The 72,089-nt window shown below is 36.2% G+C and overlaps 5 protein-coding genes across 10 annotated transcripts; 2 read left to right on the top strand and 3 right to left on the bottom strand.

The window, feature by feature from the left end:
* Positions 1 to 22,682: 22,682 nt before the first annotated feature.
* On the bottom strand, positions 22,683 to 25,018 carry ccdc86 (coiled-coil domain containing 86). Its single transcript, XM_058792588.1, has 4 exons — positions 24,299 to 25,018; positions 23,938 to 24,067; positions 23,572 to 23,646; positions 22,683 to 23,452 (listed from the first exon to the last, which is right to left on the bottom strand). The coding sequence occupies exons 1-4, from the start codon at positions 24,823 to 24,825 to the stop codon at positions 23,315 to 23,317; spliced, it is 870 nt and encodes a 289-aa protein (XP_058648571.1). The 5' UTR covers positions 24,826 to 25,018; the 3' UTR covers positions 22,683 to 23,314.
* A 4,602-nt stretch (positions 25,019 to 29,620) lies between these two features.
* Positions 29,621 to 41,634, top strand: glb1 (galactosidase, beta 1). Its single transcript, XM_058788957.1, is given in 17 exon segments — positions 29,621 to 30,511; positions 31,360 to 31,529; positions 31,840 to 31,990; positions 32,315 to 32,375; positions 32,486 to 32,580; positions 37,521 to 37,701; positions 37,862 to 37,920; positions 38,088 to 38,209; positions 38,310 to 38,350; positions 38,431 to 38,543; positions 38,661 to 38,735; positions 38,861 to 38,950; positions 39,074 to 39,187; positions 39,704 to 39,835; positions 40,359 to 40,613; positions 41,117 to 41,339; positions 41,342 to 41,634. Coding segments are annotated over 17 exon segments (2,025 nt in total). The 5' UTR covers positions 29,621 to 30,454; the 3' UTR covers positions 41,428 to 41,634.
* A 1,853-nt stretch (positions 41,635 to 43,487) lies between these two features.
* On the top strand, positions 43,488 to 47,920 carry cldnd1b (claudin domain containing 1b). 2 transcript variants are annotated; one of them, XM_058793629.1, is made up of 5 exons: positions 43,488 to 43,638; positions 44,373 to 44,885; positions 45,001 to 45,108; positions 46,051 to 46,188; positions 46,272 to 47,920. In XM_058793629.1, exons 2-5 carry the CDS (start codon positions 44,591 to 44,593, stop codon positions 46,490 to 46,492), a joined length of 762 nt encoding a protein of 253 aa, XP_058649612.1. In that variant the 5' UTR covers positions 43,488 to 43,638; positions 44,373 to 44,590; the 3' UTR covers positions 46,493 to 47,920. The 2 variants fall into 2 exon arrangements, with proteins under 2 accessions (XP_058649612.1, XP_058649699.1); XM_058793716.1 differs by lacking the exon at positions 43,488 to 43,638 and adding an exon at positions 43,687 to 43,829.
* Positions 47,921 to 48,055: 135 nt separating this feature from the next.
* LOC131549411 (N-acyl-aromatic-L-amino acid amidohydrolase (carboxylate-forming) B) lies at positions 48,056 to 56,161 on the bottom strand. Of its 4 annotated transcripts, none has more exons than XM_058791607.1 (7): positions 56,024 to 56,161; positions 52,461 to 52,696; positions 51,696 to 51,891; positions 49,599 to 49,692; positions 49,410 to 49,517; positions 49,209 to 49,321; positions 48,056 to 48,302 (listed from the first exon to the last, which is right to left on the bottom strand). In XM_058791607.1, the coding sequence occupies exons 2-7, from the start codon at positions 52,694 to 52,696 to the stop codon at positions 48,105 to 48,107; spliced, it is 945 nt and encodes a 314-aa protein (XP_058647590.1). In that variant the 5' UTR covers positions 56,024 to 56,161; the 3' UTR covers positions 48,056 to 48,104. The 4 variants fall into 4 exon arrangements, with proteins under 4 accessions (XP_058647590.1, XP_058647759.1, XP_058647830.1 ...); XM_058791776.1 differs by lacking the exon at positions 56,024 to 56,161 and adding an exon at positions 53,898 to 54,086; XM_058791847.1 differs by lacking the exon at positions 56,024 to 56,161 and adding an exon at positions 53,347 to 53,827.
* Positions 56,035 to 69,475, bottom strand: LOC131549601 (N-acyl-aromatic-L-amino acid amidohydrolase (carboxylate-forming) A). Of its 2 annotated transcripts, XM_058792052.1 has the most exons (8): positions 69,253 to 69,475; positions 65,078 to 65,313; positions 63,679 to 63,874; positions 63,298 to 63,391; positions 63,108 to 63,215; positions 62,917 to 63,029; positions 56,317 to 56,446; positions 56,035 to 56,227 (listed from the first exon to the last, which is right to left on the bottom strand). In XM_058792052.1, exons 2-8 carry the CDS (start codon positions 65,311 to 65,313, stop codon positions 56,187 to 56,189), a joined length of 918 nt encoding a protein of 305 aa, XP_058648035.1. In that variant the 5' UTR covers positions 69,253 to 69,475; the 3' UTR covers positions 56,035 to 56,186. The 2 variants fall into 2 exon arrangements, with proteins under 2 accessions (XP_058648035.1, XP_058647953.1); XM_058791970.1 differs by lacking the exons at positions 56,035 to 56,227; positions 56,317 to 56,446 and adding an exon at positions 57,456 to 61,842.
* Positions 69,476 to 72,089: the final 2,614 nt, after the last annotated feature.

Here is a 72,089-nt window from a genome sequence, read left to right as displayed (position 1 = left end):
GCTGGGTCTATACTACGCAAGCTATGATGACTTTCACCTCGATATTTTAGCGCGGATGTATACCTAGCCGAATTGCACTGTAGGGGGCGAGAACGAGTCTTCGAACCTGTGTGTATGCGTGCTAACATGGATGCAGCTATGAAGCCGCTGGGTTTGCTTCAGGGAAAATGTATTTTTAAGAAGCTTCCCAATGAAGATCGTCAAGTCATTTCTGTCTCTACGTTACATGGTAGCGCTCTCTGTATCGCGCGCACAGCGGAGTTCCGCCCCGGTTCGCACACACACACACACACATACACACGTAAGCGCACACACAAGTGAGCACACTCCCACTCCTATTTGTAAATATTAAGCCGCGAAACATCTATTTAAATATGACTTCTGTGTGTCTCTGTGTTAATGTATGCCACAGACGCGCGGGTTTGTTCACTACTCATACAGAAGACCGCGTGACGCTTGCGGTGATATTAACGTCTGTCGTCTCACTAAATGAGGACATAAATACATGAACAACATCTCCAGAACTGCTCTGAGAGTCACTTCATGAGCATTCGAGCGTTTCATTTGAGAAAAACTATCCTCACGGCAACCCGTCAAAATAAAGGTTCGGTTTCACTTGAAGACATTGGGCAGAAGGTACTACTAAAACTATTAAAACCTTATCTTTAAGGAATAATCATACAATGTCTTCAATGTTATTATTAATATTAAATTCTTGATGACTGCTAGTTGTTTACTACTAGTAGTGAACTTATTCTGATCTACTTGGCAGAATTCAAATGAGCCATTTTAATCTAGATTAATCTAGATTAATTCCAAGATTACAGTGAGATTAATCTAGATTAAAAAATTAATCTATGCCCACCACTAAGATATCCTACGTTGTAAAAAAAAATGTATAAATTAACTTTAAAAAAAAAAGAATAAAGTTGACTTAACTCAAAAAATAAGGCAACCTATCGCAGTCAGATTCTTAACTCAATTAGCAACCGACAAGTTAAAAACTTTATTTCCTCTAATAAATAAAAGGGAGTCTATTGAATTTTAAAAGATCTGTCAGACCAACTAAAGTTTATTTAGCCTCTAGCCACTCGTCTTTAGAAAACCTTTTTCTTGTGTTTTTATTTCACTTTCAAAGCCCACCTATTATGGCTAGTATAACTTTTAAAAGTAAAGCCAACCATTTATGCAAATGTATTAAATCCAGAAGTCGCAATGAGACACACAAAATATTAATTTGGTAAAAATATGAACTCTGATTCACAGCCAACTGACAATGACAACAGTATCAGCAGCATAAATTAAGCCAGTAAAATGTGATACAATGGTAATATATTAAAAATGACCACAAAATGTTTTCAAGCTGCAGGGCATGCTGAGAACTTGCACAATTTCAATATAAAATTGTATGTTCAGATGACTCAATTTGAAGAGTTGGGAGAACTTTGGACACATTGTGAACAAATACTTACTATTTTACTAAGTTAAGTATCTAAGTAAAGTAAACAAAACATTTCTTGTTCAGTGCACATAAAATAATTAAACTGACTCCTACTAAAAATTCTTAGTTCAAGCTACTTCTTTACATTTCTTAGAAAAACTTTTCGCAAGTTGGATTTTTTTTAATTTATTATTATTTTTTTTTTAGGACTTTCTGTTTTCTATTTTGGAGTGATTTACTCGCGAGGAATCTGAAGCATTCGTGACATGTTAACTTCATCCCATAACATCAAGTTCATTACAGTTGTGATGCTCAGTTGTACAGAAATATACAGTTGTTTACTCTATCATGTGATGTTTACCATCAATGCATATCTGAGTTTGCGTAAGAGCAGGGAGTGGCTCTGATTTAATTACCAGAGAGAACTTATTATTTGTTTGCAGGTGTATGTACCGTGAAGACAGAGAGAGCCTAAAGCATCTGTATGGGCAAATCCCTTTGAAATTCAGAGTAACTTCCTTTACTTGTGTGCTTAAGATCTCCTCTTCCTCATGCTAGAATCACTCATACACACAGCCCCAGGTTTACTGCTTTTAGAAATATGATTTAATCCACGTTAGTTAATTTTTAAAATAATAAACTGTACAGTTTTTAAAAAATTGAATGTTGCATACAATATATATTGCAAATGTATTTACATATCTGAATGCAGACGATCAAGCAAAGCTAAATTACAGTGACATGCAAATCAGAATTCACATTTGCTTTGATCTTCACAAGAAAACATAACTTTTTATGAAGTTTATAAAATAATAAATAAATCCAAATTTATAAAATGAAATAAGTACATTGAAATTTATGTTTGTTTCTGTGTTTAGATCATCACATGTTTAATCTTTATATTATATTCATATTAATATAATGACTTTTCAGTTTATGATTGAACGTCTGCATTTGGAAAAATTGTAAAACATAAAAATGTGTACAGACATTTGAAAAGCACTGAACACTAATGTAAGCATAGTTAATAAAAAGGTTTCATGATGGTTTTAATGACATTTATATACAAGTTTAAAACTGTTAGTTCAAATAAAATATTAAAAGTGCCATAAGAAGAAATACCCACATAGCTCAAAGAATAAAAGTAGTTTACTTGTAGGCTACATTCAGCAGGTTACTGTATGCTACAGGCATGACTGTGCAGAGGTTGAGGGATATTTAGTAAGCTGTTTGTAGGTGTGTCAGTATAAGAGTGGCACCTTGTGGTTTATTTCTTTTTAACAGGAGCGTGTCATTGATGGAAAGAACCCCTAAGTATGATGATCTTCTTACAAGGGACCCTATGAAGGGCTATTGCTGATGAGTCTAGGGCTGTAATCACAGTAATTTTGCACAACATTTTAACTTACTGTATATATCATGACCAAATCGTATCTTATGAGGTGGCTGATTTCTGTGAGGGGTTGTTTAGGGGCAGGGTTAAGGTTGGTCCTTTGTATATATCTATAATTCAGACTGTGATACTGAATAAATTCGGCTATATAATTAATATTTTAATCAATAAGCAAAATATTTCACATTTATAGAATGATTGCATCTTAACAGTTTAGTTTAATCAAACTGAATAAACTATCATTGACAGAGCAGTCAAGATCACAGAGAGAGAGAGAGATAGGCCTACACACCAAATCTAAATTTAGCCTATGTCTTAAATTACATTAAAAATGGAAGGGATGTGGCAGTAGCAATAACATAGGGCCTATCGAATAATATAGCATTTCTATTATTATTTTTTTATTTATTATAATTTTTTTTTATATTCTGTATTCTTAGAATTACTGGATAATAATCGAGGGTTACTTTAAGGTCGAGGGCGTCTTTACTCTACTATAGTTCCAAAGTGCAATTTTAAAACATTAACTGTAGAGGTCGCCCTAACAGCATATTTAGCTTCATTCGCAGGAAAAGGAGAAGAGATGTCTATTAAAATAAGATTTACCAGATCTTCATATGCATCTTGTCATTTATATTTAAAATTAAATAAGGCAACATATGTTCAGAATATAATTAGCCTATAAGACAAAACATTAAAATGTTTGTATACACTTGTTAATGTATTAGCTACAATGAACAATATTTGTTTTAACTGTTTGAATTTTTTTTTTTTTTTAACAAAGACATACTTGACAATTAATTATATAATTGTTCTTTTAGGTATTTGAAGCCACACAGTGGTTATCAGACTTGTTTTTCCAGCTGTTTTCAAAACTGTATTGTTATCGAAACTGCTGACTATATGACATTATTAGTTTGCTTACATTCTGTGTGTCCTGTTCATTCAAAACTGTGAAATGTCAGATAATGGAATGTCTGGCTCACACACACACATTCATACCATTGCAGATATGTTTCCTGCTATGCTATCTACAAACCAGAAATCATACTGATAGGCCTTCTACCTAAAAATGTACCTGGAAATTATAAAGTGAAAGAGAAACTTTGTTTGGGAATTCACCTATCTACCCTTCTTCTGTTATGGCAATAATAAAAACCTCCAGCACTCCAGATTCTCACCAAACACATGATTTACAAGAAGAGCTCAGCACTGTCACTGAACTACAAATGTGTTCACGTGACTGGACCGTCCCGTTATGAGAAACACACTTGTGACAGGTTCATGGAAATCACTGTACTTTGTCTTACAGTTCGAAACAAACTAGTTTCCCTCATGTGTTTTACAGTACGTCGATTTATTTCTAGTATATGTGATCCACAGTGATTAAGGATTTACGTTAGTCACAAGCCAAAGGATCAAACTTATAGAGGTTATACTGCAGGCTATTATGAAAGTTGACAATATTTATTAGTTTAGCCATCTTGTTGTGCCTTTCATGATTATTGGAATTTGTTTGGTGGTCGTTGTATCACTTTATGCAGAAATTGTGGACGATAAAGTTACAGACTGAAAGTGAAAGTGTTTTGTTGTAATATAGACTCCATGTGTTCTGGCTTCACAACCCTTTAATTCTTATTCAGAACACAAGACAATAAGTATAATATTTTAATCTTTTAAAATATATACAGTATATATATATTTTAAGTCAGTCAAGTTCAGTGACAGCTTAAACAGAACTGTCTACTCATGCACTCACACAACTCACACAACTGCTTTCGGTTTTATTTGATTGCTTTTATTTTCACTTGCTGCTGGGCTTGTGATGTTGTTGTTTTGTTTTAGAAACAATACAAAAAAAAAGCATTTTACACAGCTTTGTTACTAAATGTGTAAACTGTAAATATCTTGTACAATAACAATGTGATATTTAGCATGTAGGCCTACATACATTTCTCATTGTTTTATTTTTGCCATTTTTCAAGTGTAGGCTATAGTAAATTTATTAAAACAATGAAATTACAAATAAACAAATAAGCTATCTTATATAATATTTCATGTCTTTTATATACTTTTAGCTGATTTTCTTTCAATATCTGTTCCAATTTTTAATTAAAATGTTTATTTTTATATAGAAATGTATAAATTATATACAAAAGCAATCGAATCATTTAGGCATTAGATCAAAAATCCAGTACAATGCTTCCATAACTTTAATGATATATGATGCATCATATAAGCTAAAGGTAATGTAAGATAACACATCATAAGATATAGATAATATAAAAAAGCACATTTACAGTTAGAGTCCAAATCATAGTGTTAATCAAGTGTTAACCAAATCAAGTCTCTTAACCTCCAATACATTTCCGGTAGGTGACGAACATGGCTCCGGGCTTCACCTGGAGCTCAGACAGCTTCTTGTGCGGCTGAACCGGTTTACCATTATAGGCCAGATTCCCACATCCTAGTTCTGGTCTGAGCTTCATGACCTTCTGCTGCAGTTTCCCGATGGTATCGATGCTCCTCACGCTCACAGAAATCTTCGTGCCGTCAGAGCCATTTAAGATATTCACAGCAAAGCTTTTAGGACCTGGTGAAACTGGCTTTTGAACCTGGAGAACGGCATGGGTGCTGTTTTCTAACGGTTCAGGGAGGGGAACAGGGTCTCCTTTGGGATGTTTGGGATCTCCTTTGATACACTGCTTGGGTCCACATGCTTCAGGCTGAAGAAGGATTGGAGCCTGAAAGAGAATCAGGATATTCAGAGAATGTAAGCATGGCACCTTATGACAACAAAACAAAACACAAGTGACAGCATTTTCATAGGACCATACACTATGATGTTTAAAAGCAGGGACGTGCAGAGAGTTCCTCAGGGACAGGGGCTCAAATGTAAAAGAGGGGCAATATGAGGGGGGAAAAAATTATAGGTCAAAAGATTGGATACATTACTATTTTATATTTTTGCAAGACGTCACTTATAGTCATCAAGCCTGCATTTATTTGATCAAAATTTTAATATACTTTATTAATTTACTTTATTTACTTAATGCATTTTATGCAATGCTGATTCATTAGCAATGTTGAAAACCTGTGATACTTTTTTCAGGATTCTTTGATGAATAAAAAGTTAAATGAGAACAGCATTTATTTAAAATATAACTTTTGTAACAATATAGCCTACACTACCGTTCAAAAGCTTGAGGTCAGTATTTATTTATTTTTTTAAGAAATTAGTTTTTATTCAGCAAGGATTTGTTAAATTGATAGAAACAGTGATAGTAAAGATTGATATTGTTAGAAAACATCTCTATTTTGAATAAATGCTGTCCTTTTAACTTTTTATTTATCAATGAACCCCAAAAAAGTATCACAGGTTCCAATAAAAAAATTTATAAATAAAATTTAATTAAAATAAAATTAAGCAGCACAACTGTTTCCAACATTGATAATAAATCAGCATATTAGAATGATTTCTGAAGGACCATGCATTGAAGACTGGAGTAATGATGCTGAAAATTCAGCTTTTTGTTTTATTGACCACAATATCATTGCTATTTGTCTGAGAGGGGCACTTTTGAATAATTTTGAAAAAGCGCAGGGGCTCGAGCCCCTAAAGCCCCCCCTTCTGCACGTGCATGTTAAAAAGGTTCTGTTCTTACTAAATGTATTTTAAATCATCTTACCGGTGCTGCTTGAATGTCTGTAGCCATGTTGCCTTGAGCTGCTAACCATCCACAATCCAGAAATGATGTTCTCTTACTGCTGGTCGGTTATTTATAAGGTCAAAGAGACATCTTGGGGAATGTACCTGACTTCCCATGCGTTGTACTGGTAAACATGCCCAGCCCAACCCTGGTTGATTTTCATCAAACATGCATTTACAGGAACAGCACACTGCTTCGTAACTACCACAACAGTGCAACAGCAAGAATCAGATTTGACAATCACAAATAACGGGAATCACCGTACTTTAGTTGCAGTCAAAACAACATTAGTTAGTGTTTTATTTCACTTTCATTTTAAGCAGTGGTAGTTGTTTTTATGTGTCATATGTGGTTATGGTAACATGAGTAAGGATCTACATCAAGTTTTAAGTCAAAGAATCAAACCTGATAGAAGAACTTAGTTTTCTTGAGATTATTATTTTACTTTTGTGCAAGACGGTCCCTGCTAACCATAGTAAAGATAGGGGATAATTGTAATTGCACAGACTACTATCTACCTGCCATCCTTTAGTATGAGTAATTGTACGTGTCAAAAATAATTGTACTGTTAATAAACTCATAATGACTAAACCTAGATCATAACAGGCCTGTTGAATTTAACTGAGTGTTAAAACCACCTTCATTTCAATTTGGAAATAAATTTCAAAAATGCAAATGGTGAAAAATGAAGAAATATTTAAGAGTCTGCTCTATTTCTTTGGGACACTAAAGATGTCTGTACTCTTTCGGTCAGATGTCCTTGCTTCCATTTGAAGCTCATGATCTGCTTTAGAATATACAAGATCAAGCAGGAGAACATTATCAGGATTTGTTCATGTAGCTCCAGTGCGGATCAATTCTATGAAGAAATTCTGTTTCATTGCAACTTTTCAAGTGTTGAATATCATAACTCATGTCATAACTATCATGCTATATAACATATTAAAATGGTATTGAATTAGAAAACAATGCAAAATAGAATTTGTTTCAGATTTTTGTATTTATTTTCATTGCAACAGAATCAAAAGTACACGTAATGCAAATCACAATTACAGTCCATTTAAAAATATATATTGACATTTTAATCTGAAAGTTTATTGCTTCCATTCACATTCAGTAAATTTCTTTTAAAACATCTGTTCATGTTATGATGTTGCATATGATCAAATATTGTGTTTTACAAAATAAAATATGCTAGACAGTTTCCTCTTCTATGTGGATAGATTCTGTCATTTCTACTACCTCTTTTTTTTTATTTTTGTTTGCAGATGTTACAGATGATGTCTTGCAATGTACCGATTAAGACTGACACTCTTCCTCATCAATTCTTTAAGAATTCAAAACACAAAAACAAACATACATCTTTGCCGCATCAGGTAAAATACAACACTTTTTTAAGCAAAAATAACATTTCTAATAATTCTAATAATAATCTTTTTTGTTTCACTTTCAGTTTGATTCAACAGGGCTTCTTGCATTACTGATAATTAAATCAAGATACTAATCTAGCTAGTTAACGGTAATAGAAGATGTAAATGCAAAAGTTTGTATCTAAAGGACATTACGATACAGGATGATTTACTATTGAGCGTAATGACAAAATACATCCTTGTTAACCTCCATGGCATTTCTGGTAGGTGATGAACGTGGCTCCTGGCTTCACCTGCAGTTCGGACAGCATCTGGTGCGGCTGAACCGGTTTGCCATTGTAGACCAGATTCAGGCTTTCTCCGAGGTCAGGGCTGAGTTTCAAAACCTCCTGCTGCAGGTTCCCAATGGTATCAGTGCTCCTCACGATCACAGGAATCTTCATGCCTTTGGAGCCATTGAAGACATTCACAGAAAAGCGTTTAGGACCTGGTGAAACTGGCCCTTGTACCTTGAGAACGGTGTGGGTGGTGTTTTCCAGCGGCTCATGGAAGGGAACAGGCACAGTGTCTTTGGGGTCTCCTTTGACACATTGCCTGGGTTCACATGCTTCACGCTGAAACGGAAGGTATCGAGCCTGAAAGAGAACCAAGACATTTGTGAGTGCGGGCACTTCATCACAATAAAGCAAACATAAGGCTGGACACGAGTGACAATCACAACACTTTCTTGTTAAAAGTCATATGTAAAATGTTGGCATATTATGTTCAATGATTGTCTGCTTTAAAATGCATTTAAAATAATCTTACCAATGCTGCATAAACAGTTGTAGCCATGCTGTCAGGATATCTTTCCAGTCCTCTGTGTTTCTTGTCACACTTATAAGGCTGAAATAAAAACAGAAAGTACAGACTCCACCCCCTACAATCACCTCCTACAGCTCAGTTCAACTCAGGCCACTGGAGATTTACAAACTCTGAAAAGCACTCAATACTTCCTAAGAACGTTTTTCTCACACAATAATCTTTATTAACAATGCTCTGCAGCTGGGATCTACTTTTAACATTTAATCCATAAAACCAACAAATCATAGCAAAAGTCAAGACAGTTTCAATAAAAGATCTATAAAACATTATCAATATAGACTTATCCACATCAAATGACTCAATTAATGTAACTGTTTTTGTGCTTTTGATACAACAAGATTTGTATTTTCCACCCAACTTAGCTTATCATCGATTACTGTACCCAAATACTTGTATGAGCTAACTTTCTCAACTTCCTTACCAGCAATACTTTAGATGAAACATCAACAGAATTATATAATTCTATAGTCATATCTTTAGTCTTGGAAAGTAGTTGAGAACTCTCACACTAATCCCAAAAATAGTTCATAATGAGAAAAGTTTAATGCTTCCATCAACTTTTTTTTACTTTCATTTTCATTTGCATCAACGGGGCTTTTTTTGCATACATGATTAAATTGAGTCATGTTAAGTACCTTTCTAAAGTTATTCCCACAAAACAAATTGTATTAAAGCAGCTTCACAGTGATATGAAAACAACAGAATCAGTTAAAACCCATTTAAGCCCACTGGCAACTATAGTTGCCACAGTTTATAGTTGTCATTTTCCGTTTGTAAGTATTTTTCTAGATGTTTTCCATGTTTGATGTCTCAATGACATGCAAGCTAACAACCAAATAAAGGATTTCAAGGGGGGGAGGGAGTATTCACTTCCTTCCTGTCACATGAGGCTGTCAACTTCCTACTCCTATTTTCAGGAAGCATGGCAAAGGCAAACCATCCCAAGGAAAGGTCATTTTCATGTTACTAATAAGTATTTTTTTGTTGACTACATAATCATGAAGGTCTCTAGAATCATCCAAACAAAACAATTCTTACAAGAGATCTATAGCTTTTTGTATACTTAGTCAAAAGTCCAACTGTAGTTGCCGGTGGGCAAATGACTTGTAAGTACATATAACATATATCATGGGGAAATGGGGGTATGCTGTTGCTAGCATCATGCTACTCATGCTACCTTCTTGTTAAAAACAGCTTTTTAGCATCATGCTAGCAACATGCTAATCATGGTAACTTAATGCTAACATGTTAATCATCATGCTAATCACATTAACATCTTGTTTAAAACATATTAACATTATGCTAGCAAAATGCTAATCATGCTAATTTTGTTTTAACATTTACTTGTGTTAACATGTTGTTAGCATAATGCTAACACAATTAACATGTTGTTAGCATGTTGTTAACATGATGCTAAAATGATTAGAGTTACTATTAGTGCCTAGTGCTGAGTTTTCCCAGGGCAAGCACCACTCACATTTTCTTCAGAAAATCTACAGTGCCCTCCACTAATATTGGCACCATTGGTAAATTTGAGCAAAGGCAGCTGTGAAAATAAATTTGCATTGTTTATGTTTTTGATCTTTCATTCAAAAAAATTCACAAAAATATTAAGTAAAACAATTGAAAGTTGTGAGAAAATCTCATGATGAATTTTTTTTTTTTCTCCAATGCATGTTGGCCACAATTATTGGCACCCCTAGAAATTCTTATGAGTAAAATATATCTGAAGTATATTCCCAATCATATTTACATTTTTTAGCACAGGAGCTAGGAGCACTAGGACTAGGAGCATGAAATTGTACAGCCACGATTTCCTGTTCCACAGGATTATAAATGCCAACTGATAAAAAAAAAAATCTAAACCTTACTGCCTCTGTTAGAAATCTTATAATGGGCCATGGTTGGATCTTCTATCAGGACAATAATCCAAAACAAACATCAAAATCAACACAAAAATGTGCCACTGAGCACAAAATGAAGCTTCTGCCATGGCCGTCCCATTACTCTGACCTGAACCCTATAGAATTGAGTAGGTGAACTGAAGAGAAGCACCACCAACATGGAGCTGGGAATCTGAAGGATCTGGAGAGAATGGTCTCTGATCTCTTCTCAGGTGTTGTCCAAACTCTCCAGGCATTATAGCATTATACGCTTTTGTACCTAATAGGTTAAAATATGTACACTTTAAGTACTAATATGTACCTTTAAGGTACCAAAATGGACCCTTTAGGTACAAACATGTACCTTTTGAAAAGGTACCGCCCCCAGTGACAGCTTTTGTACCTTTATTTCTGAGAGTGTGGGAAAAGGACATTGCAATAATTGGGTGTCAATAATTGTGGCCAACATGAACTAGAGAAAGCATTTATTTCACAATGAGACCCCCACACACACACACACACATACACACACACACACACTTTCAGTTGTTTTACTTCAGTGATAGGTTAGAATTTTGTGCATTTTTTTAATGAAAGATCAAAAGAATAAACAATGCAGATTTATTTTCACAGCCGCCTTTGCTTATATTTACCAAGGGTGCCAATATTATTGGAGGGCACTGTACATATTTATGTATTTTTATATATTAATTTTCATTTACATTTTTTAAACACAATGCCCTGTTGGGGCAACTTAATGGCTGCAATTTGTTCTGCACTATGTTCCACCACTTTAAGACCAATGGATTTGTTGTGTATTCATATTCAAGAGATTATAAACTAGATGCAGCTTTTTTGGGTTTGCATCGAATGTTCTTCGACTTTTATACATAATAAATTTGTTCATGAATAAAGATTGATCTGTTGAAAGCAGTTTATTTTGAGTTAGAAGCCAAATGTTCTCCTCCTATTCAAATTTGACATTGAAGGGATGCATACGACATATTTGCCCACCGGCAACTATAGTTGCCGAACATTCAAATATGATTTTCAAGAAAAAAAAAAAAAAACATGAGGAAAATAAATGCAGAACATGTTCACATAGGACACTATTAACACGACTATATGCATGAAACCATTCAGAAAATTTTGGCCACAAATGGGCTGCACTATTAATCATCAAGTGTATCCAAACCTTTCACGTTACACATGACACATCTAACTAGCTAACGGTGATAGAAGATGTGACAAGCAAAAGTTTGTACATAAGGCACATCTGCAGTGTGATTTACCCCATAGCATAAGGATACAGAGAAGGAAAAATGGGAAGACAGAAAGAAAAACAATGCGTCTGGTCCTTCTTAACCTCCATGGCATTTCTGGTAGGTGATGAACGTGGCTCCTGGCTTCACCTGCAGTTCGGACAGCATCTGGTGCGGCTGAACCGGTTTGCCATTGTAGACCAGATTCAGGCTTGCTCCGAGGTCAGGGCTGAGTTTCAAAACCTCCTGCTGCAGGTTCCCAATGGTATCAGTGCTCCTCACGATCACAGGAATCTTCATGCCTTTGGAGCCATTGAAGACATTCACAGAAAAGCGTTTAGGACCTGGTGAAACTGGCCCTTGTACCTTGAGAACGGTGTGGGTGGTGTTTTCCAGCGGCTCATGGAAGGGAACAGGCACAGTGTCTTTGGGGTCTCCTTTGACACATTGCCTGGGTTCACATGCTTCACGCTGAAACGGAAGGTATCGAGCCTGAAAGAGAACCAAGACATTTGTGAGTGCGGGCACTTCATCACAATAAAGCAAACATAAGGCTGGACACGAGTGACAATCACAACACTTTCTTGTTAAAAGTCATATGTAAAATGTTGGCATATTATGTTCAATGATTGTCTGCTTTAAAATGCATTTAAAATAATCTTACCAATGCTGCATGAACAATTGTAGCCATGCTGTCAGGATATCTTTCCAGTCCTCTGTGTTTCTTGGTGTTTGTCACACTTATATAGCTGAAATAAAAACGGAAAGTACCTTCTTGTTTTTAGGCGACAGACTCCACCCCCTACAATCACCTCCTACCGTTCAGTTCACCTCAGGCCACTGGAGATTTACAAACTCTGAAAAGCACTCAATACTTCCTAAGAACATTTTTCTCACACAGAGCAGATACCCCCAACTATACAGAGCCTGTAATCTTTGACCCCAAATTAACAATGCTTTAGTCTTGGAAAGTAGATGAGAACTCTCACACTAATCCCAAAAATAGTTCATAATGAGAAAAGTTTAATGCTTCCATCAACATATTCATTTAGGAATTTTCTAAACATCTGTTTATACATGTTAGATATTTATTAGTTTGCATTGATTTATTTCGTCAAAAAGTACATCTTTGTTCCAGCAGGTTAAAATAAAACATTTCTATTCGTACACATTTTACTTGTGTGTAATCTTTTTTAATTAATGTAATTCATTTTCATTTGCATCAACGGGGCTTTTTTTGCATACATGATTAAATTGAGTCATGTTAAGTACCTTTCTAAAGTGATTCCCTCAAAACAAATTGTATTAAAGCAGCTTAACAGTGATATGAAAACAACAGAATCAGTTAAGGGCTGCACTATTAATCATCAAGTGTATCCAAACCTTTCACGTTACACATGACACATCTAACTAGCTAACGGTGATAGAAGATGTGACAAGCAAAAGTTTGTACATAAGGCACATATGCAGTGTGTGATTTACCCCATAGCACAAGGATACAGAGAAGGAAAAATGGGAAGACAGAAAGAAAAGCAATGCGTCTGGTCCTTGTTAACATCCCTGGCATTTCTGGTATGTGATGAACGTCAGGCACAGTGTCTTTGGGGTCTCCTTTGACACATTTTCTGGGTCTGAGCTGAGGCTTAATGCATTGAGTCTGAAAGAGAGCCAAAAAATCCATTAGTGGGGAAGTTTATCACAATAACACAAAGTATTAGGCTGGACAAAAGTGACAATTACAACACTTTCATGTTCAAAGTCTGATTTTAAAAGCTGTCACATTGTGATAAATGATTGTCTGATTTAAAATGCATTTCAAATAAGTCTTACAATTGGTGCACAGGCAGTTGGAGACATGCTGTCTACACAGGAAATTGTTCTCATCCTCTTTGTTTCTTGGTGCTTGTGTGCTGTCTTTGCTCAAATAAGGTTTTTTCTATAGGCATTGAGATGGAAAGTCCCTCTTTTATTCTTTGATATGAACTCTGCCTCTACAGCCATATGACTCGGTTTCTTCTGCCTGGTTCACCTCAGAACCGGAGATACATTACAAACTATGAAAAACATTCATTGGAGGGACTTCTGACGGAAATTGGCAGGGGAAAATAGTCATAACTATCAAAATGTACTATTTCCTTCTTGTTTTTTTATTTTATTTATTCATTATGAAGAGTACAGATTTAAATCATCAGTCATAAACATTTGATTTTTGTATTGCAGGACTACGAGCAAGTTTTAATATTACTGCTCGGGACTTAAAAGTACCAAACATTTCACCTCACTGTGAAAAAGTACCCGAGATACTGAAAGTGTAAGCATCTTAGTTAGGTAAATACTGCCACACATAAGCATATCTAACCAAGTGGAAAGTCCCAAGTCAGTTTTGAAAATGAAACCGCTAAACCTTTATAATGTACTGTAAAACAATAACAAAAAACAGAAATGACATGCATGGATCAGGAAGAAGCAGACAGAAGATGGATCTATAAACATATTTGGATTGTTATTTTTGTTACACTTTATTTTAAGGTGTCCTTTTTACAGTGTAATTACACATTTAAGCACTGAGTAATATTAATTAACTAGATATACTTATTATATGGTTAGTGTTAGGATTAGGGTTTGGTTTAGGATTACTTGCATGTAATTATGCAACATTTATGGTTATTATAATGTAACGTGTAACAAGGACGCCTTAAAATAAAGTGTCATTATTTTCATGTGAGAACCATATTCACATAAAAAGGTGATGGGAAACAGATTTCCATTAAAACTAAACTTATGTATTTGTATTTCAACTTGCTTTACAAATACTACATCAGACCCAGACACTTAAAGTAGATACACAAACCTCTCAGTGTCATTTTATCATAATTACTGATCTATAAAACAGTCTACCTTTAAGTCACAGATCCAAAATTCATCTTTTCAATAGTGAGGTCCGCATGCCACAGGCACTGAACATTTAAATCAATAACAGCAAGTCTGATGAGATTCACATCAGTCTGTGTTTTGTTTCTGAACCCTTCTTGACACTAGGTGGTGTTTTCTGCACCATCGGGAGCGTGTCTCTTTTCTCAGTCTTCCTCAGCTGTTTCTTCTTCATTCTCTTGATCTTTGCTATATTCTTAATCTGAAAGGTGCAAAGCAGTAATGAGGCTGCTGCAGGCTAAAAAAGGATTGGAGCCATGAGAATCAGGATATTCAGAGAATCTAAGCAGGGTACCTGATGACAACAAAACAAAACACAAGTGACAAACACAGCATTTTCACAGGACCATACATAATACTATCATGTTAAAAATATCCACAATGCGCAAATAATGTTATGTTACTGGTGACCCTTCAATTTATAGAGTCAAAGAGACATTTTGGGAAATGTACCTAACTTCCCATGCGTTGTGGCACTAATAAACATGCCCAACCCAACTCTGCTAGGTTCATTTTCATCAAACATGATATTTACAGGAACTGCACACGGCTGCCAAACTACCACAAAAATGTGATGGCAAGAATCAGATGGCATAACACAAAAATGGGAGTGACTGTACTTTATATCGTATGAGGTTCAAAACAAATTGTTTTCCTCGTTGTGCTTTCATTTTTCATATTAAGCAGCTGATCTATGGGTTAAATGTGGTGATGGTGAAGCAATTAAGGATCTATGTCAAGTTTTAAGTCAAAGAACCAAAGTTACATACAGTGCCCTCCACTAATATAATACGAGCAAAAGTGGCTGTTAAAATAAATCTGCATTGTTTATCCTTTTGGTCTTTCATTAAAAAAATTCAAGAAATTCTAACCTATCATTGAAGTAAAACAGTTGGAAGTGGTGGGCAAATCTCATTGTGAAATAAATGTTTTCTCTAGTTCATGTTGACCACAATTATTGGCACCCAATTATTGCAACGTCCTTTTCCCAGGGTAACAGCTCTGAGTTTTCTCCTATAATGCCTGATGAGTTTAGAGCAGTGGTTTTCAAACTTTTTCAGAGCGACCCTATTTTTTTCTTTTAAATTGACACGACCCATATATATATATATATATATATATATATATATATATATATATATATATATATATATATATATATACAGGTGCTGGTCATATAATTAGAATATCATCAAAAGTTGATTTATTTCACTAATTCCATTCAAAAAGTGAAACTTGTATATTATATTCATTCATTACACACAGACTGATATATTTCAAATGTTTATTTCTTTTAATTTTGATGATTAGAGCTTACAGCTCATGAAAGTCAAAAATCAGTATCTCAAAATATTAGAATATTACTTAAGACCAATACAAAGAAAGGATTTTTAGAAATCTTGACCAACTGAAAAGTATGAAAATGAAAAGTATGAGCATGTACAGCACTCAATACTTAGTTGGGGCTCCTTTTGCCTGAATTACTGCAGCAATGCGGCGTGGCATGGAGTCGATCAGTCTGTGGCACTGCTCAGGTGTTATGAGAGCCCAGGTTGCTCTGATAGTGGCCTTCAGCTCTTCTGCATTGTTGGATCTGGTGTCTCTCATCTTCCTCTTGACAATACCCCACAGATTCTCTATGGGGTTCAGGTCAGGCGAGTTTGCTGGCCAATCAAGCACAGTAACACTATGGTCATTGAACCAGCTTTTGGTACCTTTGGCAGTGTGGGCAGGTGCCAAGTCCTGATGGAAAATGAAATCAGCATCTCCATAAAGCATGTCAACAGAAGGAAGCATGAAGTGCTCTGAAATTTCCTGGTAGATGGCTGCGTTGACTGTGGACTTCAGAAAACACAGTGGACCAACACCAGCAGATGACATGGCAGCCCAAATCATCACAGACTGTGGAAACTTCACACTGGACTTCAAGCAACATGGATTCTGTGCCTCTCCACTCTTCCTCCAGACTCTGGGACCTTGATTTCCAAATTAAATGTAAAATTTACTTTCATCTGAAAAGAGGACTTTGGACCACTGAGCAACAGTCCAGTTCTTTTTCTCCACAGCCCAGTTAAGATGCTTCTGACATTGTCTCTGGTTCAGAAGTGGCTTGGTTGCCCTTTTCCTGAAGACGTCTGAGCGTGGTGACTCTTGATGCACCGACTCCAGCTTCAGTTCTCTCCTTGTGAAGCTCTCACTAGTGTTTGAATCGGCTTTGCTTGACTGTATTCTCAAGCTTGCGGTCATCCCTGTTGCTTGTGCACCTTTTCCTACCCAAATTCTTCCTTTCAGTCAACTTTGCATTTAATATGCTTTGATACAGCACTCTGTAAACAGCCACACCTTTCAGTAATGACCTTCTGTGACTTACCCTCTTTGTGGAGGGCGTCAATGTTCGTCTTCTGGATCATTGCCAAGTCAGCAGTCTTCCCCATTATTGTGGTTTCAAAGAACAAGAGATACCCAGAATTTATACTGTAGGGATGTTCATTTATTCAAACTCAAATGTAAATATTCTAATATTTTGAGATACTGATTTTTGACTTTCATGAGCTGTAAGCTCTAATCATCAAAATTAAAAGAAATAAACATCCGAAAAGTCACTTCCGAAAATTTGTTGCAACTTAGTAAGCCACATTGGTCCTCTTAGCAGCATGAAAAATGAAACTTTTATTCAAATTCTGAATTGAGGCTATATACAGCAAAGAAAGTGCGCAAAGTGCTGTCACTCATTTCAGTTTATCGCGATCTCTAATGAGTGAATCGGTCAACACGGCACAATTAATCTCTTATTTACATCACCTACACTTTGTTCATTATAATCAGAGGATTCGTGTCGCAAGCTTCCAGAACTCTGGGCTGAACAAGAACACTCTGAGCGGTGCGTGGATTCTGACTCACTAAAGCTCCTCTGATTGGCCATTGCGTTATAGAAATCAACAGATATGTCTCTGATTTGCTACAATGTACAACGCTGCAAAAACAGAGCACAAACACAAATACAAATTTGTTTCTGACCTGAGGCGGCTGCCGGTTACTTTCGTTTTGTTGTTTATGCTATTTAGTTGCTTCTTTCCTGAGTCTTGAATTTGGCTACGTACGTTTTCCTTAAATCATCTTGGCGACCCATTTTTTAAGTCTCGCGACCCACCCGAGGGTCACGACCCAGGGTTTGAAAACCACTGGTTTAGAGAACACCTGACAAGAGATCAGAGACCATTCCTTCATACAGATTCTCTCCAGATCCTTCAGATTCACAGCTCCATGTTAGTACTTCTTCTCTTCAGTTCACCTCACTCATTTTCTATAGAGTTCAGGTCAGAGGACTGGGACGGCCATGGATGAATGAATAAAAGATTCATTTTGTGCTCAGTGACCCATTTTTGTGTTGATTTTGATGTTTGTTTTGGATTATTGTACAGTTGGAAGATTCAAACATGGTCCATTATAAGATTTCTTACAGAGCCAGTCAGTTTGATTGAATCCATGATGCCATGTGTCTAAACAAGATTTCCAGGACCTCCAGCAGAAAAACAGGCCCACAACATTAAAGATCCAGCAGTATATTTAACCGTGGACATGGGGTACTTTTTATCCCTGTTAATACTAAACCTATCTGGTGGGTTTGCTGCCAAAAAGCTCATTTTTTAGTTTCATCTGACCATAGAAGCCAGTGCCATTTGAAGTTCCAGTCGTGTCTGATAACTGAATATGCTGGAGTTTGTTTTTGGATGAGCTAGGACAATTTTTCTTGAAATCCTCCCAAACAACATGTGGTGATGTACAGTAGGTGCTGTTTGATTTTTTTTTTTTTTTAGGTTTCTGACCCCAAGACTCAACTAATCTCTACAATTCTCCAGCTGTGGTCCTTGGAGAGTCTTTAGCCACTCAAACTCTCCTTCTCACCGTGCATTAGGACGATATAGACACACATCCTCCTCCAGGCAGATTTGTAAAATCTTTAGTTGATTGGAGCCTCTTAATTATTCCCCTGATGGTGGAAATGGGGATTTGAAATGCTTTAGCTATTTTCTAACAGTCACTTTCTATTTTGTGAAGCTCAATCTTGTTCTATAAATCAGAACTATATTCTTTGGTTTTACTCCTTGTGATGGATGATTAAGGGAATTTGGCCTTTGTGTTCCTCATATTTATAATCCTGTGGAACAGGAAGTCATGGCTGGACAATTTCATGTTCATAATCACCCTGGTGTGCTAAAAAATTTAAATATGAATGGGAATATACTTCAGAGATATTTTACTCATAAGTATTTTTAGTGGTACCAATATTTGTGGCCAACATGCATTGGAGAAAAAACTTTTATTTCATCATGAGATTTTTCGGTTGACTTTCAGTTGTTTTACTTCAGTGATAGGTTAGAATTTTGTGAATTTTTTTTGAAAGAAAGATCAAAAGGATAAACAATGCAGATTTATTTTCACAGTCCCCTTTGCTCATATTTACCAAGGGTGCCAATATTATTGAAGGGCACTTTATAAGATACAAGAAATATTTACAATTCTATTTTATTTCTTTGTGACACTGATCTTGAGACTCTGTGCAGATGGTCAGATGTCCTTGCTTCCTTTTCATTTGTATGTTTGCAAGTGCTGATTGTCATATCTACCATTAAAAGAAAAAATAAATAAATACAATTGTTTTAATAAGAAAATAATGCAAACTAAAAAAATTTATTACTATTATTTATTATTTTTTATTAAGACAGAAGAAACACAATACAGCCAATTTAACAATAAATTATATTGACATTTTCATCTTAAATTTTATTTCTTCCATTAATATATTCTTTTAAAACATCCGTTCATACATGTTAGACATTTATAAGGTTGAATATAATGAACTGCTATGTTTTACAAAATAAAAGATGATGGATAGGTACATAGATGATAGGTTCTATAATTTCTACAATCTCTGTTTTATCATTTACATTTGTAAATCTTAAAGTCTACCGATGCAATCTGTAACCGAAATAGTTTTGTTGTGATTAATCCCTTAAAACACCCTATATTGTTTTATCACAAATTTGTCCCGATCATTTCTTGAAGAATTCAAAGCATAAGAATGAACCAAAAAGTACATCTTTGTTCCATCATGTTACAAAACACTTATTTTAACACACAGTAACACAATTTTGTTCATGTTTTCTTGCACATTCGACATTGTTTAATTTGTTTTACTTTCATTTTTATCAACAGGCTTGTTGAATTACTGATGATTAAACTGAGCTGTGTGTATCCGAACCTTTAACTGATATATCAAACTAACTAATGGTAATTGAAGATGAGACGAGCAAAAGTTTGTAAATTCACCCTTCATCATAACGACAAAAATAAAAGGGATCGATCAAAGTCCTTGTTAACCTCCATGGCATTTTTGGAAGTTGAGGAATATGGCTCCTGGCTTCACCTGGAGCTTGGACAGTGTCTGGTGCGGCTCAACCGGTTTGCCATTGTAGACCAGATTCAGGCTTCCTATGAGGTCAGGTCTCTGCTTCAGGACCTCCTTCTGCAGTTTCCAGATGGTATCAGAGCTCCTCAAATTCACAAGGAGCTTCGTAGAGCCAATTAAGACACACACAGGAATGTGCTTAGGACCTGGTGTAACTGGCTCTTGAACCTGGAGAACGGTGTGGGTGGTGTTTTCCAGCGGCTCATAGACGTGAACAGGTACAGTGTCTTTGGGGTCTCCTTTGACACATTGCTTGGGTCCACATGCTTCAGTCTGAGACTGAAGGTATGGAGTCTGAAAGAGAACCAAAAAACAACAACAGCATTAGTGGGGCAGTTTATCACAATAAAACAAAATATTAGACTGGACACGAGTGGCACTTACAACACTTTAATGTTAAAAATCTTATATAAAATGTTGGCATGTGACGTTAATGATTGTCTGCTTTAAATTGAGAAACTAACGGAATGCATAGTCGATATAAAAAACTGGATGACGAGTAATTTTTTACTGCTAAATTCTGAAAAAACAGAGGTGTTAATTATCGGACCTAAAAACCCCACATGTAACCTAGAACATTATCTAACACTTGACGGCTGCTCTGTCAATTCTTCTTCATCAGTCAGGAACCTAGGTGTGCTGTTCGATAGCAATCTGTCATTTGAAAGCCATGTTTCTAGCATCTGTAAAACTGCATTTTTTTCATCTCAAAAGCATATCTAAATTGCGACCAATGCTCTCAACGTCAAATGCAGAAATGTTAATTCATGCGTTTATGACCTCAAGGTTAGACTATTGTAATGCTTTATTGGGTGGTTGTTCTGCACGCTTGATCAACAAACTACAGTTAGTCCAAAATGCAGCAGCTAGAGTCCTTACTAGAACCAGGAAATATGACCATATTAGCCCGGTTCTGTCAACACTGCACTGGCTCCCTATCAAACATCGGATAGATTTTAAAATCTTGTTAATTACTTATAAAGCCCTGAATGGTTTAGCTCCTCAGTACTTGAGCGAGCTCTTATCTTATAGTCCTCCACGTCCGCTGCGTTCTCAAAACTCTGGCCGTTGATCATACCTAGAATATCAAAATCGACTGCGGGCGGCAGATCCTTTTCCTATTTAGCACCCAAACTCTGGAACAGTCTACCTAACACTGTTCGGGAGGCAGACACACTCTGTCAGTTTAAATCTAGATTAAAGACCCATCTCTTTAGCCTGGCTTACACATAACACATTAATACGCTTCTATTATTCAAATCCGTTAAAGGATTGTTAGGCTGCATTAATTAGATCAACCGGAACCGGGAACACTCCCCATAACACACGATGTACTCGTTACATCGTAAGTTGAATGGCATCTACGCTAATATTTGTCTGTTTCTTTCCTATTCTGTTTCTCAGTCCGTATCCGATCAGATGGTGGATCAGCACCAAGAGATGATGTCTACAGCCCTGATCGTCGGCGGAGACCAGGACACCCAGATGACCCCCAGAGATATATCCCCAGATATATCAACCAAAAATAACTAAATAACTAAAATATAATAAAATACCTAACTACATAATACTACTATTGTTAGAAATTGCAACAAAATTAAAATAGAAATATAAACTTTTGAACTGCGGGTTTCGTCTGGTCAGAGGAGAACTGGCCCCCCGACTGAGCCTGGTTTCTCCCAAGGTTTTTCTCCATTCTGTCACAGAGGGAGTTTTGGTTCCTTGCCGCTGTCGCCTCTGGCTTGCTCAGTTGGGGACACTTAATTTCTAGCGATTATCGCCGATTTGATTGCACAGATACTATTTAAACTAAACTGAGCTAGACAATGACATCTCTGAATTCAATAATGAAATGCCTTTAACTGAAAATTGAGTGTTTAATCTTATCATTATACATTACTGACACTCTATCCTCCAATTTGATACTGTTAAGTGCTTTGACACAATCTGTATTGTAAAAGCGCTATATAAATAAAGGTGACTTGACTTAAAGAGCATTTAAAATAATCTTACCACTGATGGCAAGACCGTTGTAGCCATGCTGTCAGCACATGAAATATTCCTTGTCCTCTGTGTTTCTTGTGCTCTCTTTGCTCCGACAAGAGTTTTTTAAAGGCATGTTAGAGGGAAAGTCCATCTTTCGCTTGAACTCCGCCCCTACAATCACCTTATTTGACTTTGTTGATTTCTTCTTCCCATTTCACCTTTGGCCAATTACTAAATATGAAAAACATTCAATGGACGGAAATCTGACGGAAATTAACGGGGGAAAACCCCATCATAACATGCATAAAATGATAACATATCAAATTGTTTTTTTTAAATCTTGTATTTGTGTTTTTCAATTTTTATTTATTTTGAAGAGCATAGATTTAAATCACCAGTCCTAAACATTAGATTTTTGCCTTGCAGGACTACGAGTAAGTTTACTGCTTGGGACTAAAAAATACCAATCATTTCACCACACCATGTAAAATGACCAGTGATACTGAAAGTGTAAGCAGCTTGGCTAGATAAACATTACCATATCTAACCAAGTGAAAAGTCAGAAATTTTGAAAATGAAACCTTTCTAATGTACTATAAAACAATACCAAAAATATAAATGACATACAAGTACTAGAAACAAATTGACCGAGTAAGGATGTATAAAGACATTTATTAGAATTGTTTTTTTCATGCGACAATCGGATAAACTCATTCACATAAAATGTGATGGGAAAAATATGTATATTAAAACTAAGCTCATTTGTGTTTCAATTTGCTGTACAAATATTACATCAGACCCAGAGATTAAAGCAGATACACAAACCTCTCAGTGGCATTTTTTCATAATTACTGATCTGTAAAACAGTCACAGATCCAAAATTCTTACACTACCACAATGTCTCTTCCATAGTGAGGTCATGCCAGTTCATTCAATGGGCATTGAACATTTAAATCAATGACAGCAAGTCTGATGAGATTCACATCAGTCTGTGTTGAAACTCTTTACAAGCTGCTGTTTGTTTTCCCCGAACCCTTCTTGACACTAGGTGGTGTTTTCTGCACCATCGGGAGCGTGTCTCTTTTCTCAATCTTCCTCAGCTGTTTCTTCTTCATTCTCTTGATCTTTGCTGTATTCTTAATCTGAAAGGGGCAAAGCAGTAATAAGTTATTTAAAAAGAGGAAAAACAAAGAAGAAATCGATAGATAAAAAGTGTTGGTAACAACTGAATTTTTGGTGCAAATTGACATTCTGCATTTACCACTTGCACAATCTCTGATTTTCTTTCATTTTCTGCTCGTCTTCTCAGGTTTTCTGCTCTCCTCTTCTTTTTATCCTGCAAATTTAGATGCAGAACAAGCACATATGACTAACGTTCACTTTAATTTAAGTTTTTAACTTCAAAACTCCATGATATTGTCCACAGATCACAATGTCACCATCGCCAGGATTCTCAGAAATTAACACTTTTATTGAACAGGGAAGCATTACATTGATCAAAAGTGAAATAAACAGCCTTGGTGAACATAAGAGACTTGTAACTCATCTATGTAAGTTGTATAGGTGTTGGACACAACGCAATACAAATAAAGAGACAAAAACACGCAGGTTTGGGGCATAAACTCGCCTCTTTCTCTCTGGCCTGCTCATCTTTCAGCTGTTGTTGGTACTGCTTCACAAGCTGCTTCTCTCTCTTGGCCTCCATCTTCTTTTCCCATGAAGTACGCAGAGGTTTGTCTCTCAACAGAGCAGAGAACCTACAAAAAGTCGGCACTGAACACGTCAGATCGATAACAGACAGAAGACACACTAAGACAAACAGAGCTGGTTATACTACAAAAATAGGCACAGGACAAAACAGGTTAGAAAGTTTAGAGAAAACATTTATGTATCTCAGCATTATTATGGACTGATAGACATGCAAGAACATGAAAGCAAACATAGATACAAAAACATAGATAAATACCACACTTTATAGTGTTAATCACCTTTGCTTATTTCGGTCTTTCCATACTCTTCCAGACTTAGGTTTCCCAAGAGGTATTATCATAATTTTCTTCTCACTGGATTCTGAGTGAGTTCTTTTTTTGGCCCTTTTCTTGGGGTCAATGGGACCAGTAGATTCAGTCTCTGTATTATTTACCACATTTTCCTTCTCACTGGTCTGATCTGACCCTATCAAGCCTGCAGTGTCTGACACTGACTCTTGGCTGACATCTGCTGATGTAGATACATCTGGACACACTGGTTCTGTCTCTGAACTGCACTGATCGCCTTTAGTATCTGCTGTACATTCATCGGGTGGTGATTCCTGCCGAGACTGGGTGCTTTCTGCCGGATCTTCTAACACAACAGACTTTCTGGTCCGGCGGACGGGGGTTTTGGCCGCGGGTGTCCGTAGTCTGAGACCGCTCCGTGTGCGGCTCACAATGGGAGAGTCCTCTTCATTATCGAGAGCTTCTGCCTTTGCAACAGCATCTTCGCCGTTTCTTTTCTTGTTTACAGACGCAGGCATCGTCAGCGTTGTGTCGATAAATACAACACAACTATATTTAAACTAATAAATCTACACATGTGCGGAAACACGCGTGTACTGCTCCTGTGCTTCGCCGAGAGCCGAAGAAAAATCATTCAGAAGCGCTCGATATCGCTCCCTGGTGGCTGGGAGACGCGTAGCAGTGATGGAATACGACTCATTTCCGCGAGTCGGTTCTCGAAGCGGTTCAAAGATCCGGATCAGTGAGCTTCTTCTTCTTCTTCTTCAACGGTGTTTATTGGCGGTTGCCAACCTAATCTAACTGGCCACCAACTGGAATGGAGTATGGATCAGGATAGTTTCTTGTATACAGAATAGAAATAAACATAAAAACCAAGCAAAACAAATAAACAAACTGGAAAATAAAACTAAACAAATAAACAAAAAAACAGTCAAAACGCTATATTATTTTATATAATTGACTTTCTTTCACAAATTTAATAATATCATCATACAACTTACTAGCTGTTTTCCCTAATAGACCTGATAAAGTAAAGTCATGATGTTTTACTTTCTTCAGTGATTGAATAAGGTGACGTCTCTCATTGTTATATTTCCTACAATGGAGTAGTACATGCTCAACTGTTTCATGTTGGCTACAGTGTATGCATTCCTCAGTTGGGTGTTTTCCAATTTTATATAATGTATCGTTAAGTCCAGTATGACCTCATCCGAGTTATGATACTCCCTTCTCTTCGATTCCTGCTCTCCCTCCTCCCAGCACCAACTTGTTTTTGTATATTATATAAATGTCTGCCTGTTTCAATACCATCCCAATTTACCTGCCATACTGATTGCGCATATTTCCTGATGTGTGCTTTAGCTTCTGCTTTGCTTAATGGAACTTGTAGATCTACTTGTTTTAATCTTAGACTTTGTTTAGCCAGAATATCCACCTTCTCATTCCCTTCCACACCAACATGAGCAGGAACCCAAATGAATTGCATCGATATGCACTTAACCTTTAACATTTTCTGGAATATTTCATTGATTATGTCCTTCCTAAAAGATGACCTGCCAGATCTTATGCTTTCCAGTGTAGAATAACTATCAGATGCAATGACTGTGTTATTTCTTTCTTTCTCCTCTACCCACCGCAGGGCCAATAATATCGCTAATAACTCTGTAGCATAAACTGACAAATGATTGGTAACTCTTTTCTTAATATAAGAATCATACATTGGAATATATACAGCTGCCCCTGCATATCCTGTATCCGGATCTTTCAATCCATCCGTAAATAAAAACACTGAACCTTGGAAGTGCCTCTCGCTATATGCCACACTGGAATTTGTTTAGATTTGTCATTTATTTCCCGCTGTATATTGAGGTCAAGGGGAATAACCAGGGAGGAATATATTGCTGTACTGTAATTGACATAAACCTATATTCCTAGCCTTTGCATCACCTATCCACCCAAAACTTATAAAGTTTGTCTCGTTACATTCCCAGCACTCTGTCAATACACTTTTGACAGGATGTGAAACACTTTATCCCTGATATTAACCCAATATGCCGACATTAACTTCATTCGTCTGATGCCAAAAGGCATTTCTCCCATTTCCACCTGCATTGATGATACTGGAGATGATTTAAATGATCCACTACAGATTCTTAGGGCTTGAGCTTGCAATACATCTAATTGTTTGAGGTTTGTTTCTGCTGCTGACATATAAGCTATACATCCATAGTCAAAGACAGACCTCATGAGTGCCCAGTATATATTTTGTAGAGATGCTCTACTTGCTCCCCATTTCTGGCCTGATAAACACCGAAGAATATTAATAATCTTTTTACACTTGTCCTTAATTGTATCCAAAGGAACTTTCCATGTCAGTTTTTCATCAAACCAAACCCCAAGAAACCTTACGGATTTTACTTGCTCCAGAGGATTCCCATACAATTTTAAAGAGAGGGATGTGACTTTATGCTGCCTTGAAAGACAAATAACCTGTGTTTTTACTACAGATAATTTAAATCCCCATTTATGAACCCATTTTTCAACTTCAACTATTGCACCTTGCATTTTTTTTTTTTATTATTAATATATGATATATGTGACCCTGGAGCACAAAACCAGTCTTAAGTCGCTGGGGTATATTTGTAGCAATAGCCGAAAATATACTGTATGGGTCAAAATGATAGATTTTTCTTTTATGCCAAAAATCATTAGTATATTAAGTAAAGATCATGTTCCATGAAGATATTTTGTAAATTTACTACTGTAAATATATCAAAACGTCATTTTTGATTAGTAATATGCATTGCTAAGAATTCATTTGGACAAATTTAAAGGCGATTTTCTCAATATTTAGATTTTTTTGCACCATCAGATTCCAGATTTTCAATGTTATGTTCAACTTGAGAGAAAATGTCATTAATCATTATATTGAATAATAACGGAATACATACACTACCTTGTGGTGTTCCATTCTCCACTGTATACACCCTGGAGTATCCTTCACCTACTTTCACTTGTATTTTCCTGTCTAATAAAAAGTTCTGAACCCAATTATATATTCTACCACCAATTCCCAAAGACTTTAACTTTATTAATAATCCTTCTTTCCAGAGCATATCGTATGCCTTTTCCACATCAAAAAAGACAGTTGCTACTATTGTAGTCCATTGTATTCCGACCCCATACGGAATCCACTCTGATAAGGAGACAAGAGATCTTTACTCTCTAAGAAATATGTTATTCTTTCTGTGATTATTCTTTCCATTACTTTACATAAATGGGAAGTTAAGGCAATAGGCCTGTAACTAGTAGGATCCGATGGGTTTTTCCCAGGTTTAAGAACAGGTACTATTATTGCTTGTTTCCAAACTGTAGGGAGTTGACCAGTATCCCAAATTAGGTTAAATAATTTTAGTACTATTTCCAGTGTATTATCTGTCATGTATGCCAACATTTTGTAACATACTCCATCTCTTGGAGTAGTCTGTCGAGCACTTGTAATTGCTCTTCTTAACTCAAACATGTTTAGAGGCAGACCGAGTAAACTATCTGAGATCTCATCTTTCTTTAATAAATTAGGGTAATCCATTAAAGTGCTACTCCTACACTGCCTGGCTTCTTCTGAAAGATTATCTGAGCTTTGAACTTTCTTGAATGTTTGTACTAGAAGTTCAGCTTTATCTAGATTGCTGATCATCACTGGTAACTCATAATTCCTTCTAATCCCTCCCATTTTCCTGATCATATTCCATACATCTGACAGTTGTACTTACCTTCCAATACTATCACAGTACTGCCTCCAAAAAGTACGCTTTTGTGTTTTTATTGTTTTCCTTACTAAAGCCTGGGCACATTTATACTTGATCATAGCATCCATAGAATGCTGTTTTTTAAGTTGCCTAAAAGCTTTATTCCTTGCTTTCACAGCTGCTTTACAATCATCGGTTTCACTTTATTTTGATGGTCCCTTTAACACACACTCTATTGACTATAAGTTCAATTGTTCTATAAGTTGCTCTTGACCCTTGACTTAAAACATTACAATTATTTTAGCTGCTATAACTGTGTGTTTGTTTAGACATGTTAATTATGGCAATCAGGTGTTGATGGTTAGACTTCAATAGCATTTGGTGACGTTCATAACTGATTTCATTCAGAGCATAGTTAAATTGATTGGTTAAAAATTTTGGATTTTGTTGACATAAAATATAAAGCTTGATCCATCAGTTTTAAGATTAATCTGAAAGACTTTCAAAAGTAAATCAGCTAAAAAGTGCATTATCATACAGACATCAAAAATCAGCGTATGAATCTCAACAATAGATCAACATATTCAGATAAACAGATCCTCTGTGAACATCACAAAACACGCTACTAAAAGTCACAACAAAATAGCAAAACAAAAGGAAATGGTAAGAATAAAAGAAAATACTAAGCTGCATAATTTATTCATGTCGCATTGCATGCTGGGAGCCATGGACGAGTTTTGATTGGTGCTCCCAGAATGCACTGCAACATGGAGCTTTATGTTGATTGTCACCATTGTTGAGATTCATATGCTGATTCTTGAATTCTCAGATTCTGAAGTCTGTTTGATGAAGAAAAGGAAAACTTTCAGTGCAGAATAAATTTCAAAAGTCTTTCAGATTAATATTAAAACTGTCACGTCTTAAACTATGTATATCATAAGCTCAATAACAAAATTAACTAATAAATCTACCAGTGACTAATACTCAAAATTACACCCGTTACTCAAGCCACTATATGTTGATTACATCTTTATTGAAACGTACCAGCCCTGATCACATTTTCTCTTGGCCGTTTCTTCTTTTTTGCCATAACTAACATGTCTAAACAAACACACAGTTATAGCAGCCAAAACATTTTTAATGTTTTAAGTCAAGGGTCAAGAGCCCAACTAAAGCAAACACTGACCTCGATAATGATAATTCAAACAAAACTAAAACATCAACATCTAAAGTCAGTCTGGTTAGTAACGTGTGAAGCTGGTGGAGTTGTTTAATCATCCTCTGCTGAGATCTTGAGAGATTTAATGTCTTCTTTTATCTTGTGTTGATTTCATCTAAGGCTGTGGCTGAAGTCAGTTGTAGTTCTTGTATTTCTGCTCATCTCGTCTCTTTTTTTCTGTTATTCTTTCTCTTTCTTTCAGTGATTCAGATTGTTAACAGCAGGTGTTCTTCACGAATGTTCAATCATCACTCATTTACTAAACTAATTATCTCATTAACTTTAACACTGCTTCAGTGTTACTTTTTTTAACACTCTGAGTGTGGATTATATATACACTGAGAGTGTTGATTAAATACTGGGGGTTTTACTGTGTACTCTCAAAATATTATCACTTTAATTTCTGCGATTTAAATTCTCGAAACATTACGACTTTAACCTCGTAATCTTAGATTTTTTTTCTTTTTTAACGTGGCACTAAAACGGCGTCGTATTAAAGGGCATTTTAAAGTATATGAATTAAAAAAAAATTGTAGAAGCTTTTGCGCTATAATTTGACAACGTTCCAGATGTAGCCTACTCTCTCATATTTTTTGTTTATTACGATTTTCTATTAGCTACTAATGGTGTTTATTTTCAACTGTCCGGTTTAGTTTTTCGCAATATTAAAAAACATGTATTAAGACAAAAAATTATTTTCTCAAAAATTAGGTTTTAGGCTAAAACGTTTAATTCGTGAACATGTCTGATGGTTCTCTATTTTTTATTTTATTTTTTTGTTTGTTTGTTTGTTTTTTGCGCACTAATATCTGTCAAACTAATTTCTTACGAATACAATTTTTTTTTTTTAACTCACTATGTATAAGCATTTGCGTTTTTAATTTTACTTCATTGAATTACTTGTAGTGAAAATAAATAATAATACTAGGCCGGATTCAAATAAAGTACTCTTATTGTGAAGAGACGCTTCTCATGAGCTGTTGACTCGTTCTAATGATTCAGTTCGACTCGTGAGCGAATTGTTTAGAGCAGTCTTGTCTATGGTCCTGTGAACCGGTTCAGCTAGTTCATTAAAAAGATTCGACTCCAGAGAACGATTCATTCTCGAGTAGTACGTCTCTAGTAGAACCAAAACAATGGCATTTGACTTCCGGTCCGCTGTTCGCCTGTTCAAACACCATGGCGCCTGGTGTCGGACTGATGTCGGTTCTCCTCCTGACCCTGCCATTGGTCACGGCAAGTATTAACTTTGTCTGTTTATTTAAATGGTATAATTTAAACCAAACGTAAAGTTCTGAGGTTACTAATAGATGCATTGGCTACTGTGCAGATGTCTTCTCTATTAGGCTACTTGTAATTGAGAGAGTTCATACATTTGCGAAAAGTGTCATACTTTTCAGTGTTTTGTAATTCAGAGAATTTGCAGTTTATAGATGAATACTCCTGCTTTGAGTGATTCGGTCAGATGTTATGTAAAAAAACGCGGATCTTTAAAGCTGACAGGTGTGTCCAGTCTGTCATGACATGTGTCTTGTGACATGTCATGTGAGGAAGTCAGTTATCAAACATAAACCTGATAATGGCAATTTTGTTGTGATTATTTAAAGGGATAATTCGCCAGAAAATTACAATTGTTTGTCATCATTTATTCATCCTCATGTTGTCCCATATCAGTATGATTTTCTTTCCAAATAAACATTAATATTTTAAAGGATGGCGAAAAAGCTGCTCTCTTCCATGCAGTAAAAATGAATGGAGACTGGGACTGTTGTCCCAAAAAAAAAAAAAATACTGTGAGATAATGTTTTTGTTGCTCAAATGCCACTCAAATCCTCTTTGTATAGAAATAAAATAGTTTAGATATTCTGCAAAATATATTTGTTTGTGTTCAGTGGAAGAAAGCAAGCCAGTTTGGAACATAAGGCTGAGTGAATGATATAATTACACTCTCTGGAATACTGTATTTGATATCTGTTGGTCTTTTTTTTTTTTTTTTTTTTTTTTAAGTTGGGTGATCTGTTTCCTTTAGCTCACGGTTAACAATTTTCATGTTTTTAAAGCACGTTGTATCTTCCTCCTTTTAGTTTGCCACAAAACCCAGTTTCTCCATTGATTACAGTCAAAACTGCTTCCTTAAAGATGGAGAGCCATTTCGCTACATCTCTGGCAGCATCCACTACAGCAGGATCCCCAGTGTCTATTGGAAGGACCGGCTACTCAAGATGTACATGGCTGGTTTGAACGCCATCCAGACGTAAGAGGAACTGACTATGATTCAGTGTCAGTCATATGAAATATTACGAGTTCGCCCAGGGAAAATCTGTCTGGAAAAGTCATGGATATTAATAAAATCAAAATCATGGACATTTTTGAAGTTATATACTTTTTTCTGAGCTATAAAATATGTTAAGTTGCTCGTTGCAGATATAATTAATTCTGAAGTTATTTTGTAATGTATATGTAATCAATGGCCAGAACCTTAAATATTATTTTTCTTCTAACTTTTTATAAACCCATAAGATAATTTCAACTCAGATTTTACAAATGGCCAAATTAACCCACAGATATGTGCCATGGAGCTTCCACGAGCCGGTGCCTGGTCAGTTCGACTTCAGCGGAGACCGTGATCTAGAGCACTTCCTACAGCTGTGCCGAGACATTGGCCTGCTGGTCATCATGAGACCGGGCCCCTACATCTGTGCGGAGTGGGATATGGTGAGAAAAGATTGAGACAACTAAATTGTAGGCAGAAACGCATGTATTTTTTAAATGCGTATCCTATAAAGTTAATCATTCTGATTTAATTCAAATATTTAAAGTATTAATCCATAGAAGTGCTTAAAAACCTGAATAGAGTCTTTTGGAATCATTAGAAGACTGATGTAATGTTTCAAATGTTATTTTAAAGTTTAAACGGTGCCCAATACTCCAATATTTCAACAAATGAGCAGTTGTGTATAGCGAAAAAAGAAAAGCATATTGTAAAAGAAACAGAATATGAACAGAATACCACAGCTGGCTCAATGTTTCTTGTTTTAGGGCGGTTTGCCTTCCTGGCTGTTGAAAAAGAAAGATATTTTACTGCGATCATCTGATCCAGGTAATGCAGTTATTGATTAACCTCAAATGGGAAAATATCCAGTTGAATGAGTGAAATGTATGGCTTATAAACTACAGTAATTCATTCAGAGCTCTTTTGTATTATTCTAGATTACCTTGCAGCAGTGGATAAGTGGATGGGGCAGTTGTTGCCCATCTTGAACCGTAACCTATACCAGAACGGAGGACCCATCATTACTGTGCAAGTAAGACAGTTATATAATAATCACTCTAATGAAAGTAACATCTATTTATATGCGTGTGTGTCAGATGTTTATTTACACATTTGAAGATATGGTTTCACACCTTGCGTAGTGCTTAACTCATGGTACTGATCAGTGATATTTCCTGTTGAACTAGTATTTCACAATTGCCCATTTCTTTTCCGCCTTATTATTTAACATTCAAGTTGTCCGCTTAGGATTTCCATGGGTATGAAGAATATTTTTACTCTAGGCCATTTCAGTATGACGCGACACCTAAATTTTCTGTCCGATTGCATTTTTCAGTTAAAATTGGATTAAATGCATAAAGATATATATATATATATATATATATATGAAAGACCTCTCCCATGTATGAACTCACTTTAACTTTTCAAAAAACATTAGTTATTTGTAATTTTTCTGTTATTCAAAGTGTCAAAATATCACGTGGTGCGACCGTCTGGCCATAACTTTTTTTTTTTTTTTTTTTTTTTCTTGTAAACATCTCTGAAATTACCCTAAATTTATTCAGATTAATTTTCTGCACCATTTGGCATGATTTCCAAAGTGTTTTGTAATCCTGTATAAAACTGCAAAGCATTTGTATTTATATTTCCATCATAATATACAAACAAACTTTGTCCGATGATTTCAATTGTATGAAATATCATGTGGTGTGACCATCAAGAAACTACCATTTTGGGACTTTTATGTTGAATTTTTTTGTAAATTTTGACTGAATTTGAAAATATCATGTGGCGCGACCACTGCAGAGTGTTTTCCATTGTATATATGTGTCCCAGATTGGCCGTTTTTGTGCTTTTATATTCAATTTATGATTTTATGCAATTTGGGTCATTTCAGACAGTTTGTTTAATATTTGTATAATATGAGAAAAAAAAATGCAAAAATAATTCAGAGCATGTAATTTTAGTTTGGTAACTTTGCATTTATTAGTAATTTATTATTTATTTATTAATAACAACTTTAATCTATTCTACCAGATTACACTGCCAAGCAAAGAAAAATAAATCCTCACCATAGGCAGCATGTTAATTCTGACCCTGCAGTCTAGCACAAACTTTTCTACTATAAGAAAAATGTTCATGTTGTCATCTCAGAACCTGAGCCAGCAACCTCCCCCTACTTTAAATTGACCCTTCACAAAGACCCGCCCCCCTTATTTACTGTTGCTGCATCCGACAAACCATTGCACTTTCATGCCACGCATCATGTTCTCATGCTATGAAAAATACATCACGGAGCAAAGAGGACACTGACAATGCGCAGACATACAAGACCGAGCTGGTTATTTTTGGTATGAAACAAAGTCTCCGTGTTCAAATTTTGTCTTTTTTTTTTTTTTTTTTAAGAAATTCAAACAACAAATACTGTTTTGGGGCTTTTTAATGTGTCGTGACAGATCGCCTCAGTTCAAGCACCACATGAACCGATCATCTCTTCATCTTTACTAGTTATAGCACAAAATAAACCTGAATGAACATCAGAAGGTATCTTGTTTCAACCGTGAAAAGATGTGATGCACATCATTTTTCAAGTTCAAGTCCACCAACGTTAATCTACTCTCCTGTCTGGTTTGTTTGTCGGACAAAATTGTCACGTTCATTATATGTCAGCTCGCCTGTTAATCAAACTCCTGGCGAAGGGTCAGTTGAGCAGCCAATATTGGGCAAAGTACAAAAATAACTGGGGCTAAAGAAATGCCTGCAGTTAATGCCACATGCTGCACTTTTCACACATGTCTCTTTAGATTTTTAATGATATAAGGTCATGGTGTCATTTGGAGCGACCACTCATCATGTGGTGCGAGCAATAATAGCAATAACTGTATTAAATTAAAAATAAAAACTAATTTCTGTGGTTGAGATATAAATCACTGCTACAGTATGCTTAAGTGAATGGTGTTTTAAAAAAATATTTCTTAGTTTTATGCAGTTTAATATAATAAAATAAGTCTGTTAGTCAAAAATAAGTCTGTTAACTACATTTAAGAAGGCAACTCAGAAATTATAGAACAAAAATAAGAGGTCATTATTTACAAACTCAAATGCAAATACTTTGTTTCTAAACACTTTAATTACTGAGAACATTTTTTAAAAATGTTAAGCATGTTAAGCAATTTATTTAATTTTAATTAATCATGGTCGCACCACATGACTTTTTATTTATTTATTTTTTTATTTATTTATTTTTTTTATAAGGCTACTGCCAATTCATCTAGATGAAAAAACAATAAAATCATTTAATTTTAACATGAATTTGTGTACACAACATTCTTAATGTTTGAACAATTATGATATTATAATTTTTGTATTTTAAAATTGGCCTGTTAAATCCTTATACGTCAATGACCCATACACACACACACAGTGCCCTCCATAAGTATTGGAACAGTAAAGACAAAATTGCTCTGTTTGCTGTGGAGTCAAGACATTTGCAAATATGATTAAAAGATGAATATGAGACAAAAGTAAAGTGTCACATTTTATTATTAGCTGTTTTACCAAATAAAAAGGACCGCAGTTTTAGAGTTCATCCCACTCATTGATGTGTGCATAAGTATTGGGACAGATGAACTTAAGGCAGATGTAAAAGATTAAAAGCTATTATTTAGTTGCAGATCCCTTGCGTGCAATCAGAGCAGTGAATCTGCAACCCATGGACGTCACCAGACTCTTGATCTTATCCTTTGAAATGCTTTTCCCAGCCTTTAATGCAGCCAATTCCAATTGTTGCTTGTTTTGTGGAGTTTCTGCCTTTAGTCTCCTCTTCATCTGGTGAAATTCATGTTAAATCGGATTTAAATCTGGAGATTGATTTGAGCAATCTAAGACTTTACATTTTTTGCCCTGATAAACTCCTTGACTAAACGGGCAGGGTGTTTTGGGTTATTGTCCTGATGCAATATGAAGTGCTTTGATGAATCTGGTTCATTTTCTTGAATATTGGTAGGCAAGATGGTTTTGTACCCTTCCAAATTCCTTTCCAGACAGCCATGCATGCCCATGCCATGACACCACCTCCACCATGCTTTACAGATGAGGCTGTAGGCTTGGGATCATTTGCAGTTCCCTTTTCCTCCACACTTTTGCTTTCCCATCACTTAGATAAAGGTTCATCTTTGTCTCATCTGTCCATAAACACAGTTCCAAAACTCTACTGGCTTTTGCAAACTCTAATCTTGCCTTTCTATTTTTGGTGCTGGTCAGAGGTTTGCATCTTGCTGTGTAGCATCTGTAAGTCTGTGTCAAAGTCTCCTGCAGACAGTAGATTGTCAGAGCATCACCCCAGCTTTCTGGAGGTTGTTGGTGATTTTACAGACATGTATTTTAGGGTACATTTTCACAGCTTTTATGATTTGCCTGTCATCAACTACTGTTTTTCCCAGCTGATCAGGTCGTTGTTGTGCTGCTGATGTCTCCGGTGGTCTCCAAACTCTTAATTTCTCCATGCCCTTTGTTTTTGCTATAGCTCTAATTGACTTCCTCCTTTTCTTTTATCATCCAAATTGCTTGCTTTTCTCTCAGAGTCAGCTCCCTCGTCTTCATCCTGGTTTGTGTGTGTCATCAAATGCAAGACTCAGAATGCAGAAGCAATGGATATAACTGATACGACATATTCCCTGCTTTTAATATCTGAAGAATTAATGCAACAGGACACAGCTGATCACTTAGAAAGACCTGCGAGGCAACTGTTCCAATACTTATGCTCACATCAGATAGAGGGATGAAACTCCAAAAGTGCTGATCTTCTCATCTGATAAAACATCTGTGTTGAATCACCCAATAATAAAATGTGACATTCTGTAGTTTTGTATCACATTCATCTTTTAATCATATTTACAGATTTCTTGACTCCACAGCAAACAGAGCAGTTTTGTCTTTACTGTTCCAATACTTATGGAAGGCACTGTATTATGTATTTTATTTGTATACATGCATGCATACATACACACACAGGTGCATCTCAAAATTTGAATATCGTGAAAGTTTTTTGAAACTTATTTCAAAAGTGAAACTTTAATATATTCTAGATTCATTGCATGTAAAGTAAAACAGAATGGAGAGGCACAGAATCCAAGCTGCTTGAAGTCCAGTGTGAAGTTTCCGAAGTCAGTGATGATTTGGGGTGTCGTGACGTCTGCTGGTGTTGGTCCATTGTGTTTTATCAAGTCCAGAGTCAATGCAGCCGTCTAGCAGGAGATTTTGGAGCACTTTATGCTTCCATCTGCTGACAAGCTTTATGGAGATGCTAATTTCCTTCTCCAGCAGGACTTTAGCACCTGCCCACAGTGCCAAAAGCACTTCCAAGTGGTTTGCTGACCATGATATTACTGTGCTTGATTGGCCAGCCAACATGCCTGACCTGAACCCCATATGGAATCTATGGGATATTTTCAAGAGAAAGATGAGAAACAGTCGATCCAACAATACAGACGAGCTGAAGGCTCAATAGTGCCTCAGTAGTACCACAGGCTGATCTCTTCCATGCCACACCTCACTGATGCTGGAGTTTGTGCTAAACGAGCCCCGACCAAGTATTGAGTGCATAAATGAACTTACTTTAAAGAACTTTTCTTTCTTGAACTTTTCTGTTTTGCCAATCCTTTTTTTTTTTTTTAATTGATCTTAGGAAATATTCTAATATTGAGCTGTAAGTTCTAATCATCAAAATTAAAATGCAATTAAAAAAAAAAGTTTGACTCTATATGTAATCAGTCTAGAATATATGAAAGTTTCACTTTGTGGAAAGTACATTTTTTTTTTTTTGTAACTTATTTCAAAATATTGTAATTTGAGATGCAACCTGTGTGTGTGTGTGTATATATGAGTAAAAATACATGCATTGTGTAGATAAATAGTACATTTGTTTTTTCACACTTTTTCAGGGCAAATAAATTAATGTTTCCCCCTATGCAGGTAGAGAATGAATACGGCAGTTACTTTGCCTGTGATTATAATTACATGCGGCATCTCAGCCAGCTGTTTCGCGCTCATCTGGGAAATGAGGTGGTCCTGTTCACCACAGATGGAGCAGGTGTGGGTTATCTCAAGTGTGGATCCCTCCAGGGCATCTATGCCACCGTTGACTTCGGCCCAGGTCTGCATATCCTATATATCACCAATATGACTTGTATATTACCTTCACATTCCTTAAAGTGTTTCAAAAAATGTTCATTACTAAACCTCTGACATTACAAGCTTTTAACTCCTGAATTCTGGAAATCAGTAAAAACGGCATTTGTTGTATTTTTGTGCAGGTTCAAATGTAACTGCTGCTTTTAAAGCACAGAGACATGCAGAGCCACGTGGGCCTTTGGTAAGACGCAAAAACCTTCCTATCAGTGGTTGAATGTAAAGAAAATGGCTTTGCCTTCCATGTATTTAAGAAGCAAATGTTTTTATCTGAAGCCGTAAAATGTGATGTGAAACATTTTAACAGATAGAAATGTGCTCTGGAAATGGAAATGATGGCTCTTTTTGCAGGTGAACTCAGAGTTCTACACAGGCTGGTTGGATCACTGGGGCGAGAAACACTCTGTGGTTCCCACAGCTGCTGTGGTCAAGACCCTCAATGAAATTCTGGAAGTGGGAGCCAATGTTAACTTGTGAGTTGGTCGCCCATAGTAACAACTGAACCGAAATATCCGTTTTACACTGAAAATTTACTTCTGAAATTCATTTTTTTATTTTTTTCTTGCTTTCCAGATATATGTTCATCGGTGGAACTACCTTTGGCTATTGGAATGGTAGGTTTTAGAGATTTGTAACTTAGCAAGCCAAAAATACATTAGAATGTGTGTTGATTCATGTTTTTATCAAATTATAGGTGCCAACACTCCTTATAGTCCTCAACCAACCAGCTATGACTTTGACGCCCCGCTTACAGAAGCTGGAGACCTCACAGAAAAGTATTTCGCCATAAGAGAAGTCATCAAAATGGTAAAGATTGGAAAAATAGCTATTTCTTAAAAGAATTATGATTTTTGATAGAGAAATTCAATAAGCTGCTAATGATTCAAACTGATCTGATTGTGTGTGTGGGTTTTTTTTATACAGTACAAAGAGATACCAGGGGGAGTGCTGCCTCCATCAACACCTAAATTTGCTTATGGGCAAGTGCAGATGAAGAAGGTTAGTCGCTTTTTGCGTCTTTGCCTGTCTACTGTTGTAACATGATTTATATTTTCTGTTTTCTGTATAACACCTCGGTTTTTCTTGCGACTAAAGTGTGAATGATCTCTTTTTTTTCCTTGCAGCTCAAGACTGTGTCAGAGTTCTTAGATATATTATCTTTCTCTGGCCCTGTAAAAACTCTTTACCCACTAACATTTACTGAAATGAATCAGGTATGCCCACATCTCGTCAGCAAATGTGAAGTTATGTTCAGTCATGTTATTTACATGTTCCCTCTGTGGTCATTGCTTTATCTTATTCGTGCATTGACTATGGATGTCTCATTATCTGGTCAGGCATTTGGCTTCATGCTGTATCAGACTGTGTTACCTGTCAGCTGTTTGAAGCCCACCCCGCTGTCGTCCCCTCTAAATGGAGTCCATGATCGGGCCTACATATCCATTGATGGTGTAAGAAGCACTGCTTTACTCCGACTGTCTTACTGTGCTATGAGTTACTCAATCATAATAGCTGCGATGGTGCTCTGTAAGATTTTAACATAAGATAAAGTTTGTGCACCGATTTATATCTAATTGGAAGCTTTTGCATAACACAACATTCATATACACTACCGTTCAAAAGTTTGGGGCAGCACAAGTGTGTTCAACATTGAAAATAAACAGAAATGTTGCTTGAGCATCAAATCAGCATATTAGAATAATTTCTGAAGGATCACATGACACTGAAGACTGGAGTAATGATGCTGAAAATTCAGCTTTACATCACAGGAATATATTACATTTTAAATTTAAAATAATATACAATTTAAATTGTAATAATATTTCACAATTTTACTGTATTTTTGATTAAATAAATTGAGCATGAGAGAGTTCTTTTAAAAACATTACAAAATCTTGCTGACCCCAAACTTTTGAACAGGATTGTTAAATTTCATCCTTTGCTCATTAAATCCTTTCATTGTTTAGATTGCTGCTGGTATTTTGGAGAGAAACAAGGCACTCACCATTAATATAACCGGGAAAGCTGGCAGCCGTGTGGACATCCTGGTGGAGAACATGGGCACAATCAACTACGGCAGAGAAATTAATGACTTCAAGGCAACCATAACTTTCCTATCCACTTCCTGTTTTACTCCTCCTCAGTACCTCAGCCTGTTCTAACAATCATAAATCATAAATCCCACTGAAAAATTTAGACTGTCATTCCTCTCACAGATTTCAAGCGGTGTCCACAGCAGGGTTATTATTATTGTTAACTAAAACAAACTACTAACTACAAACTTTAAAAACATTTTTGTTAATTGAAATAAAGCTAACATAAAATAAAATCTAAATATAAGATACTAAATGAACATCAGAAAATGAAGCACTAAAATTAAACTCTAAATAAATGAATAAAACACTTAAACTGAAATAAAAATAAATGAAACCTAAATTTAAAAATGTAAATATTTAGTAATATTAAATTATTAGTAAAATTAAAAAAAAAAAAAATCATAAAAATGGTAAATGCACAAATTCTTAACTTCTGTAAGAATAACTTATTTTATTGTTATTATTATTTGTTCCATCTTTACCATTTTTCCATATCCTTTCTTCACGTCTTCTTTCTGTTCCTCAGGGTCTGGTGTTTAATCTGACTCTGGGTGCTGATGTTCTGGGTAACTGGACGGTGTACTCTCTGAGTATAGATGAAGCAGTGCACAAGGGCCTGTTATCGGCATCGAGCGGATTCATCTCCACCTCCAGCAGCTTCAATACCTCCCCTCCTCCTGCTCTTTCACCTCCAACCTTCTACGCTGGCAGCTTCATCATCCCCGACGGCATCCCTGACCTCCCTCAGGACACATACATCCAGTTTCCCAACTGGCGGAAGGTAGGAGTCTGATTCTGTTGTAGGGGTGTAACGATAAATCGCTTAATCTAATGCATCGCAATTCTCTCTGAAATCGATTCTGAGCTTAGTTTTAACAGCAGATGGCACTGCATGCTTTAGAAACAGCTTGCTTTCAGTTCCTTACACACACCACTTAAAATAATCATTCATAAAGTTCAAAAAGGTTGAAGCGAATTACAAGAGTGTTCACAGTGGGTTGTTTACATTGTTGAACGCTCAAGCAGTCTTCGTCATGAGCATTTGAGTGTGCGGTTAAAAACTAGCCTAGAGCACCATCTGCTGTTAAAAACTAAGTTCAGAATCAATTCAAGAGAGAATCGCGATGCATTAGGAAAATCACAGAATCAATCCATTAATCGACTTATCGTTACACCCCTATTCTGTTGGTTACACTGAAATCCATTTATAAATGTGAAGAGATCAGATTCCCAATAGATCAGCGCTGGTGTAATAAAGAGATCACATCGTACGTTTTATTTCAGGGTCAAGTGTGGATTAACGGTTTTAACGTAGGCCGCTACTGGCCGTCCCGTGGACCACAGATAACGCTCTTTGTCCCAGCCCACCTGCTCAGCATCTCGGCCCAAAACAACATAACTGTCCTGGAGTTGGAGGCGTCACCTTGCTCCTCGGGTCCCTGCACTGTGGAGTTCACTGACACTCCTGTCATAAACGGCACTGTGAAGTCAACCGGCCACTACAAGAAAAGTTCAACAGACAAGACCTTCTGGAGCAGAACGATCTTAGAATAAAACATTCGCGTCACACATTTTACTGCTTTGAAGGAGTCTAAAGGATGAAGTAGGAAGTTGTAAAAGATGACACACATGAGTACTGTATTGAAAATATGATCACTGTGAATCTACAGTAATATATCGCACATGTACAGTAATGTACTGTACAGTAAATCTCAGGTGTAAAAGATGCTCCAAGAATGAGCTTTGGTCTTAATTTTAATGCACTAGATGCCTGCTAAATAAACTGCACTGTTTTATACGTTCTTTACCAGTGATGTATATGGTATTTTCACATTTGTTTTACAGTTGTTGTTTTTTTTTTAACAATCATTTTTGCACTAATAACAGAACCTTCATTTCATTTTTCAGAACTCTAGACACATAATTCACAACCGCTGATCAAAATGCACAGTTTTCCAAACATTTAACACTTTTTCCAAATGCTTGGATACAATACACATAAACCAAAGATCTTTTGTTCATTGAACTAAAATCACTGGTTTAAAATGAGACAACTTAACGTCAAAGTATTACTATTTCAAAATGCAGCTCACGTATTACATCTGAATTGAGTGTTTATTCGTTTCATTACAATGATCTAACTATCAATGGAGACAACTGCTCAAAATGCTAAGTAACCGTCGCATTACTCTTGAAGCATAGTTTTTTTTAAATGGAAAATTATGAACAATATTACATGTTTAGATTATGAAAGTGAAGCAACTGAGGACGGAGTATGTTCAGGTGTGATCAGTTTCAAGATGCCTGTTGTTGGGAGAAACGATGTTCGCTGGGGGCCTGACCACTCCCCACTGAATGTGTTTTTGAGGGGCCCCATAGCAAAATCAGTGCAATGGGCCCAGAATTCCTAGCGACCGCACTAAGAGCAATCATGGTTTCAGGCCCATCCACAGTTTATCACCTTGTATTTACTCCCATACTCCCCTTTCCTTACTGTAACCTGACTGAGGAGTTTTTCCTCCACATGGAGTTGGAAGATTCACAATAGGCTCCTCACAAACAATCACTCTTCTCCAGGCCATAGATGAGGTCTGCAATGACGTCACAGGAGGAGACCAATGTCAGGCCTGTTTTTGCCATGCAGGAAGATTTTTTCCCAAGATTTTAGCTAATGAAAACATCCATTATGATGTAGATGAGAACCTGTGGCCAAACCCACAAGACAGGGTTAATAAAAACACAGAAGTGCTGTGAGGAACACTCTAGTTGACATTTTACTGTAGGCTTACTGTAGTTTTTTCTCTTTTTTTTTTCCAATTAATCTTTTTCTCATTTAAAGTTGTGAGTACTTTTCTCTCTAGTCTATTACAATGATGGATGAATGTGTAGAACCATAATGAAAGCTGCATCATGTGTTTTCAACAACTATATTTAATGATTGTACGAACAACTAAACAGTGAAATTATGGGTATCTTGTGAGTGGGTGATCTAAAGTAATGTTCCTATGATATTTCATAATGAATTAGTTTTTTGAACCAATTCTTCTGCAAATGCAAGGCTTCTTTAAAGATATGAACACAATATGCAAGGTTTTGAACATTAATTGGACAACCTGTATTACGAATAATGACTGTTTTAAGTTTTGTGTCTAGAGTTTTGAAAAATGGCATGAAGGTTCTGTTATTAGTGCAAAAATGATTGTAAAAAACTGTATTTCAGGAGTCTAAAGTGGAGTATTTGCAAGAATATGATTTTATATGTGAAATCTCCAAATAAGCAGTGATTCACTTAAGGTGTGAGTTGTCAAAAGCATGTTAACTTTATTTTGCATAAAGATGATGGCATGCAAAACACACACTTATGATGTGAGCTGCTCATTATGACAGACGATCATTACCCACCGATTATTTCAGACATCATGCTTCTTTCAGTTTCTAATATTTAATAATAATGATGATGATTGTTGTTGTTGTGAAATTACGTAATAATAATACTATTCTCTATTCTGTTTGTCTGGGCCTCAAAAAAACCCCAAAACTATTGAATGGAAAGTGGAAGACTCGAAATGGAGCGTAAGAAATACAGCATGAACGGTAGAAAACTGTTTAGTTTCTTATCTTTTTTGTCCTTCCGTTTTGGTAAGGACGTGTTAAAACACAAAACCTAGTAAAATTTACATCGTGCATCCGGTCGAGAGCACTGCTCGTGCCCGAGTCCGTGCGGATTTAGCTTGAGTTGTGCACGCGCGTTTGTAATCGTAACCGGAAGTGGAGTCGCCGTCAGCGCGAAGGGTGTGTGCAATATGGTAAGTTACAATCGCAAAACAGCTATTATTGCTTTAAACAAAAACCTATATTGGATATTTCGTTCTTATATGAAGTTCAGAACAATTAAAGTTTAAATACTATGTTCTTTTATTCGCGAAAGTGTCGAGTATGTAGCTAAAACACCCTAGCCTGTTAGCTCCCATGCTAGCCAACGTCAAACAACTTTAATGTAAGTTACGCATTATTGAACGTTAGGCTCTTGTGTCGGTTAAATATATCTAAATTATATTTGGAAAGAAATGCTCCTTTGTGCATTTAAACGCTGCGAAAATGATATAATATAGTTAACTCAATAGTAATACATACACATCGACGTGGTAAAGAGCACTTGAAGAGTTTGATTGTTGTTTTCTTTTGTTTTTGATTATGTAAAATCCTTTTCTTTCTTTCTTATAAATGAAGTTTTGTTGTCATACCATTTGAAATTAGAAGTGACTAGCCATTGTTTTTTTTTTTTCGTTTTTTTTGTTATGTGCGGTTTAGTGTTTTTATGTGAAATAACTTATGCAATAAACAAATCATTTCACAGTCATACAATAGACAGGTTTGCTCATGAATGTCTAGCTACCTGGCTAAATGCCTTGAAACTAGGAGTGTCTTTAGCAAATCCGGGGGATGTTTTTCCTCCTTAAAAGTGTATTAACTTGTTACTTATGTAAACATGACTTTGTTTGACTACTTTGAGATGTAATCACACTCCTCTCTGTTTCAGATGACACACTTCTTTGGATCTCAAGAAGGATCACCTCCACGAGGATGAGATCTGACGATCTGCACTGGATATTATAAGAGGATGAAAAGCAATCTCTGACACCAAAATCCGTACAAATGATATGACCGTTCTCTTCACATCAGTCACCACACTCATCAACTAAAGAGTTAATTGTTGGCCATCTACAGAAAGTCTTTTTATATTACGTCATTGAAACCATGGTGGACAACCGATACGCCACGGCGCTGGTAATCGGCTCTGTGCTGAGCCTGCTTGCCACCGTCTATCTCTCTGTTGCCATGGGAACGCAGAACTGGTACCAGTACCACAGCCAGCCGGCCAGCAACGACGCCAACAACGGCTCGGATCTGCAGATGCTGCAGAAGGATTTTGAGGGGGAGGACATGGATGAGAGGAGCTACAGCATCGCTCTGTTCCGGCTGAACGGCACGCTGGGTCTCTGGTGGCGCTGCATTCTGGTGCCCAAAGACTCGTACTGGTTTAAAGAGCCTGGTAAGGAGAGGAGCTTATGGTTATGTATTTTTATTAGTTGTGCAATCAGTTAAAAATTGATCCTTACTACATTTTGCTTTGTCTCTCTTCTCGCTCTCCGCTTCCTCCTTTCCAGATCCGATAATGGTGACTAAATGTCAGGCCTTTACTTTGCCGCAGCAGTGGGAATCCAAGTACAAATCTCCTGGAAATATTAACAGTGGAGAAGATCTGCTGCGTACATGTACGTCCTGACTCTAAATCAATCATGTATTGTACACACACCTATACTTTCTAGGGCTTTCTTTAGATGATTTACCATTTAAAAGGCTGGGGCCTTTCTAAATGATTACTTTTGAGTAAAAATGCATTGAACTAATCAAAAGTGACAGTGAAGACATTTATAACGTTACAAAAGATATCTGTTTCAAATAAATGCTGCTCTTTTGAACTCTCTATTCATCAGAGAATCCTGTAAAAAGGAATGTATCACAGTTTTCACAAAAATATGAAGCAGCGCAACTGTTTTCAACATTGATAAGAATAATACATGTTTCTTGAGCAGTAAATCAGCATTTTAGAATGATTTCTGAAGGATCATGTGACACTGAAAGTTCAGCTTTGAATCACAGGAATAAATTACATTAATATATATTAAAATAGAAAACTTATTTTAAATTGTAATAATATTTCACAATAATACTCTTTTGACTGCATTCTTGGTGAGGAGAAGAGGCTTCTTTCAGAAACATTTAAAAAAAATCTTACAGTCTGCAAACTTTTGATTGGTAGTGTATATATTTGTAAGATTTGTATTTCTTTTCATTTGTCAAACATTTCATTGTAAACTTAATGACCAAATAAAAACATGTCAAAACTATACTGCCTAATTTTATATTGCCATTAAAATCATCTTGATAACATGAAATATATATTGCCCAGCTATTTGACTAGCACTCATAATAAAAACATGCTGAGACAATGAAAAGTGTTCTCAACATCATTTTTAATGCTCATTCCATTCACTTATATTAATTGTTTATTGTGTAGACACAGTCCTAACAAGATGTTTCCCTTTTTTAAGTAAGATTGATTCATATATAGTATTTTAACCAGCAGCAGCAGCGAGCAACGGGATGTTTTGTTATTTGCTTTGCCATTATGTTTTGAACGTTTGTGTCCACAGACCTGTGGAAGTGTCAGTTCCTGCTGCCGCTGGTCTCTGTGGGGCTGGTGTTTCTAGCGGTGTTGATCGGAGTGTGTGCCTGCCTTTGCCGCAGTATCACTCCCACACTATTCGTAGGGCTGCTGCATCTGCTGGCCGGTAAGACATTAATAACAGCTAATGGCTATATTTCCACAGCTCCCAGAAAAAGATATACGATTTGATGTGTATTGTTTTCTCAGGCTTGTGTTCCATGGCCACTGTATGCTGCTTCCTCGCTGGCGTGTATTTGTTACACGAAATATCCGATCTGCCCGAGGGGATGGACTATTCACCGGGCTGGTCCTTGTTTTTGGCTCTGGTCTCGTCTCCGCTGCATATCATGGCTGCCGCGCTCTTCATATGGGCCGCGAGGAGCCACCGCCAACACTACACTCGAATGACAGCCTACAGGGTTGCTTAGGCAATAGAGGATTGACTATAGAGTCGCCGAAGCGATTGTCTGCTCTCACAGAAAGCACCCAGCCATGTTCGCTTCAGCGGCTGCTTTTACCACTCAACCAAGCTAAAGTTATGAAGGAAACAGTCAGAACACACAGCTCAAAGTTAGTAGGTTAACTAACGCCGTCCACCTGTAGCACTGTCCTGTGAATAATATTCATTTCTTGAAGGATCTTCCTACTATATAACTGCCTTTTTAACCACTCTGTTAGCATCTGTGCTGTTGAAGATGAGAAATCCATCCACAGACTCTTGCTCAACAGAAAAGCATCTATAAACACTAAACAGTAGTTATTCGGGGCTTCACCTTTTGTTTAGTCGCACTTTACCTGTTGACTAAACTTATTTTGATGTGTTAGGTTTAGTTTCATCTCCTCAGCGTGTTTTAAATAACACCTCTGTTTTTTTATTCAGCCTGTATTGTAGCTACTTAGTGACATCTTGAAGCGATTGCATTTTAGCGCTTTGCAATCCCAAGATGCAATAGGGTTTTGCCTTGGCCTGAAAGACTGAATGTTTGTGTCTGTCATAAGCATTAACCACTTGAGCCTTTTGTGTTTTCCTGAACATTTGGTTTTCTTATTTATTTTTTTCTTGTGCTTTGCATTGGTTATAATCTGTTGTTTACCGTTTAGTTTCTCTTTGAGAATGTATTTAATTATGTACTTTACACTTGTTTGGTGACTTTGATTATAATCGAGTTATGATGTTCTGTGATGGTTCAAGTAGTAATTTAAAACCATCTCCGCTGTGGTTTATATACTTATTTATACTTCATTTAAAACATTTAGCTGGTGCACGTTGTGATTTTTACCATGATGTTGTTTTTGATATACTTTGCAGATTTTCTCAGCAGTTTAGGATTGCATAATGTGATATGTAGCGTCATAATCATAATGTAACATTGGTGAAATTAGTGCAAAGGCACAATTTAATTTGTCAATTTTGTTTGTTAAATGATGTGGACTTAAAACATCCAGTTACTGCTGTCATTCATCACGTATATCATGCACACTTTGACATGAAAATCTGTAGATGACTTGCTGTCAGTTGTAGATTTCATCATATTGTGCAAAAATCGTACCAGTGGTAAAAATCACACCGTGCCATGTGGTTTATTCTGCGTGTTGTAATATTTGAGATCAAATTTTTTTTCAAGTGAGTGCTTTTTGTTTTGTTCTTTTATTTTGAGTCCAAGAGAGGCTCAATTTTCTCAAAGCAATCAGGCAAGAGTAACAGCATATGAGCAATACAGTCAAGAGGATACCTCACACTCCACTGTGACGTTTTCGTGATGTCAATACTTCAGACGGTTTTGCCTTTTTTATACAGTTTTGTACACGGTCCTGTCACATTTTGCTGGTCACAATAAATATCTTTTCATCCAAAACACTGTTGCTCATGTTTTAGCAGCAGATAAATGAGCCATTCATTGTCATATAGCTACAAATCAGTACATAGTGTATACCTGAGTTACAAGTGATTGTTAAAATCATTTCAGTCACATTCTTGAGAAATCATCTGATTGATGCTGGTAATTGTGCGGAGTTTAATATATTTTCCTCTCTCATCCTTCAGTCTTTCTGCACTTGCACCGTTGGAATCGTCAGCATCATCTTTTTTCCCACGTGAAAAGCGATTCCCTTTTCATAGTAAGCAGCCTCATTGATAAAGAAAGGATGAAGTGTCTCTTCTTCCTCGTAGTTCACAGTTTCTCCAGAAAATGACAAAAATAAAGGGTCTCCCTGCTTGAGAAGACAGAAGTCTTTGTCCTAGAAAACAAAAAAGATAAAAACTATTTAGATTTTGGGTGTATTCCACATAAATGTGTCTGTCACATTATATTATATTTAGCATATTTTAGGCCGATTTAAAATTGCATTTCATGTGATATACAAATCATGTTTGCATATATTATTTTGTATAACTCCCATTAAAAAAATCCAATTTTTTTTTTTTTAATTTAAATCAAAATAAAGGCAGTACAACAAATACTACCATGATGAATTAATACTTTACTGTCAGTGCTGGGTAGATTATTTACAAACTGATTATAGATTACATGATGAAGAGTGAGTAATATAATCTAGATTACTCGTTTCAGGTAATGTATTCTGACTGCTTTCCTATTACTTTTAGATTACTTTTGACCTAACTTTAAATGGGGTTATTGTTAAAAATATAAATGAATAAAATAAGATTAAAAAAAATATTTTTGTTTTTTTTGTTGTCAACCATCAAATGCATTAAACATTACAATACTGCAGTGTTTCCCAAACTGTGGTAAATTAAAGAACTGCAGGGGGTTTATAAATAAATAAATAAATTGATGAAGAGCCAATAATTAATTACATCATAAAATCACCTTCAGGTCAATATGACCATTAACTGAGAACATGTGAATGTGTGAAATATTATCTTTAAATCTTTGGCGGACTTGTAATCCATAAAAAACTAACTGTAATGTGATTATGAGCATTTTAAAATGTAATATAATCCAATTACAAGTACTACACTTTTGGTATTTGATTACATAATCCAGTTTCTCCATTACTGTAATAAAAAAAATGGAGAAAGCAAATAATATTGGTCCTACAATAAACCTAATTTTCTTATGATCTAGACATGTTCATGCTGATTCTGTGTGGAAATACAATAAATAGCAGCATGATTGGCACCTGCAGCTGAGGATGAATGGCAGCGGTGAGAGACCGAGTCTCTGGATCTCTGGCATAATCAACACTTTTGATTAACCTAAAGGTTTCCATATCCCCGCCTTCAAACACCGTTCCTGAAAACAACATAGCTCAAAATATAACACACTTAACAATATACAGAACATACACAAGTAAGCCACATTTGCTTAGGTCTTACAGTACCTGAGTTGAATTTGTGGATCCAGTCTATTGTCAAGTCGACAGCCTCTTTCATAATGATATAGATGTCAGCTCTGACAACTCCATGCGGCTGCGGCCCTACCTCTATTGCTACAGAAACAAAGGTCATCTGAATGTACATTTGTGGTTGAAAAACAAAGCAAATGCAATGAGATGATCACTATCACTTACAAAAGCCATGCTTGGACACAGACTCCAAGGAATAAGCATCACTAATCGGGACATCCAGTACCAGCACTCTCACAGGCACTTTGGTTATCTTAGTCTTAAATGTGTACATGACAACATCAAAACACACATGCACTGGCACATAAACAAAAACATAGGTCTGTGGTTCTTAACTGGTTTTTTTTCAGGACCTGTATTTCACACTGAATATTCTGTATTACATGTAATCTGGTTACATAATCAGATTCCATAAATTTAGTAGTTTTAGATTATATTTCATTCTAAAATGTTAATAATCAGATTACAGTTACTTTTTTTATGAATTACATCATTTAAAACTGCAGTCTGTAACTTTGTCTCATTGTCGCCATCTCTGTTTGAAACCTGCAATTGCAGTTATTTGCGAAATTACCATCTTTGCGTGGGTTGTGCACCAGCACAGCTCCAGCAGATGAATCTAGTGTTTTGAGGTGAACGTGTGGCTGTCAGTCACCGCACCGGTGTGGATACTGTACTTCATAATCACAGATTCTAGCGTCTAGGAACATATGACCCAAATAAGAATTTTCACCGGATATAGATCATTAAAGTTTCACTTTTACCACGTAAAGCCGGTAAATGTGGTGTTTACATGGAATAATCATATGAGTTTACCTTATGGTCCAAACCCAGAGTCTCCATATCAGTAGGAAAGCGATAAAATGAGCATCTTCCATCTGAAGACTTGTTGCATTTGCGGGACAAATAGTCGAACAACAATATAAAATGCGGGAAACTATTTATTGGTTCTTCTACAATTAATTGTATACAAATTATACTACAGTTGGAAAATAACTGTTCGGCGTGATGACGTTTAATGTCTCCGACAGCACCTGTAGTCCCATTTAGCAACAGTCTTTTTTAAGAAACGTAACAGTTTAAAAAAAAATTAAAAATTCACGAGTGGGGTGTAACTGGTTTCTTTTATGTCGTAGAGTAAAACGTGAAAGTATCTTGAGCCTGTCTGAACCACAGACTTTATTTAAGGGATTTAACCAAAATCCCATTGACTCTGGGACGATGGAACAGGAAGTGCTAAAATGCACTCGCTTCCGGGTTTTTGCCTACGAAGTGACATAGTTCCACCACTCTATTGTCATCTGAACAAGTAAGTAACGTAAATAAATCGCACTACCAATGGTGATTAAATCTAACGATCGGTTAGCTCATATCTCATAGCTCACATCAAACCGTTAAAATTATTATTAGTTATACTTTGTTCTCAAATTGTTAATGTTAAAAACATCATACACTACGTGTATGTAGTGTGTATTAGCCTGTAGATTTCAATTTCTGTACGGTCTAATCTGTAATTGTCATACCATACGAATTTCATAAAAGAAATTCTTTTAACCCAAAAAGCTAATTATTCTTTCTTCGAACTGGTTTTCTTTAAAATACAAATCTTGTGTAATCCCAGGCTATCTGTAATCAGAAGCACATTTAAAAGTGGAATACAATCTAATTTCAGTCACATGTGTTTCATAAACACATAATCCTTTCTGGCTTACAATCCACCATCAAAATAATACATTTAATAATTCCAGCTGCTGTGAGAAACGATCCGCCACCTGCAGGATCCTCACATGTGATATAGCTACTAGCCGGGAAAACTTCTTTATGTTTACAGACGTGACGTAATGACGCAGCAGCATGCTCGAATTTCCCGCGAATTCCTACCAGTACCACTCAAATTAGAAAACATTATTATAAACTTACCGTTGTGAATCAGGCTAAATAGTTTTAAACACTGTCTGGTTAGTTTACTCGAATTCATTTCAGGGTCATTTTTAACCAAAACAAAGTTACAGATTGCAGGTTTAACAACACAGTTGCAAGTATGACAAGATGACAAGTAATGCCATTTTTTTACTATAACAATAATCCCATTTAAATCTATAAACAAGTTAGATTTAAGGTAATCTAGACGTATTCCAAAAGTAGTCAGAATATATTATTATGTATTTATTATGTTTTTGGTCACAACAACCTACCAGTTGAGAACGACTGACTATAGTTTCCAGTATGGTGTGTACTGAAGCACACTAGTAATGTTCTTGCCTGTAAGTATCTGCAGATGTGCAGGGTCACCCAGTCACTGGATGTGTAATGGATGAGTGTGAGACCCATGTTAGACGTGGTGTTATGAAGGTCACAGATCAAGTCTATTGCATCTGAGGATCCTTTAGGCCCCAGCAGATTGTTCAGTTCTTGTGCACGCCGGACTTCATACGGGCTGCTCTCTGTAATAGGAGAACTGCAAGAAAGCTACACAGTAACATAATTGCATGTAGAAATATTTACTAAAAGTTGCTGCAAAGTAGGCGGAGTCTTTCTCTATTTTTTTCCTTTTTTTTGAAAGTTATGAAAACATTTTTGTGTAGTTTTTCTTTTGCTATTTGAGAATATTTGTGGTAGTTTCTCATTCATTCACCGCTATAGAAGTTTACCCAGCTATGACAACTTCCGATGCCGATAACCCCGAAATGTGAAGGTCTATAGAAATTTTCAATAGCGGACAGTATTAACCAGTAATGCAAACTACTCAACTCTTTTTTCTCAAATTTCATGTAATTCCTGAATGTGATGAGACAAGAAGCGTTTTGCATTTTCGACATATTAGGCATACAAATAAGTGTAAATGCGATCACATTCTATTGTAATATATTTTGCTAATAATTCAAAATTATTACTTTCCAATTAGAAGAAACAATAGACCTAATTTAAAACCTTCACCATTTTTAACGTAATGTCCATATTATAGCCTAATATACAAGCTATATAATAAACTAACGTTACATTTCGTATTGCAGTTCCACACCTCACCTCAGCGTGTCTCTGCTGAAGCAGCGGTTCATATCAGTGTCAATGTATCTTCTGCACTCTTTCACAGCCCTTGGGTTTGACAGCACAGTTGTAACAGGAATCGGCCACGCACCCTCGCCTTTCTCTTTCTGCTGTCGCTCCATCTCCTGCACCACATACACACCGGACAGCTCGTTCCCATGGGTGCCGCCGCATACGGCCATACGAGCCAGTGCTGGCAGAAATGCTAATGCCATCTACAAGAGAAAAGTATAACATTCTGAGTTTTCAAATGGTATGGCAATATTTTAATGTCTGTCTACCATAATGATTATATCATAAGCCCATTCAGTGATCTGAATATTGATTTATAGTCTATTGCATGTTGTTATTGGTGGACAGACTGTATTAAACAGATTGTATTACCTTTTTTACCCATTACCAATTTGCATTTGCAAAAAATCTCCAGCAGTGGGTGAGAAAGAGGTGTGGCCAGAATAAATTGAGCTCTATGGCATGTTGACAGTTAACAGTTAAAGTAATTTGACTTCAGTTGTAACTGCATTAGTATTTATTTATTTTAAATTAACCCATACTAAAACCCATAGCTTTTTTTTTTTTTTAATTCTAACTGAATATAATAACATTATGTAGTTGATTTATGATTTGTAGTTGTACGTGATTTCTAGAACTGATGAGAGAGTTAATAAACAACAAAACCATCATTAATAATGTAAACAGAACAAGGGTTAGGCTATACATTGACTATTTTGCATGGTTGGCACATCAGACTGAAAACTGCACTGTTAATGAGAGCAAAAGACAATTGTTCGGCTTGAGAAAACAATTATTTCCTGAAAATTAGGAAAATAAAGCAATGGAAGAAGGGTTATTACTGGCCACGTACACACAAGTTTCTGGAGTGACAACCGCATTTAAATGTGTGTACAGAACAGCACTCAGAATAAAAGTTTAGCCGTTTGTTATGTGCTATTTTTTGTCCGTCGATTTTAACTAAACTACCGCTGATAGACGCGCTGCTTTGTTTATGCTCGGGAGGCTGCTGTCTTGCAGTGTTGCCAAGTCCTATTTACAAGCCCTTTAGGTATGTTGTTTGGTCTGATCTCATAAAGATAGGCACTTTATGGAGTTAATAAAGTGGTCTGTCGCGGATATGAGATATATGATTTTTTTGTGTGTGTGTGTGTGTGTGTGTCTGTGTGTGTGTGTTATAAAACAAAGCATTTGGGTGTTTTAGTGTTTTTCTTGCATCTCACATACAGACGAAGACACATTTCTGATGCGCGTTTAAATACTTCCTGTATTTTTCGGGAGTTAATGCGGTTGTAGAATGCGCTTGTCACTCCCGTATTTTAGTGAATTATGCATATCTGAAACAGACCACTTTACTAACTCCATAAAGTGCCCAGCTTTATGAGCTAAGACCAAACAACGTACCTAAAAGCGTTTTTGTGGCCACACTGCAAGACAGCGCTCTCTGCAGCCTCCCGAGCAGAAACAAAACACAGCACGTCTATCAGCGGTATCGACGGAGAAAAAGAGTCTTTAGCCAAAAAATGTCACATACCAAACGGCTAAATTCTTCTTCACTCCTGCAAGAAGCCAAAATGTTGCTATGGTTACAAATGCGGGAGCGAGTGCTGTTCCGTTCACACATGGAATGATAATTTACGGGACTCACTCCCGCATTTTAATGCGGTTGTCACTCCTGAAACTTGCAGTGTGTAGGTGGCCATTGTTACCTACAACTTACTAACTAAAAATGTGTTACTTCAATTAAAATAATTATTAAATTTTATATATTTTAAGTAACATTTTTAGTTAGTAAGTTGTGTGTGTGTGTGTGTGTATGTATATATATTAGTGCTGGGCAACGATTAATCGCGATTAATCGCATCCAAAATAAAAGTTTTTGTTTATATAATATATCTGTGTGTACTGTGTATATTTATTATGTGTATATAAAGACACACATACAGTATATATTTTGAAAAGATTTACATGTATTTACATGTATATATTTATTAATATAATTTATATGATATATAAATATATTTAATATCTAATCATAACACATTTTTCTTAAATATATACATACATGGGTGTGTATTCATATATACATAATAAATACACACAATACACACATATATTATGTACACAAAAACTTTTATTTTGGATGCGATTAATCGCGATTAATCGTTGCTCAGCACTAATATATATATATATATATATATATATATATATATATATACATACACACACACACACACACACACACACACACACACACACACACACACACATATACATACAACTTACTAACTAAAAATGTGTTACTTAAAATAAATACTTACATTCTATATATATATATATATATATATATATATATATATATATATATATATATATATATATATATATATATATATATTATATTATATTATATACACACACACTGTAAAAGTGATAGGTTGACTTGACTTAATAATTTTAAGGCAACAGGCTTCCTCAATTTTTTAAGTAATAATAATTAAAAAGTTAAGTGAACTTGACAATTCACTTCACTTATTTTTTTTAAATGATCATTTACTTAAAAATTAAGGCAACGGGTTACCTCAATTTTAAGTTAAATCACTTTTACAGTGTATATGATAGATAGATAGATAGATAGATAGATAGATAGATAGATAGATAGATAGATAGATAGATAGATAGATAGATAGAATTTTTAAAAAGCTAGCAAAAATGTCAAAAACACGCATCAAAATTACTAAACCTCTAACCAAAATGAAAACAGAGGCTATAAAAATAAAAACTAATACAAAATACTAATAAAAACTGTAGTAGTATATCAATGGTACTAAAATGACACTGAGCGGATGTGGAAGTCTTTAAGAAAAATGTTCCTCATATTTAATGAATCTAAAGAATGTTCCATATGTGTGTCGCCACATGGCGTTCTGGAGGGGAAAAAAACTTTACGCATCTTAGATGAACTTAAAAGACAGAAGTTGTGCGTGTCACAGACACTTATCTTTAGACGGTTTGTATGTCTTCGGCTTTCATAGATTACACACTGAAAAAAAATTATTCATTGAATTTACAAACTTTTTTTAAGGTAAGTGATTGCAATCAATTTATTTTAGCTACATTTAAATAAACAAATTTAGTTTACTAACTTTCAACTACATTTGTTTATTTAAATGTAGCTAAAATAAATTGTTTGCAACCACTTACCTATCATTTTTTTCAGTGCATTTCAAAAATTCTATGAAACTGTGTAATGTTGCAGTTTCTAATAAAGTCAAGGCCGACTAGCGAGAAACATTACTACGTCTCTCATTTGGCAACTTCCTTTAAGAAGTGTATACCTTTAAGAACATGGTATTAGTTTAAGCTCTGCTGCTAGAGAGAGTTTTGCTGTTTTCCTTCAGAATGAAGTGTTCTGTAGCTCTCTTAAACAATATGCATTTATTAAAGACCATTATTACAAGCTGTCTCACATTTTACAACAACATGCAACATATGAGAGCAAAAGCTCTAAAAATGAAAGGTAAACCTACCGTTATTTTTAATACAGAAGTAATGCAGTTTCACTCCTCCTTCCAGCTGCTTTCCCTCTAATCGTCTTACTGAGTGAAGTTGCACAAGGCACAGCAGACCTTTGGACACATACGGTGAGGTGTGACAGGGCATGCGTCTGACACACATTCAGTCGGTACAGGCCTAATCTAGCCTCAGGGGCCACAACACTGCAGGAGCTGCATCTGCACACACACCCACACTCATTAATAGTTTAAGACATACTTCCTCTATTGCTCAAACACCGTAAAGTAACATACAAACAATGATTTACCTCTTCCTCCTCTGCCTGCTTCAGTCACCAGCCCTGGATCATCTTTCACACATGATGCTGATGTTACAGCAACTCTCTCTTCCACTGAAGCTCCAGCACGAAGCGAGCGTTTTGCTGACTCATACATGCGCTAAAAAGAGAGTGTGTGTGGAAGAAAAACAAGAGGGGGAGAGAAACATGACAACTGAGAGGACTGCAGACCCTACAATTATACCTAAACATTACAACTGGCTCCTGCCCGTCTCTACTGACAAACCGGTATTTCCTTTCACAATCCCCTCCTACTTCCTCAGGGCATGAACACCTGCTGTTACAAAACAGCCAATTTCAAAAAAAAAAGCTTCTTTGGTTGGAATTGTGATATTTGGAATTATAGTACCTCCAAGCACTGAAAGCTCAGACAATTTTATAGATTTCCTTATAATGTTGTCCATGTGTATCAAGTTTTGCTATGTTTGGATGTTGCAATCACAAGTTATACAGCGGGTAAAATAAGTATTGAACACATCACCATTTTTCCCAGTAAATATATGTCTAAAGGTGCTGTTGACTTGAAATTTTCACCAGATGTCGGTAACAACCTAAGTAATCCATACATACAAATAAAAAACAAAACAAATAAGTTCAGAAATTAAGTTATGTGTAATAAAATGGAATGACAGGGAAAAAGTATTGAACTACTGAAATTTATCTAATGCTTTGCACAAAAGCCTTTGTTGGTAATGACAGCTTCAAGACGCCTCCTGTATGGAGGCACTAGTCGCATGCATTGCTCAGGTGTGATTTTGGCCCATTCTTGCACAGAGTCTTCAAATCTTGAAGGCTCTGTGAGCCTCTTCTATGAACTAATCTTTAGTTCTTATTTTCTATTGGATTCAAGTCAGGTGATTGGGTCATTCTAGCAGCTTTATTTTCTTTCTCTGAGAGTTTCCTTGGCTGTGTTTGGGATCATTGTCTTGCTGAAATGTCCACCCTTGTTTCATCTTCATAATCATGGTAGGTGTCATTCCATTTTATTACACATAACTTAATTTCTGAGATTGTGTTTTGTTTTCTTTGGATGTATGGATTACTTGGGTTGTTACCGACATCTGGTGAAGTCAACAGCACCTTTAGAAATAGATTTACTAGGAAAAATGGTGAGGTGTTCAATACTTATTTTACCCGCTGTAAGTCAATCAGTCATTATGGGCCACACCCAAAGACACATTAGCTACATGATTAAATGATTCTTTTTGCCATGAGCATATATTTGATATGCACAAAATTTCATACAAATCGGACCAACCGCATTGAATGATTTTGAACAGAAAATTAGAATGGTGGATACATTTTAAAGGCAGGGTAGGTGATATGGTTCAAAAACATTTTCTGTTATGCTGGTTGAAAGTCTTTTCACATGCTTATAGCAATCGCTAAGTTAAGTGCACTAAACATAGGCTATTTATATCTAAAGTTTTGGCATGAAACTCTAGATGGCAAAGTCAAACTCAATCTGACATAATGGCCTTGTTTACACTGCAGGTCTTGATGCCCAATCCTGATTCTGATTTTTTTTTTGACCATCCGTTATTGTGACCCATATCTGATTCACGTGTTTACACTTGCAATACCATGATCTGAAACATCAAGCATGCTTAAAGGGGGTTCTTGCACCACACACTAGCCAAGATGGACGAACGCAAAATATGCTTGATGCTAGCTCTGCGATATATGCGAAGTTCTCCTGCGTTGTTTACCGCCTCCACACGTGCTTAAATAATATGATGTCATTAAACCATGGAGAAGTACCAAATTGTCCCAGTTTTAATGACTTACAGAACACAATGCCTAAGAAAACTGGATCTGCCTGTTTATATGACAGTCACATTGGCATATATCTGATTTATTTCCACAGATATGAATGAAACCGATCTCAAAATATCTGAATGCATGTGGATTTTTCCTGTTTACATGGTCATAGAACACATCCGATCTGTGTCACATGTGAGCAAAAAATCTGAATTGGGTCACATTTAACCGACAGTGTAAACGAGTCCAATGACTTCATTATCACAGCTGATTGGTTGTTTTTTTATCAATAGCCAATGAGCTTGCTGTTCAACATTCAAATACTTGGCTAGAGCTTGCTTTAGCAGTGCAGTGCCCTTCAGAAAGCATCTGAAATCAGCAGCTAAGATAAGTGAATGCTCTTTTATTCCATATCACCCATAACAAGTTTTAAACTAAGTGTCATGTAAGCAGTCTTGCATTCGTATGCAGGAGTGAAATATTAAGCATATTAGCAGTAGCTTTTATGGATCTGCGTTTATACAGCTGGAGCAACACGCAGTCTAGAGCATGTCATCGCTCTGAGGATACGCGACAGTAACGGGCGTGAGAACTGGTTTAAATGAAATAAGCATTCTTTTTTGAATGCATATCAACCGGGGCTTGCCATATTTAGCGGCGTAATCTCAATGTTTACATTTGTTATTTCTACGGTCAATATTTTCATTAGCTTTGCTGAATGTGCGGTTGATTTACCTGCACACAGCACCAGAAGCACGTGTTTTATCGCTTCTAATAGCTTACTATACAAGTGTGCTTCAAGTCTTGAAAAGTGAAGCCAAAATGTTTTGATCGCCCCCAGGTGGCTAGTCCCAGTATAGGTCATAAACCCCGCCCTCTCCATGTAATCAAATGGGACATGAGACAAAATAAATAATTAAATTTCCCCTTAAATATTTTTTTTTCCAAAGATGGTTTTTGTCATTTTATTTAGTTTTTATCACATCGATGTAAGTTCAAGTGTTCATTTTTTAGGTAGTTGTGTGATGCTATAAAAATGGGAGTGTGACGTTATGATTGACAGTTGAGACTGACAGCTTCTCTGAGCGAACTGAGATGCCAACGGAAATTTTCGGGATCTTCAGGAGGAGATTGAAGTTGTATTTACCTTATTTTAACACAAACCTTCTGTATGGCAATTAGCAGACAAAAATTTGAGCAGTCAGGCTAATTAAAAAAGCTTCAGGGGCATGTGCTTGCGATAGACTCTGCGGGAGTATGTGTGGGACACGGCTCCACTTCGCTTGGTACTGTGCAGACTCGGGTCCCAAGTTCACTACTGCGCAGACTGTGGTCCCAAATCAGAACAATATGGCCGCACCCTATTGGAACATTGGCAGCTTCACTTTTCTCCAATGCAAGAGAGTGAAGGTGCGTCGTCCATCTTTTTTTACAGTACATGTTACTATACAAATAATAAAGTCATATAAATGACAGTTATCAAATGACTTAAATTGTGATATTTTGCTCAGGTGGGTGCTGGGGTCTTATCTATCGAACGTATATCCATTTGTTAATTAATATTACACATAGTGAGCGTCTAATTATAGTTAAGCCGGTCGGTGTGGTAGCCCAGGCACATATGCACATATAGCCATAGGCCACTACTGTTAAGCCGGTCGGTGTGGTAGCCCAGGCACACATAGTCATAGGACACTAGCGTTAAGCCAGTCGGTGTGGTAGCCCAGGCACACAGTCATAGGCCACTACTGTTAAGCTGGTCAGCAAGGTAGCCAAGGCACATGTAGCCATAGGCCACTAGCGTTAAGCCGGTCGGCAAGGTAGCACAGGCACACATAGTAATACATGTGGCTCACATGGCTCTTCAGAGCAACAGCAGTACATATGTCTTTGATTCAGATTTGACATTATTAGGGGCTCAAATTTGATTGGCTGCTGGCAGACACGTTTTTTTAATGTTTCTGAGTCATAATACAGAATAGGTTTGTAGCACTTTGGTTTGTAGCACTTTGTAGCAGCACTTTGCAGACCGATCGTTATATGACATCAAAGTACCACAAGGGCTATAGAGAGAAGACAGTTCTGCATGCTTTCGAATCACTCTTGTGTTCCTTTGATGACAAAGTCGAACACACCTAATATAATAGGACATCCACCAAATACGATCATACGGTTGCAATGTTATTAAGGATTTTCAGTTGTAATGCCCCCTATTAATTCTTAAATGACTTGCCGTGTGTCCTCAGTATGTTCTGTAGTTCATGTATCAAGTTGTGTTACATTTGGACGCTGAATTCAGGAAATGTATGTTAATTTGTGAGAACCAACGTCACCAGACGTTGCTTATAATTTGCTTATATACACAAATACAAACACACAATTATATTGCTTATATCACTGATTCTCAAAGTGTGGTACCTAGTTTGCAAGGTGGCTAAATGATGCCCGTGTTAATTTTTTTGATCAAGTACTGTACATTTTTTACTTTACATTTAAGTACAGTAAGGTTTTTTTTTGTTTTTTTTTTTACTTTTTAAGGACAGTACAGTTTTTATTTAATCATTTAAGTTTTTTATGTACTTGTATGTAAGCACAGTGCAGTGTTAATGTTCAAACTGTATTTACAATGTTTAAAGTGGCTGACAATAATAAATATTCTTATTAGGAATAAAACTTCCTCGTTTTTGAACTGTGCATAGCTGTAGCTGAATAATTAGGCCTACTACGCTACTGTATTTTAATGTTGGTCATTATGGTGGTACTTGGAGAGCCAAATATTTTCTGAGGTGGTACTTGGTGTAAAAAGTTTGAGAACCACTGACTTATATATATATATATATATATATATATATAAAATATACATACAAACACACACACACAACAAATCAAAATTCTTTTGGCAACTTTTTACCAGCACAGGTCCTAGCTGCTGTGCAGGAAAATGAATTCAGGGATAAAAAAATAATTGTTTCAAACCTTATTATAGCATCACCTAGTGTCCACAAGATGTGTGTTTGCTTGCCTGAGTGTTATAATGAACCATTCCACCAAGTTTCGCGTCTCTGTGATGTAAGGCTCGGATGGCCAGACATGTTTTCACACCATCACTTTTGAACTGGTTTTGCTTCAAGACCCAAAGAAACAAAATGTCTTTAAAAAGAAGCAATAATATTTATTATTGCCATAAACTGCAAAGGACCATCAAAATGAAAAATTTATAACATGACATTTACAATTTTGTAAATGCCTAAACAGCAGAAGTTAGTTACAGCCTTACATGCATAAGAAACTTTGGACCAAATTTTCTATTACATTTTTAAAAAATGTGTAATATGTGACTGAATGCATGGATTTTTGACAATTAAATTTGCTTTTCATTTACATATAGCTACAAATATGTACATGATGTCTACCTGAGTTATAAGTGATTGAAAATTTGTTAAAATCATTTAAGTGGCATTCTGTCTTGTAAAATCATCTGACTGATGTTAAATTTGGCAATCATGCTGAGTTTAATATCCTTTCCTCTCCCATCCTTCAGTCTTTCTGCACTTGCACCGCTGGAATTGTCAATGTCAACTTTTTTGCCAAGTGAAAAGCGATTCCTTTTTCATAATAGGCAGCCTCATTGATAAAGAAAGGATGAAGTGTCTCTTCTTCTTCATACTTCACGGTTTTCCCAGAAAATGTAAAAAACAAAGGATCTCCCTGCTTGAGGAGACAGAAGTCTCTGTCCTAGAAAACAAAAATGTAGGTGAATAAAAAAAAAAAAAAAAAAAGTATTAAATTCTTTAATTTACAAAACTTGCATCGTTCTTTTCCGCCATTTTATATAATTCCCCAAAAAATACGGCAATAAAATAGTTTTAATTTTAATCATTTATGTTTTTTCCCCATTAAAGGTGGGGTATGAATTTTTTCAAAAACACTTTAGAAAATGGCGTCGAGAAAACTTGTAGCCAATCAGCAGTAAGGGGCGTATCTACTCATGATGCAGAGGAGAGAGCGCTCAGTGCACATGACGGACATTAGCCGAGCCGAGCGACGACAGAAAGATAGAGATGGCGGATAAAAAAAACAAAAGAGAAAAACGTCTGTGGAACAAAAGAAGGCTTACACAGTGTCTACACCGGACGCGATAGTTGTCCTGTCGCGGTCGGTCTACACTGGACGCGACTAAGCGACCTTTGAAAATCATTTGAAATTTGTGTCAATGTGTCATAAATAGAACGCGGCAGCAGTTTACTGTCGGGGATTTGTCATGTTGCGGTGCGGCATCCAGTGTAGACAGCATCACTGATTATAATGAGTTCTATAGTATTTTGTCATGCCGCACCGCTTGTGTCCGTTGTACACGCGGTGTTACGATGAGGCAAGAAGTAGGACCCGTTTAAACATCAGATCAGCTTTCCAGCTCTGGAGAGAACTCAAGAAGCGGGAAGGCCTGCGATCGGACGCCGAGGTTGCTTTGTTTCTTCTCGATAGGTGAGTAACATTGGTTTTGCTTTGTTTCACAGAACTAATCGTTGCCGTACGTATGTGTGGGGCGGAGCTATCAAAATAGGGGTGAGACCCTTTCAGGGTAGGGGGGTGTTTGTTTTGGTGATTTCAAATGTCAATATTGGCTACCAGAAATCATTTACCCCACCTTTAAAGTAATTCAATGAGATCTTTTTCTCCATTACAGTAATAAAATGGTCCTAAAGCGAGCTTGAGCTCAGGCATGAAACATGATCTGGACATGTTGTTCACAGCATCATCTTTGTGGATTCTGTGTGTAAATATCATAAATAGCAGAACGATTGGCACCTGCAGCTGAGGATGAATGGAAGCAGTGAGAGTCCGAGCCTCTGGATCTCTGGGATAATCAACACTTTTGATAAACTTAAAGGCTTCTACATCCCCGCCTTCAAACACTGTTCCTGAAAGCAACATAGTTTGAAATAAAACAAACTTACAACAGACAAATATAAACCACAATTGTTTAGGTCTTAAAGTACCTGAGTTGAATTTGTGGATCCAGTCTATTGTCAAGTCGACAGCCTCTTTCATAATGATATAGATGTCAGCTCTGACAACTCCATGCGGCTGCGGCCCGATCTCTAGCGCTACAGAAACACAGGTCATCTGAATGTACATTTGTGGTTGAGTACACAAAGCAAATGCAATGAGATGATCACCATCACTTACTAAAGCCATGCTTGGATACCGACTCCAAGTTATATGCGTCATTAATAGGGAAATCCAGTACCAGCACTCTCACAGGCACTTTGGTTATCTTAGTCTTAAATGTGTACATGACAACACAAAGCATCAAAACACACGTGCACAGGCGCAAAAAACTTATTCTACTCATGGAATGGTCAACATTTAAAATGGAACATTTACAACCACAGGTATGTAGTTCTTCACTGGTTTTGCTTCAGGAACCAGATTTTACACTGAATATTAAGTACAACTTAAGTACTCTTGCTGTCTGTCCAATTTTGGGTCAAACCTCCCACCAATTGAGAATGACTGACCTTAGTTTCTAGTATGGCGTTTATTGAAGCAAACTTGTGATGCTCTTGCCTGTAAGTATCTGCAGATGTGCAGGGACACCCAGTCACTGGATGTGTAATGGATGAGTGTGAGACCCATGTTAGACGTAGTGTTATGAAGGTCACAGATCATGTCTGTTGCATCGGTGGATCCTTTCGGCCCCAGCAGATTGTTCAGTTCTTGTGCACGCCGGACTTCATACGGGCTGCTCTCTGTAATAGGAGAACTGCAAGAGAGAGGTGATATTAGATTAAAGGGGTCATCGGATGCCCATTTTCCACAAGTTAATACGTATGATTCTTTAGGGTCTTAATGAAAAGTCTATAACATACTTTGGTTAAAATTTCTCAATGGTAGTGTAAAACAACACCCTTTTTACCCTGTCAAAATCAGCTCTGTTTTCAGCAAGCCGTTTTAGTGCATGGGCCTTTAAATGCTAAGGAGCTCTGCTCACCCCGCCCCTCTCTTCCATGGGGTTACGAGCCATTCTCATGAGACAGTAAATTTTAGCCGCATTAATCGTGAAACCTTCTAAGGTGAAAAAAACAAACAAACTTGCACTCATTTTTTTCTATAGGTGAAGCTGGATCACAAATGATTCACGCGAACATAGACACATTTAGGTAGATCGGGGGCACATTCCCTTCACAAACAAAACGTAATCCACTGTGTCAGCGGCTCAGATGTCAGGAGTAAATGACGACTGCTATGTTCATTATTACATCCAACAACAAAACACCTCAATCGCTTAATCAGAGACATTCTTGTCTACACACATCAAAACAATGGCGGATTGTTGACAGCTCACTCAGGGCAGGTCTAAGGTAAAACACCAGTGTCAATCAACAATCGTGGGAGCGGCCTTGGTCTGTGTGATGTCACACCGTCAAGAATTTGAGAAAGGCTTGATTTGAAAAAGGGGTTATCATTTATCAGAATAAAAAAAATAATAATTTGGCCCCCTTTGTGGCCACTATGCACCCTCGATACGCACTTCTGCCGAGCCTGCACTGGGGCGAGCTCCGCAGCAGACTTCTACCCGACAGTCAAAGCGGCATTACTTCATGAAAGTGCGGACTCAGAAGAAGACTGTGAGGGTTTAGGGTGCCATTTGGGACAAGGCCATACTATGGATGTCAGTGGCTACTGTCAACTGTTTGGTTCCCAACATTCTTCCAAATAACTTTTTAGAGTGACTAAAAGATGATAGAATTTTCATTTCTAGGTTTTCATTTCTAAACGACTCTTTTTATTTCATGTGTACTGTAGTGTTGGGAAGTCTGATTCATTCTAGTGAATAAGCTTGTCCTAAACAGGCCACTTTTTTTTGTATTTCTTTATCCATTATATAAATACCTAACCATCTTTTTTTAAATAAGAAATTTACTAAAAAAAAAACTGCATTTCGTATTGCAGTTCCACACCTCACCTCAGTGTGGCTCTGTTGAAGCAGCGGTTCATATCCGTGTCAATGTATCTTCTGCACTCTTTCACAGCCCTTGGGTTTGACAGCACAGTTGTAACAGGAATCGGCCACGCACCCTCGCCTTTCTCTTTCTGCTGTCGCTCCATCTCCTGCACCACATACACACCGGACAGCTCGTTCCCATGGGTGCCGCCGCATACGGCCATACGAGCCAGTGCTGGCAGAAATGCTAATGCCATCTACAAGAGAAAAGTAATAACAGTCTTTGTTTTAAGATGTCACAGCAATATTTTAATGTATGTCTTTCAATGCATCTCATTCAGTGTTTTTAGGGGTTAAAGCGGGTAGCGCTGAAACCCTATTGCAGGGGTCACCAAACTTGAAGTTTAACTTTTGACTCACCGTCACAATGGGGTGCCAAAACATTCGAAAGGGGCAGGGCCACTTTTAGTAAAATGCCTACAACTCCTGAACAGAATGAGATAGCTTCACCAAACTCAGAATGCTTATGTAAGAGCTCAAGCTGAGGTCACAGGAAAAAAATAAAATAATAAAATATCGCAAAGCTTGTCCACTTGGTGGCGCTATAAGAGGGGAAAAAAACATAAAAATGGCTATAACTGCACAACCATTTGTCCTATCAACATGGAAATCGGTGTGCATGGACTTGGTCCAATGTGCCACAAGTGTCTACACAGTCATTTGCGTGTCTCAAAAAACATGGCCACAATTGGCAGATGAAGTTTGAGCACCTGTTAGACAACGTTGATGGAGGCCGATCGGAACGAAACTCGGTGGGCCTGTTCGACTCACGCCCCCAAAGGTCTGAGAGAAATTTGAAAGAAATCGGCCACTGGGGGGGGGGCGATATCACATTTTTCAAGTGTGTAAATGATTGTTCGTCACACAGTTTTTCGCACATATGCACAATATTCATATCATAAGATAGAACTCCTCATTCCGGACAACTTTGCCTCTAGAACAACTGCTGTCAATCAAATCGTTTGTTAAATGATTGAGAAGATGTAAAAAAACTACATTGGCGAACTAGTCCTAGGTTTTTTGCTCAATCTGGGAAAAAATAATGCAGTACAATTCTCTGGTCTCTCTAGGGCAATAATTATAAAATAATGTTGAAATTTACCCTTTGGGAAGCTATAATGGGTTTGTTTAGAAAAAGGGCCTGTCCAAATTTACCCAAAATCCTATAAAGCCTAAAGGAAAACTCAAAACTTCACGAAACCTGCTGAGCACATGTGACAGTTGATTCTAAACAAGCATGCAAAGTTTTAAGGGGATTGGACCACAGCTGACGCTATAACAGTCATAAACATTAAAAAAGAAAAAAACATATTTCTATGGTAAATCACCTGGATTTGCCAAAAATCTTTTTTAAGACTCACAATTTAATAATCATGTTATATTAAACAATTTCATATCATGGAATTTACTAATGGTTTGAAGTAGTAGAAAAATAGGATGAAATGAAAAGAAGTGGAGGTTTTGTGCATAATGGATTTGGTCCTTCTTTAGAAAAACTGCTTTCTTACAAACTGCTTTCTTTAGTAGACTGTTAGTATGTCTGCTTTCATAGAATTTCAAACTGTGTAATGCAGTTTCTAATAAAGTTATGGCCAACTAGTGGATAACAATTACACCAAGGTCATTCCACCGAAAGGGTGCCATTTGCTTCCAAAACTCTTCAAAACAAAATATTTTCATTTTCTATCTTTTTTTGTAGTAATATACACATTTAACTATTCAAAATCTGTATTGGTCCATCTCAGGAAACTTCTTATTTAATTTTTTACACAATTCTTAAGTGGAAGATGGATGCATTTTTCTCAGTCCTGTTACCAAAACTCTGATGTCTTTTAAAAAGCATGTTTAAAATTATGTCAACAAATTCCTTCATTTCCCCCTCAGGCAGGTGTTTATTTTAAAGAAATTGTTGGTTTCATGGTCAAAAAACATTATTTTTTTTATCATAATAAGTCACTATTTATCTACACAAGGTGTATTTTTCTAAAGTGCACAAACTCATTTTAAAGGCGACTCAAACCTCAAGCTTATCAATTTTCTATGATGCAATTTATTAAACAATAAGATAAATTATAGACCAAACTTAATTTAAAAAATAGTGGTTTAACTTTATTTTTTAAAGAAAAAAACTATTTAGTAAGAGGAATGAAATTGGTAACAGGAAGGAGTATCCATTATATTAGTATACAGGTTTGACTACACACGTGAGGTGTTAATGTCCGCACTGATACAGTGAAAGTGTTGAACATTGACTGGTGAGCTGACATCACTGCTAAAAAAAGGCCAAATCATGTTTCTATTTAAATCTAGTGGTCTGTTGAGGTTTTTGTTAGGGTTACGTTTAAGGATAGAGGACAGGTTATAAGATAATATAGAAATAACTAAAAAATTATAAATATTAATATTAAAAATAATAAACTTAAATAATCTCTTTTCAGTTTTTCTGTGGATATTGTTTTCTTATAGCGCAGCTCACACTCAAACACCATTCCAGTCTAATACATAATTGCCACAGGACAGTAATCATATATTTTCTGTCATACTTGCAGGAAAGTAATATAAAACAACAATGCAGGAACAACCATAGGTTTTTTTCTGGGCAAAAGCATTGTCTCAGTGTGGATAGAAAGCCAAAACGTTGAGAAAAAGATGCATTTTCAAATTTATCTAGATTAATATGGATGTAGCCTAATATTTACATTAATAATTCTGATGACACTACTCACTCCTGTTACTTTTACTAAGTTACTATATATAAGTATAGGATATATGAGTAACAGGACTGAATGTAACCGGATTGAGATTTTAGGATAAAATTAGCAAATACATATAATCTAGCCACATGGAGTACTTGACAAAATTATGAGAATACTCAGCAAATTATAGTGAGTCACAAAGATTTGTATTTTTTAAATAATCAAGTAACATCTAAGAAATAATTTAGGTAACAGGACAGTATATTTATAATGACGCTCCCAGGCACCGTTACAATATCATCAAATATGCAGAAAAGAAAACAAGACCACATGCTTTCGGTAATTCCATTGCCTTCAGAAGATCCAGATGTTGCTCTGTAAAAAGCGATAAGTTGACTCAACTTAATAATTTTAAGGCAACGTGTTTCCTCAATTTTTTTAAAAGTAAATCATAATTAAAAAATAATCATTTAAGTGAATTGTCAAGTTCACTTAACTTTTTTTTATTATTATTATTTACTTAATAATTTTAAGGCAACTGGTTTCCTCAATTTTTTTAAGTTAAGTCAACTTATCGCTTTTTACAGTGTGCAATATTATGTTGAAAATGTGTCTTGTGGAATTTTCCCAGTTTTTTAGAGGGGGCAATGTGTTAGGGTAACAGGACTGAGTGAAAACCAGGGGACACGACTAAAATGTGTATTTTATCCAAAATATTATAAATCTATTTTGAAATAAATGTATGTAAAGCACAGATGGGATATGGAGGTACACAAATATGCAAAACAAAAATGATTTCTGAAGGATTTTAAACATTATATTTAATGTTAAAACGTAGCATTAGACACTGGGGACATGTACAAATGCTATATTTTCAGTGTTTTAGGTAGTTTTTAATAATTTTTAAAAATTATATATTTTAAATTTGCAGTTAGATTAATGTGCAGGACACTTTGCTTAATAATAAAATGTATTTTATAGTTAATTTGTATGCATGTTTGTACCTATAATGTCCTGGGGACAGAAATGGTGCCCATTCGGTGGAATGGCTCACCAACGTTTACTCTCATTTGGCGAGTGTTTATCCATGTGTGTATACCTTTAAGAACATGTGACTATGGGATTAGTTCAGCTGTGTTGCTAGAGGAAGTTTTGCTGTTTTACTTCGGAACTATGTATTCTGATGCCCTGTTAAATTATGTGCATTTATGAAGACTATTATTCCAACCTGTCTCACATTCTTCAACAACATGCAACACATCAGAGGCTACAGAAGTGAAAGGAAAATCTCCTACTGTTGTTTCTAATGTTGTTACACTCCTTCGTCCAACTGTTTTCCTCTAATAGTCTTACTGAGTGAAGTTGCACATAGTGTAACAGACCTTTGGACACATACGGTGAGGCGTGACAGGGCATGCAAAACACGAAACAATGATTTACCTCGTCCTCCAGCCCTGGATCATCTTTCACACATGATGCTGATGTTTACAGCAACTCTCTCTTCCACTGAAGCTCCAGCACGAAGCGAGCGTTTTGCTGACTCATACATGCGCTAAAAAGAGAGAGGGTGTGTTATTATTTTTATCGAAACATAATGACTCTACGTAAAGAGTCATGACATAGAAAGCGGGGAAGAGTTTCAGTATTTCCTGTTACTGCTCCCTCGTACTTCCTCAGAAGATCAACAGTTGCTGTGTGTGAGAAAATTTTACGGTCGATGCAGATTCAGCTCTTATGTCTCAATGAGAATAATAATAATAATTATTATTATTATTAATTATATTATCTAAGATTCATGTTTCCTATATGCACGTGCGCATGTCTTAAATTAAGAACTCGCCCACAAGAGGCGGGTCTGTGTAGCAGTTTAGCCAATGGCTGATTGAAGATGTAAATATATTCAAGATATGACATAAAATTTAGCCAATCAGCGTCCTTAAATCTCAAGTCTGCAGGGGATTAGGTTTTAAAATGATACAACAATTATATTTTTTTCCTCAGTTTTTGTTGTTGCACTGTAAATTAAAATATCTCCAATAAAAAGTAAAAAGCATTGGAGAAAAAGCTTGCAGAAACTGTTTTGTGGGAATCATTCTCAAACTTAATTTTGAATTTAGTAAAACAATGATCATATGATCATATAATGTTTTTGTTGTTGTTGTTTTGTTTTTTGCTTATACGTTTTTCTCATTTAGTTTTCAGTTTTTCTTTAACTGTTTAGCATTAAATCATACTGGAATGTTTGCTGAAATTGTTGGATGAGCACAGCCCTAATTTGAAAATTTCCCACAAGCCCCTGCAAGGAATTTCTTTCCTTATCAAATTAATTCTGAGGCCAAAACTCAGGAACTCTCGCAAAGACAGATACCATGCAATAAAGCCATAAAACTAATCTGGAGAAATGATCTCCAAAGAGAACAAACAACACCACCCTGACCAAACTTATCTTCTTTGGTCATTTAGGACCCCCTTCTCCCCCCTGCCCTCTCTGCCTCTCCCGCCTTCCCCCCTGGGCATGACATAGAAGTGTCAAGAACTCAAGTTGCCAGACTTATAAACTGAATTTATTATATCTTAAGAATTAATGATCCTAACCCTTTCATGTTTTGTATCACTTTTAAAGGTCACTGTGCGATTGGTAAACTGGTCTCAATTTCACAGTAGTCACTTATGTTATTAGAAATATTTAAAACTTGAGTGAATTCTGTACCTATGTTGTGGGTGGTCTCCTTTCAAAATCTGATAAGCATTGCTCTACACCAGGTGTGACCATTTGGGGCACAAGAACAGCTCCTACTGAGGTTTCTCATCCCCCACACAGATGTAATATGTTTTTGGAGTGTTTTTGGGCAGAGAATAAATGTCTATGGCCCTTTTATTCTGAGAGCCAGAAATCTTGCTTGTTTGTTGGTGACCAAATACTTATTTTACCAAGGAATTTACCAATTAATTCTTTAAAAATCCTACAATGTGATTTTCTGGATTTTTTTCCCTCATTTTGTCTCTCATAGTTGAGGTATACCTATGATGAAAATTACAGGCCTCTCTCATCTTTTTAAGTGGGAGAACTTGCACAATTGGTGGCTGACTAAATACTTTTTTGCCCCACTGTACAATAAAGCCACATGGAGTACATGACAAAATTATGAGAATACTCAGCAAATTATAGTGAGTCACAAAGATTTGTATTTTTAAAATAATCAAGTAACATCTAAGAAATAATTTAGGTAACAGGACAGTATATTTATAATGATGCTCCCAGGCACCGTTACAATATCATCAAATATGCAGAAAAGAAAACAAGACCACATGCTTTCGGTAATTCCATTGCCTTCAGAAGATCCAGATGTTGCTCTGTAAAAAGCGATAAGTTGACTTAACTTAATCATTTTAAGGCAACGGGTTTCCTCAATTTTTTTTAAGTAAATGATAATTAAAAAATAATAATTTAAGTGAATTGTCAAGTTCACAACTTTTTTTTATTATTATTATTTACTTATTAATTTTAAGGCAATGGGTTTCCTCAATTTTTTTTTAAGTTAAGTCAACTTATCGCTTTTTACAGTGTGCAATATTATGTTGAAAATGTGTCTTGTGGAATTTTCCCAGTTTTTTAGAGGGGGGAATGTGTTAGGGTAACAGGACTGAGTGAAAACCAGGGGACACGACTAAAATGTGTATTTTATCCAAAATATTATAAATCTATTTTGAAATAAATGTATGTAAAGCACAGATGGGATATGGAGGTACACAAATATGCAAAACAAAAATGATTTCTGAAGGATTTTAAACATTATATTATGTCTATGGCCCTTTTATTCTGGTAGTATTAAAGGGAAGGTTGCAAATCAGTCAGGGCGATTCTGTAGCTAGAATAAGCCCGTAGTGTGGTGTGTCTCTACACTCCATACTATGTATTTTCTAAGGTCTGGTATGCATCATTTACTCTTCGATTAATCTTTGAGAATTTGATGTTCTGTATTGAGATGATTTGATATCTTTGAATTGGTTATATAATTGGCGTGATACAACTTTACCCGACCAATAATAAATTGTTATATTTGACTTATTCTGAAATCATTTTTCCAAGTAGATTAACGTGTAGTGGTATTTCCGCAAATCTGCGCTCAGGACAGATCATACCAAAGCACCAATGGATGAACCATGCGGAACACCATGAAGAAGACTTTGGATTTCTGACTGTCACTGGCTTAACACGGTGTAGCTCTCGTGGTTATAGGAAAAATACACTTTTTGTTATGAGGATGCAGGCGCAG

This window comes from Onychostoma macrolepis, chromosome 01 (genome assembly GCF_012432095.1).
Source record: "Onychostoma macrolepis isolate SWU-2019 chromosome 01, ASM1243209v1, whole genome shotgun sequence".
NCBI classification, from domain to species: Eukaryota; Metazoa; Chordata; class Actinopteri; order Cypriniformes; family Cyprinidae; genus Onychostoma; species Onychostoma macrolepis.
This window is presented reverse-complemented; position numbering and strand designations above follow the sequence as displayed.

Bases quoted from the DNA above. Each gene is read 5' to 3' on its own strand.
- LOC131549411 (XM_058791607.1), bottom strand. From the start codon at position 52,696: ATGGCATTAGCATTTCTGCCAGCACTGGCTCGTATGGCCGTATGCGGC. The intron at 51,892-52,460 runs GTGAGGTGTGGA...GCTTTCTTGCAG, and splicing joins TTCAGCAGAGACACGCTGAG to TTCTCCTATTACAGAGAGCA. The intron at 49,518-49,598 runs GTAAGTGATAGT...TTGTTTCTGTAG, and splicing joins TGTGTCCAAGCATGGCTTTT to CAATAGAGGTAGGGCCGCAG.
- ccdc86 (XM_058792588.1), bottom strand. From the start codon at position 24,825: ATGCCTGCGTCTGTAAACAAGAAAAGAAACGGCGAAGATGCTGTTGCA. The intron at 23,647-23,937 runs GCGAGTTTATGC...CTAAATTTGCAG, and splicing joins AGCAGGCCAGAGAGAAAGAG to GATAAAAAGAAGAGGAGAGC. The intron at 23,453-23,571 runs GTAAATGCAGAA...TGCCCCTTTCAG, and splicing joins AATCAGAGATTGTGCAAGTG to ATTAAGAATACAGCAAAGAT.
- LOC131549601 (XM_058791970.1), bottom strand. From the start codon at position 65,313: ATGGCATTAGCATTTCTGCCAGCACTGGCTCGTATGGCCGTATGCGGC. The intron at 63,392-63,678 runs GCAAGAGCATCA...TACACATTTAAG, and splicing joins ACATCTGCAGATACTTACAG to ACTAAGATAACCAAAGTGCC. The intron at 63,216-63,297 runs GTAAGTGATGGT...GTGTTTCTGTAG, and splicing joins GGTATCCAAGCATGGCTTTA to CGCTAGAGATCGGGCCGCAG.
- cldnd1b (XM_058793629.1), top strand. From the start codon at position 44,591: ATGGTGGACAACCGATACGCCACGGCGCTGGTAATCGGCTCTGTGCTG. The intron at 45,109-46,050 runs GTACGTCCTGAC...TTGTGTCCACAG, and splicing joins AGAAGATCTGCTGCGTACAT to ACCTGTGGAAGTGTCAGTTC. The intron at 46,189-46,271 runs GTAAGACATTAA...TTGTTTTCTCAG, and splicing joins GCTGCTGCATCTGCTGGCCG to GCTTGTGTTCCATGGCCACT.